This window comes from Ovis aries, chromosome 3, assembly GCF_016772045.2.
Source record: "Ovis aries strain OAR_USU_Benz2616 breed Rambouillet chromosome 3, ARS-UI_Ramb_v3.0, whole genome shotgun sequence".
Taxonomy (NCBI): Eukaryota; Metazoa; Chordata; class Mammalia; order Artiodactyla; family Bovidae; genus Ovis; species Ovis aries.
In genome coordinates, this window is record NC_056056.1 from 59,944,077 (window position 1) to 60,015,323 (window position 71,247).

Here is a 71,247-nt window from a genome sequence, read left to right on the forward strand (position 1 = left end):
GAAGTGACTTAGCATGCCCACAGACACACACAAAGTGAGGATTACTACAGATCCACTTAGATTTTAAGTTTAGAACAAACATCTAAAAAAAACAGCTCTGTGGTATAATTAAAATGATTGTACATGTTTTACCATTGTGTTAAAATATGGCAAAATTTGGTCAAAGGCCACTATTAAAGCAGACACGCAATGATTGCATTTTTCGTATTATATTTACGAAGTGAAGTGAAAGTGTTAGTCACTCAGTTGGGTCTGATTCTTTTCAACCCCATGGACTGTAGCCCACCAGGCTCATCTGTCCACGGGATTTCCTAGGCAAGAATATACTGGAGTTGGTTGCCATTTTCTTCTCCAGGGGATCTTCCTGACCCAAGGATTGAACCCTGGTCTCCTGCATTGCAGGCGGATCCTTTACCATCTGAGCCACCAGAGAAGCCCTATTGTAATTATAACTAGTGTAAAAACAAAAAAGGAACGGATTTTCATTAGTTTGCATCTCTTCATTGTGACAAATTTGGTCATGCAGAAACTTAATGCGTCCTTATTTAAATGAAAACACTATGGATGGATAAGGCCCAATACTCAGGGACTAAAGTACCCACTTCAGAACTCCATCATGCTGGTACCCTGATCTGGGACCTCCACTCTCTATAAATGGGCAGGCTAGCCTGCCAAGCTTCACGAACACTGGCAGAAACACAAGGTTTCTGGGCTAGGGACAAGGATGGTCTTTTCAGCATATGGCGATGATACATACAGTTGGCACCAGAGCAAAAAGGCAGGAACTGAAATCTCTATGGGAACCAGAGCCAGGGTTGGAAAAGCAGAACTGCAATTGACAAATTGCTGGAGGCTCAAAGGGGAAGAGTCTGAGAGTGAAAAACTAGGGAGCGGGGTGCGTGGTGGGGAATCCCCACACGTTGTGAGTTTTACCTCCAAGCTGTGGACCAGGTTCTTACAGTAAACATCAGAGGAAAATCCTTTTGTGCTACCAGCAAAGGAAAAAGAAAGGGAATCATTTTGGGAGGAGTCATATTCTCAGTTCCTCATACGTTGAGTAATTTTGAATTGCCCTCTGGACATTGTAAATGTGTACTACAGAACACGTCTGTTACATTCCTCTGAAGAAGCTTTTATTTCTGTTTTAGGACTCAGTTCACTTAGATGTGAAATGCAAAGTCTGTCTTTCAACAATAACATATATCTCAGATCAGTTCTTTTATCTTTAACCGGGTTTCTATGTATGTTCAAGGATTAGCTAGAAATTTAGGTGGTTTTTACACAGAATTTTGTGACTCTGTCTTACTGCCTCTCTCCTTCTAAAGTTACCATCTCACTTTCCAGTGGCTGTGGTTGTCCCCAAACCTGTCCCCTGGTCTTTCAAAGACTGCAGGATTTTCTATTAGTTCTAGTTGTTTCACATCATGCAGCATTAGTTAGCTTGCAGTCTAAAACTGTAAAAATGAGAAACTGACATTTGTGGATTATTTTTTCTAAGCGGCTACTTCACTCTGGAATCTCTCTGCATGTGTTTTCTTGTGCTCATTTGCCAAGGCACTCAGATCCCCTCCCTACCAGGCCTTATAGTTGTTTTTGTGAAAGTCTTGGTCCAATAGGAGCCTACTCAAGACACCAAAAGAAATTCATATCTTTCTAAGAATAGCTTTCATAATTAGCACATGGTGGCATTTTCTCCCCTGATCTCTTATTTTTATGGTAACTGGAGAATTAAGTTAAATTGACTGATTTCAATTTACTTTCACCATTCTTCCATTTTTTCATTGTTTCCTTTCGGATATCTTTTTGTTTCTTTTGCTCCTTCATTTACTACGTTCAATCAGATGGAGGAAGGTAGTTTTGTTTGTTTTTCCTTTACTCGTTTTCCACTCAAGTTTGGAAGTTACATACTCTCTATTAATTTGACAGTTACTCTAGCCATTTCCTAGACTTAAGTAAATATAAAGTTAGTCGTTATTTTTAGCTGGGGAACTGTGCCATAGTGAGGGTGGCTATGAGGGTAGGATAGTAATTTCTTCCTGGGTTATCTGAATTTTCCCTCCATGAGTGTCCCCTGAGTTTTGTGATGCAGACAGAAGGTGACTCTCTGTCATTTCATTTATAATGGCTTTGTTGAAGGGCCAAGCAAGGGCAGAATTCAAAGTTGATGCCTGCTCCACCCAACAAAGCAAATACTGACTACATCCTTGGACATCCAAGATGAGTGGAGTGAGTCAGGCATCAGGGACCACTTTGGTATCCAACCTAGAGAAAGGAGGCTGTATGCAGAAACCCAAGTCTATCTACCCTTACTCCTGAGCCCTTGAACTTAAAGGACAGGACCTATGATTATCTGCCTTCAGTCTGGTGATAACAGGACTGGGTCACAAAAGGACATGGTTTGTATGGTCTGCAATAGACAGTTTCCTACTGAGCAACACTCATTGCTGAGTTCTTCATCGGAAAAACAAGCAGAGATGGAGATGGAGCAATTGAGAGAATGAGCTCTTTCCACCTGTCCCTGAATCCATACACTCTCTGCATCTCTATCTTTTGTCTTTATCTCTGCCTTTGGTCTCTCACTCCTGCCAACAGTCCTTAAAGTCGTGAAGTGAAGTGAAAGTTGCTCAGTCATGTCCAACTCTTTGCAACCCCATGGACTATACAGTCCATAGGGGGAATACTCCAGTATTCTCCAGGCCAGAATACTGGAGTGGAAAACTGAAGTTCCCTTCTCCATGGGATCTTCTAAACCCAGGGACTGAACCCAGGTCTCCCACATTGCAGTTGATTCTTTACCAGCTGAGCCACCAGGGAAGCCCAATAATACTGGAGTGGGTAGCCTATCCCTTCTCCAGGGGATCTTCCCAACTCAGGAATCGAACCAGGGTCTCCTGCATTGCTGGTGGATTCTTTACCTGCTGAGAAGTCGTGAAGCTTATCTTTTCTCCTGGGATCTCCCTAGATAACCCATCCCAAAGCCTCTCGTCTAAGCCTTAGGCTTGAAATCTCCACTGTTCTACATCTGGCCCCCATATCAACCAACCTCCTTAAAGTGTGACCAAGCTGGACTGGGACTCAAGGATGTCACCCAGTAGCACTCATCTCATTCTATGAACTACAACAGAGGAGCAACTGGAGGTCACAGTTGGATTAGAAATCTTCTACCAGGAATTTGGGCTTCCCTGGTGGCTCAGTGGTAAAGAATATGCTTGCCTATGCAAAAGATGTGGGTTCAATCACTACTGGGTCAGGAAGATCTCCTGGAGAAGGAAATGGCAACCCACTCCAGAATTCTAGCTTGGGAAATCCCAAGGACAGAGGAGCCTGGAGGGCTAGAGTCCTTGCAATCTCAAAAAAGTCAGATATGACTTAGTGACTAAACAGTAACAACCAGGAAATTATCCTTAAAGGAATTGGATCTTCTAAGAAGCACGGAGCAGAGATTTGCTGAGAGTAAACAGGCATGCCCAGACCCTTTCACACTTTCCACTATGAAAGCTCTCTTATCTTCATAGGAAAAGCAACAATACAGGTTATTCTGGTACAGAATGACCATAGTGGACACTGAGTAGATCCCTGAGCCCAGACAGCTTTGAAAAACTCTCAGCTTGGGATTATGATCTGGGTACCCTGTTCTCTGAAGGCCTTCTGTCTATCACCCCGTAGCAAGAAGAAAAGTGTCTTTCCTGTTTGAGAAGTGCAAAGCACAGATCCCCAGCTGTCCCCGGGCCCAAGTTATCAATACAGTCTGCCTCTGGTTATATTTCAAACCCACTTAAGGCTTTGTAGTGGAGGGGAGGGAAGGGTTTCTCAAGTTGTCATTTAACCCAAGGAGAAGCAGTATTACTGGACTTCAAATGTCATCATCGAAGTCTCGTTCAAACTGTGATTCATTCTCTCAAGGAGGAAATTGCCCAGAAAAATTCTCTCATTGCAGATCTACCCTAATTATGATGCATAAATTAAGCTGGACTAAGAAACAGAAAATTGCTCATGCAAATTTTGTAATACCAAATGTCTCCTCCTTTAATTGATCTGATCAAGGGCCAAATCAGCACATAAAGTTTAGTTTATAATTTGATGAGAATTTACCTCTAAAGCATAAAATTGATTAAAACAAATCTCCTAAAGAGTCTTTATATGTATTTCTGCTGCTGCTGCTTAGTCACTTCAGTTGTGTCCAATTCTTTGTGACCCTGCTCCTGGCAGGAGCAGTCTGCCAGGCTCCTCTGTCCATGGGATTCTCTAGGCAAGAATACTGAAGTGGGTTGCCATGCTCTCCTCCAGGGGATCTTCCTGACCCAGGGATCAAACCCAGGTCTCCTGCATTGCAGGCAGATTCTTTACCCTTGAGCCACCAGGGAAGTGCATATGTATTTATAAATAAATAAATATGTATATATATAATATGAAATTTTATATATACTATATATATAGATTATATATACTATATATATGTATAAAATCTCATTATTCATATAGTAATTCAAAGAGTGTACAAAAACTTGAAGTATGGACTCATTGGGTCTTCTACAGGAGTCAGGTCTTCTGAAATAACACAGGTTTGTATTCTCTGGTCTGTTGAGAGAATCCACATGTAAGTCTCAAGAGAACTCCAAGAAAGAGCAAAGGGTCTTGATGCTAGAACATTCATGGAGGCAGAAAAGGATCTGGTTATGGTTTTGTCAGAGAGGATGAAAATTTTCTCTACCTTTCTTTGTTCTTCTCCCTGGTATAAAAATTAAACTGACATGAGACAGATTAACAGGAGCTAATCAAATAAAAGTTAAAATAACATGTTCATATGGGAGAGACCCAGGAAAACTGAGACAAAAATGACCAAAATCCTCCCCTTAAATGACATCTTCAGCTAAAGACAAAAGAGGGTGTTGGGTGTAGTGGTTTAGGACCTCACAGGAGAAGAAAGCAATTCATGTGAAGATGGAAAAGCAAACGTGTTATAACCAAACGTTTGCTGGGCCAGGCACAGATAATGGGACAGAGAGAAATTTTAACAAATAGACTTTGCTCAGTTCCTGCATGTTCACTCTGCCTACTTTATACAAATAGTTGTGGTTTAGTCGGTAAGTCATGTCTGATTCTTTCGGGACCCCATGGACAGTAGCCCTTCAGGCTCCTCTGTCCACAGTATTCTCCAGGCAAGAACACTGGAGTGGGTTGCCACTTCCTTCTGCAGGGGATCTTCCCAACCCAGGGATTGAACTCAGGTCTCCTACATTGGGAGGCAGATTCTTTATCACTGAGGCACCAGGGAAGCCATACTAATAGTTATCTATGGTCAAAGCTCTATTCCTCAAACAAGCTCTCTATCTACATTCTTTGGGCAGCAAGAGAACGTTTAAAAAAAAAAAAGAAACAGAAAACCTCCTAGGTCTTCTGTTTCTTAAACATAATCAGCCTAAATGAATCCTCATGCTAGGAAGATACATTTTGGGGTGTTGTTTCCAGCACGAACTCTTAGAGGATTTATTATTATTATTTTCAATCCAACTGGAGATGCTTTTATTTTTCCTGAAGATTGTTTATTGTCTTAGTGAAAGTGAAAGTGGCTCAGTCACGTCTGACTCTGCAAACCCATGGACTATACAGTCCATGCAATTCTCCACCAGAACACTGGAATGGGTAGCTTTTCCCTTCTTCAGGGGATCTTCCCAACCCAGGGATCAAATCCAGGTCTCCTGCATTGCAGTCAGATTCTTTACCAGCTGAGCCACAAGGGAAGCCCTTTATTATCTTATCCTCATCATTATTCAAATAGTGAGAAAAACATTAAGCACATAGACAGTGTTCTAGGCATAGGCAATATCAGTTCAGTTCAGTTCAGTCTCTTAGTTGTGTCTGACTCTTTGTGATGCAATGGTCTGCAGCACGCCAGGCTTCCCTGTCCATCACCAACTCCCAGAGCTTCCTCAAACTCAAGTCCGTCGAGTCTGTGATGCCATCCAACCATCTCATCCTTTGTTGTCCCCTTCTCCTCCTGCCTTCAATCTTGCCCAGCATCAGGGTCTTTTCCAGTGAGTCAGTTCTTCACATCAGGTGGCCAAAGTATTGGAACTTCAGCTTCAGCATCAGTCCGTCTAATGAATATTCAGGACTAATTTCCTTTAGGATAGACTAGTTTTATCTCCTTGCAGTCCCAGGGATTCTCAAGAGTCTTCTCCAACACCACAGTCCAAAAATATCAATTTTTCAGCCATCAACTTTCTTGATGGTCCAGCTGCCACATCCATATAATCATAAGCAAAAGGACTTATGCTAAGTCCGCATCCTGCCTGAGCAGATAGGTTTTTTTTTTAATTTCTATTGGACTATAGTTTTTTTTTTTTTATGACGTTATATTAGTTTCTACTGTACAGCAAAATGAACCAGCTATATGCTTACATATATCTGGGGCTTCCCTGATAGCTCAGCTGGTAAAGAATCTGCCTGCAATGCAGGAGACTTGGATTCAATCCCTGGGTTGGGAAGATCCCCTGGAGGAGAGCATGGCAACCCACTCCAGTATTCTTGCCTAGAGAATCCCATGAATAGAGGAACCTGGAGGGCTACAGTCCATGGGGTTACAAAGAGTCAAACATGACTGAGCAACTAAGCACATCACAGCATGTACACATATCCACTCTTTTTTTAACTTCCTTCCCACTTAGATCACCACAGAGCATTGAGTAGCATTCCCTGTGCTATACATTGGGCTCTCATTAATGATATATTTTATACATAGTATCAATAGTGTATACATATATATATATATATATATATATATATATTTGTCTTTTATATTTTGTCTTACATTCTTTCAAAGAGAATGGGCTGCCTTTCTGGGTGCCAGATGTCCTCTGCCAGTGTTCAGAAGTTGTTTTGTGAAAGTTGCTCAGCATTCAAATGATCTTTTGATGAATTTATGGCAGGAGAAAGTGATCTCCTGTCCTATTCCTCCACCATCAAACAAAAAGGTAAAATGGTTGCCTGACGAGGCCTTACAAATAGCTGAGAAAAGGAGAGAAACTAAAGGCAAAGAAGAAAGGGAAAGATATACCCATTGAATGCAGCATTCCAAAGAATAGCAAGGAGAGATAAGAAAGCCTTCCTCAGTGATCAATGTAAAGAAACAGAGGAAAACAATAGAATGGGAAAGACTAGAGATCTCTTCAAGAAAATTAGAAGAGATTCCAAGGGAACATTTCATGCAAAGATGAGCACAATAAAGGACAGAAATGGTATGAACTTAACAGAAGCAGAAAATATTAAGAAGAGGTGGCAAGAATAAACAGAAGAACTAGACAAACCAGATAACCACAATGGGGTGATCACTCACCTAGAGCCAGACATCCTGGAATGCAAAGTCAAGTGGGCCTTGGAAAGCATCACTAAGAACAAAGCTAGTGGAGGTGATGGAATTCCAGTTGAGCTATTTCAAATCCTAAAAGATGATGCTGTGAACATGCTGCACTCAATATGCCAGCAAATTTGGAAAACTCAGCAGTGGCCACAGGACTGGAAAAGGTCAGTTTTCATTTCAATCTCAAAGAAAGGCAATGGCAAAGAATGTTCAAACTACTGCACAATTGCACACATCTCACATGCTAGTAAAGTAATGCTCAAAATTCTCCAAGCCAGGCTTCAACAGTACGTGAACTGTAAACTTTCAAATGTTCAAGCTGGATTTAGAAAAGGCAGAGGAACCAGAGATCAAATTGCCAACATCTGCTGGATCATCAAAAAAGCAAGAGAGTTCCAGAAAAATATCTGCTTTATTGACTACACCAAAGCCTTTGACTGTGTGAATCACAACAAACTGTGGAAAATTCTTCAGGAGATGGGAATACCAGACCACCTGACCTGCCTCCTGAGAAATCTGTATGCAGGTCAAGAAGCAACAGTTAGAACTGGACATGGAACAACAGACTGGTTAGAAATCAGGAAACGAGTACGTCAAGGCTATATATTGTCACCCTGCTTATGTACATCATGCAAAATGCTGGACTGGATGAAGCACAAGCTGGAATCAAGATTGCCAGGAGAAATATCAATAACTTCAGATAGGCAGATACCACCTTTATGGCAGAAAGTGAAGAAGAACTACAGAGCCTCTTGATGAAAGTGAAAGAGGAGAGTGAAAAAGTTGGCTTAAAGCTCAACATTCAGAAAACTAAGGTAAATCTGGTCCCATCACTTCATGGCAAATAGATGGGGAAACAATGGAAATAGTGACAGAATTTATTTGTGGGGGCTCCAAAATCACTGCAGATGGTGACTGCAGCCATTAAATTAAAAGACACTTGCTCCTTGGAAGAAAAGCTATGACCAACCTAGACAGCATATTAAAAAGCAGAGACATTACTTTGCCAACAAAGGTCCATCTATCTAGTCAGAGACATGGTTTTTCCAGTAGTTATGTAAGGATGTGAGAGTTGGACTATAAAGAAAGCTGAGCATTGAAGAATTGATGCTTTTGAACTGTGGTATTGGCGAAGACTCTTGAGCGTCCCTTGGACTGCAAGGAGATCCAACCAGTTCATCCTAAAGGAAATCAGTCCTGAATATTCATTGGAAGGAATTTTTTTTTAATTTTTATTTTTACTTTATTTTACTTTACAATACTGTATTAGTTTTGCCATACATTGACATGAATCCATCACGGGTGTACATGCGTTCCCAAACATGAACCCCCCTCCCACCTCCCTCCTCATAACATCTCTCTGGGTCATCCCCGTGCACCAGCCTCAAGCTGCTGTATCCTGCATCAGACATAGACTGGCGATTCATTTCTTACATGATAGTATACATGTTTCAATGCCATTCTCCCAAATCATCCCACCCTCTCCCTCTCCCTCTGAGTCCAAAAGTCTGCTCTAATATCTGTGTCTCTTTTGCTGTCTCACATACAGGGTCATCATTACCATCTTTCTAAATTCCATATATATGTGTCAGTATACTGTATTGGTGTTTTTCTTTCTGGCTTACTTCACTCTGTATGATTGGCTCCAGTTTCATCCATCTCATTAGAACTGATTCAAATGAATTCTTTTTAATGGCTGAGTAATACTCCATTGTGTATATGTACCACAGCTTTCTTATCCATTCATCTGCTGATGGACATCTAGGTTGCTTCCATGTCCTGGCTATTATAAACAGTGCGCGATGAACATTGGGGTACATGTGTCTCTTTCAATTCTGATTTCCTCGGTGTGTATGCCCAGCAGTGGGATTGCTGGGTCATAAGGTAGTTCTATTTGCAATTTTTTAAGGAATCTCCACACTGTTCTCCATAGTGGCTGTACTAGTTTGCATTCCCACCAACAGTGTAAGAGGGTTCCCTTTTCTCCACACCCTCTCCAGCATTTATTGCTTGCAGACTTTTGGATCGCAGCCATTCTGACTGGTGTGAAGTGGTACCTCATTGTGGTCTTGATTTGCATTTCTCTGATAATGAGTGATGTTGAGCATCTTTTCATGTGTTTGTTAGCCATCTGTATGTCTTCTTTGGAGAAATGTCTATTAAGTTCTTTGGCCCATTTTTCGATTGGGTCATTTTTTTTTTTCTGGAATTGAGCTGCATAAGTTGCTTGTATATTTTTGAGATTAGTTGTTTGTCAGTTGCTTCATTTGCTATTATTTTCTCCCATTCTGAAGGCTGTCTTTTCACCTTGCTTATATTTTCCTTTGTTGTGCAGAAGCTTTGTTGAAGCTGAAACTCCAATACTTTGGCTACCTGATGCGAAGAAGTGACTCATTAGAAAAGACCCTGATGCTGAGAAAGTTTAAAGGCGGGAGGAGAAGGGGACAAAAGAGGATGAGATGGTTAGATGGCATCACAGATGCAATGGACGAGTTTGAGTAGGCTCTAGGCGTTGGTGATGGGTAGGGAAGCCTGGCGTGCTGCAGTCCATGGGGCGCAGAGTTGGACACGACTGAGAGACTGAACTAAACTGAACTGCTAGTGATTCTGCTACATTCACCAGGCTGGAGAAACTTAGGGAAGGAAAATTTCCTACAAGTGGAATGCAGGCAGGGCGGGTAGTCTATGGGATAGTGCAGCCCTAGATTTTTGTCTGGCTCAGATGTGGCCTTCTCTGATTGTGTGAATCACCAAGGCTGGGCCTCCAACATCATCCATCTCACTCTGAACCAGGAAAAGGACATTTGGGTTTTCAGCTTTGAGAAATCAGGATGAGGCACTCCATGAAGAATTAAGGACTTAGTCATTCTTTTGACTCAAGGGCCTCTGAAAGAACTGAGCTACTTGGACATCAAAGAAATGTATTCTTCTGGAAGCAGGAAATGGAAGTTCCAGTTTGTCATCAACTTTGTCAGCAGGAAGGACAAGAACTGAGGCAGAAATTCCAACATGAGCATGAAAAATGAGCTTGATGCCTTCAAGTGCATTCTTCAGATGTTTGGTTTTTCTCTCAAAGAGAAAAGAGGACTGATGTCATGGTTTGTGATTCAGATAAATCCTCCTGGATTTCTTATATTGATCTCCTTAAAGGGGACTCAGCCCCCACCCTAGTGAAAAAGAGAAAGACATTTTCAGATGAGTAAAACAAGGACACAGAATCATACGATTTCAGTTAATTTTAATTTTTACCATAGTGATACATACACATTGCTTTTGAGATTCAGAAAAGATGTTTGGGTAGTGCTTTGGGACTTCAAAGAGGAGAAAGGAGATTAACGAGGAGATGGAAAAGCAAATAATTTTCTGGGCCCTGCAGAGACAATGGGACGTGCCACGTTTTCCCCACCACACCCTGCCCATATTCTTGCAAATATCTCTGGAGGGAGCTTTATTCCCAGAACAGGCCCTTTATCCAGTCTTTGGGCAGCTATGTTTGTGCATGCATGTCCAACTCTTTGTGACCCCATGGACTGTAGCCCACCAGGCTTCTCTGTCCATGGGATTTCCCAGGCAAGAATACCAGATTGAGCTGCCATTTCCTCTTCCAGGGGATCTTTCTAACTTAGGGATAAAACCTGTGTTTCCTGCATTGGCAGATGGATTCTTTACCACTGAGCCACCTCGGAAGCCCTAAGGCAGCTAAAGAGGAGGTAAAAAGAAAGACTTTCTGAGTCTTCTGTTGCTAAAAAATAATCAGCCTAAAATAATTCACATGCAAAAGAGACATATTTGGGAGTGGCAAATTTTGCTTCTCTATAGCAATATGTGTGTAGTTGTCAGCGAGAGTAGGACCATCAGCATCACCCTGCCTCTCCCCACCATTTAGCATCCTCGGAGAGACCTGCATAGGTCCCAGACCAAACTGTCTTCAAGGGTGGACATGTCATCGCTCAACCCATTGATCTCTTGGGGGAAAACCCCATGGTTCCAATCCTTCGCCAATCTCGGTTTCTTCACATGGAGTCAAGAGGGCCTCTGGGATTATCTTATCCCCACCCACCCACCACCCACCCTAAGGAGCATCTCACATTTCTGAGTTGTTATGGGAGTTTGTACCAACTATTTCCTAATGATGGGGGGAGAAAACCTATTTTAAGGGAAGACAAGAAAAATGTAGACATAAAAACTTTCTGTCCTTTGACCTCCGCTTCCCCTCTAGTGCGCACGGTGCGTCTTTATTATGCATTAACCAGACCTCCCCAATGGCAGAAAAACCTGTTCAGTTGTAGAAATCTAGTTTCCTTCTTCTGGCACCAGCCATGTAACTCCTTAAAGGATAACATTCCTTTCTCAGTCTTGTAAGGGGATCACACTGACCCACCACTCGCCTTGTACATGCAGACATCTTTGATGAACTTTATGTGCGATGCCAATACAGCCTTTCCCTTAAAGAGAGAAACTGATGCAGCACAGACTGGTCAGATGACTTAAGGAAAGCCACACCTAATGGAAGTTCTCAGTTCAAATACTTAGTCCTGACCTTATTAATTTTACTAGCTCTATTTCTTGTATCTTGCCTTTTACAAGATTATTGTTTCTTACATTACCAAATGCATGCTTGAGCCTTAGATAAAATGAATAATAGATGACTTGAAATGATTGATCAACTATATAGTTCTGTAAGATCAATGATCTTAATAGTGTAACTCTAGATATGGGAAGAAGCAACAAGAGGGGACCATTTTCCGGATCATAACAGTCCAGAAAGACAGGTAGTACAGAGCCTTTTGGCTATCATTAACATATCCAGTAAAAGCACATTGAGTTGGCATGACATAGCACATGTTTACTGTAGGATTATTTACAACAGCCAGGATGTATAAACAACCTAGGCATCCAGGTTAGATGAATAGATTAAAAAAAGAAGAGGTATGTGATAATGTGAATACTATTCAGCCATAAAAAACGATAAAATCTTGACATTTGTGACAACACTGATATACTCTGAGTGTATTATGCTAAGTAAAGTTAGAGAAAGACAATTTTCATATGGTTTCACCTATATATGGAATCTGAAAAACAAAGCAAATAAAACAAAATCCAGACTCACAGACAGAAAGAACAGTTTGGTGTTTGACAAAAGAGAGGGAGTTGGGGACTCAAAATGGGTAAAGGAGCCAAGAAGTACAGACTTGCAGTGAAAAATTGAGTCATGGGGATGTAAAGTTCATCATATGGAATATAATCCATAATAATGAATTAACTTTGTGTGGTAGCATGTGATAGCTAGACTTGTGATAATCACTTCACATTGTATACAAATGTTGTATACCTGAAAATAAGATAATGCTATATGTCGATTATACCTCAAAAATACTGAAAAAAATGTAATGGAAAAGATAAAAAAAAGCATACTGAGTGACCTTCAATGAAATCCTCGTCTGACATGGGCATTCCTAGGGCTCCATGAGACAAACTAGTCACAAAATGCTTCCCCATCCCTGATCAAAATTAAGACCAAAAGGGAAGGCATTGTAAAACAAAGAATGGTGCCCACCATCCAGTTTGATAAGAATGAAGCCATTAGCTACTGCAGTCACTAACCTAAAGTACACCCTGAAATAGATTCAAGGGGAAGATCAGATTGAGACACTAAGTACACTGGAAAAACTGACAGACTGGCCCTGAGACAGATATATTCAGGAGAAAATTTTATAAACCCAGTTTCCTGCATCTACCCATACTGAGAAAAGCATTAAAAACACCAAGATCCCTGTTCTTTGAAAAATAACAGTAACCCTCAACCAAGATGATTCCTTGGTTGCATGTACCCCTTTGCCAAAATCACGTATATAGTGGGCTCTCCCTTCACCGCTATAGAAAAGTCCTCAAGAATTCTATGAGAGACTGTCTCCTTGGTTACAATCCCCAGATTGGTGCAAATACAATTTTCCATTTCTTACTTTAAAAAAAGTAGAAAGAATTGTTTACTTTTTATTTGGAGGGTTGCTGGGTCTTTATTGCTGTGTGCAGGCTTTCTCCAGTTGCAGTGAGCAGGGGATGGTCTTTGTTGTGGTGTCCCGGCTTCTCATTGCAGTGTCTTCTCTTGCCGTGGAGGATGGGCTTCAGTACTTGAAGCACGTGGGCTCAGTAGTTGTAGTACATCGGGTTAGTTGCCCTTCGGCATATGGGATCCTCCTGCAGTAGGGACTGAGCTCTTGTCCCCTGCACTGGCAGGTGGATTCTTTACCACTGGACCACCAGGGAAGCCCTCATTTCTTTCTTAGATTGACTACTGATTAGTTTTTCATCAACACCAATGTGTTTCCCCAGAGTCTCTTCAAGTTCTGCTGGCACAGAAAATGCTAGAGTCTTACTGTTATATTTAAAATGAATAACCAACAAGGACTTATTGTATAGCATAAGAACTCTGCTCAATGTTATGTGGCAGCCTGGATGGGAGAGGAGTTTGGGGGAGAATGGATACAAGTAAGTGTATGGCAGAGTGCCTCTGCTGTCCACCTGAAACTATCACAGCATTGTTAATTGGCTATGCTCCAATATAAAGTAAAAATTAAAAAAAATAATTAAAAGGAAAGAAAAAGAAAATGCTGGCATCTTCTACCTTCATTAATCTCTAGAAAAGCCTTACAATTTGCAGGCCTTGGGAACCGGGAAACGGGCTTTGGAAAAAGACATGAGCCAGAACTTCAGTCTTGGAGGACATGTATCTCTCTTCTGCATCTTGATGGAGGGATGTTGAGTCCATTCTCATGGACCAGGATGCCCACAGGTGGCCTGCCCTGGGCTCTGAGGAGCTGGGGACTTGTCAGGTTGGGGATGCTTTTCCCCTGAACCCCTTCATTCTCCTTGCAGGGAGCTCCCAATTTCAAATGGGACAAGATCTGGGCCCCTGACTCAGAGCAGTCCCACAAGATATTTCTGCCATTTAATGTCTTTATTTTCACCATTCAGGGGATTTCTCCTGCTTTTTTTTCCCCTGAGCAGCTCTGAGCAGTCTGAGCTATGCAGTGGCTGTCATCTTGCCTCACCAGCAAGCAGCTTTCTAAGGAGAGAAGCCTCCACATGTTTCTCTAGCTAAAAGCCCAGAAGCCAGTCCTGATTTGCTCAGAGAACAGAATCCGTAAGACAGACTGCCATGCCCATGAGACCACAGACACCCTGATTCACCCTGGTGTCTGGGCCCCTGAGCCCAGTTGTGCTGTGAAGCTGTTGCCACGAGATCCCTTGATCACTCTTGTGTTTTTGGTATGTGGTGGGTGCTGATGACGGACCTCGCCTGTGCAGGAATCAAAGGGACAGCTGCTTCTCGGGAAGTCTTATTGTTGAGCAGTATTCCATTATATATCTACACACACACACACACACACACACACACTCACACACACACCACATATATATATATATATATATATATATATATATATATATATATATATTCCACAACTTCTTTATCCATTCATTTTTTCTCAGACACTTATGTTGTTTCCATGTTTTGGCTACTGTGAATAATGATGCTATGAATATCAGGATGCATATACCTTTTCCAATTAGCTGTTCAAGGAAAAAAAGCAGGAGAAATCCCCTGAATGGTGAAAATAAAGACTTTAAATGACATAAATATTTTGTGGGATTGCCCTGAGTCAGGGGCCCGGACCTTGAACCATTTGAGATTGGGAGCTCTCTGCAAGGAGAATGAAGGGGTTCGGGGAAAAGCATCCCCAACCTGACAGGTCCCCAGCTCCTCAGAGCCCAGGGCAGGCCACCTGTGGGCATCCTGGTCCATGAGAATGGACTCAACATCCCTCCATCAAGATGCAGAAGAGAGATACATGTCCTCTAAGACTGAAGTTCTGGCTCATGTCTTTTTCCAAAGCCCCTTTCCCAGTTCCCAAGGCCTGCAAATTGTAAGGTTTTCCAGAGATTAATGAAGGTAGAAGATGCCAGCATTTTCTTTTTCTTTCCTTTTAATTATTTTTTTTAATTTTTACTTTATATTGGAGCATAGCCAATTAACAATGTGGTGATAGTTTCAGGTGGACAGCAGAGGGACTCGGCCATACACGTCTTGGTGGGACCATGCTCCCCACGGCAAGGCTGGGAAGAGGCAGGACTGGAGACAGACAAACAGAACATTGAAGGACTTTGACCCTGAACTTGCCTTGGACCCTCAGGGAGCAGACAGGTTTGGAGACACTGATCTCTAAGAGAGGACTAGACAATTCCCCCGACTTGTTCCCTGCTGTCCCAGTGTGGGACAGGGAGAGAATGCTGACCCAGAGCCAGAAACTAGGAAATTCTAAGCAGGTGGACTTGCTCACCTTCTGTGATGCTCACCTCCTGGCCCACCTCAGAACAGTCTCTCCAGCCCTTGCAGCCAAGATTCAGAGCAGAAGGTGGATTGGGAAGGGCTCAGGGTCCTTCCCTGGCCTCACAGGCTCTGAGACCCCAACCCCCACACACTGCTGACGAGTCGACTTTCCATGAGTCAATGCTCTCCTAGGCCTCATAGATTGTCCTACATTCCATCCTTCCATTCAGGAATAAAAAGAGGACCTCCAGCAAGAAGACACAGAGAGACTTATTGTTCAGTTGCTTCAGGCGTGTCTGACTCTTTGCGACCCCATGGACTGGAGCCCACCAGGCTCCTCTGTCCTTGGGATTTCCCAGGCAAGAATATTGGAGTGGGTTGCCATTTCCTTCTCCAGGGGGTCTTCCAGACCCAGGGATCGAACCCACATCTCCTGCATTGCAGGCAGGTTCTTTACCACTGATCCATTTAAGAGAATTAAACAGCCCAATCACTCATGGGGCTGGGATAACAGGACATGGACAAAGCCAGCTGGGCATTGACACAAAATACACAGCAACGGAAACATGCACGACATCCCCCTTCTGGAGCGACTCCCACTTTTTCCCTCTTTAAACCGTAAACTATCAGAAATGTGACTTCTTGAGCCACTGTGGAAAACAGTATGGAAGTTCCTCAGAAAACTAAAAATAGGACTGCCAGTTGCAGCAATTCTGCTCCTGAATACATAGCCATTAAAAAGACAAAAACACTCATTGGAAAGGGTATGTGCATCCCATTATTCATAGCATCGTTATTTACAGTAGCCAAAACATGGAAACACCATAAGTGTCTGTCAAAAGATGAATGGGTAAAGAAGTTGTGGAATATATATGTGTGGCTGTGTGTGTGTGTATGTATGTATATATATATATATATATATAATGAAATACTATAATAACAATAAAAAATGAAATTTTGCCATTTGTAGCAACATCAGTGAACTTGGAGTGTATCAGGCTAAGTGAAATAAGTCAGACAGAAACAAATACTGTATATCACTTAAATGCAGTTGATTTCCACTTGAGGGAGAGGCAGAGATATGACTCTGGGGCAACAGCCTTGTTAACAAACGGAGATCACAGAGGGCCATGGGAGCCACCTTCACAAAGTGGAAGCACTCGTGTAGACATGAGACCTCTCTTCTCTGTGACATTAAGGATTAAGGACAGGAAGGCGGGTTTTATTCCAAATAAGACTGGTTTTTCTGGAGAGGGTGGACTGCCTGGGGAAGGTGAACCACCTGGGGAGAAAGTCGGCTCACCATTTATTCATTCATTTAGCAATTAATTAATAATTAATTTGTTCAACATATATTTATTTGACACAGACATGATGCTCGGAGCTGGGGGTGTAATGGTGAACTAGGCAAACACTACTTCCCACCAATCAAGGATTTTATACTGCAAAGAGGGAAGGAAAGAAAGACAAAAGCAAATAAAATCATTATGAATTATGTGAAGAATAAAAAACAGGAAAAAGGAAATTTCAGGAGGTAGAAGAAGCAATTTTCTTCAGACATGGTGGTTAGGGAAGGCCTCTTGAGGAGGTGACGTATAAGGAGATAACTTGAAGGAGCCAGAAAGGCAGAGAGAGAGAATAAGCTAATACAGGTAACAGGGATGTACATGAGCATAGCATATGCAAAGGTCCAGGGGCTATAAAGGACTCAGCATATTCAAAGAACTGAAAGATTAACATGACTGAAGATGGCAATGAAGAGATTGATCTGAAAGTAGTGTTGGGCCATCAGGGGCCAGACCATCCAGTCAAACCTGTAAACTATGGTAAAGAATTTGCATTTCATGAAAATTCAAACTACAGTGAGGTATTACCTCACACCAATCAGAATGGCCAACATCAAAAAAATCTGCAAACGATAACTACTGGAGAGAATGTGGAGAAAAGGGAACTGATACAGCCACTATGGAGAACTGTATGGAGACGCCTCAAAATGCTATAAATCTATCATATGACCAGCAAGGGCTTCCCAGCTTGGGGTAGTGGGAAAGAACCTGGCTACCAATGCATAGACATAAGAGACAGGGGTTCGATCCCTGGGTCAGAAATGTCCCTGGAAGAGAGCACGGTAAACCACTCCAGTATTCTTCCCTGGGAAATCCCATGGACAGAGGAGCCTGATGGGCTGCAGCGCATAGGGTCTCAAAGAGTCAGACATGACTGAATTGACATAGCACTCACACACACATGACTCAGCAATCCCACTACAGGGCATATGCCCTGAGAAAACCACAATTCTACAGGACGCTTGTACATCAATGTTCATTGCAGCAATATTTACAATAGCCAGGACATGGAAGCAGCCTAGCTGTCCATCAACAGATTAATGGATAAATATATAAATGGAATATTATTCAGTCATACAAAGGAACAAATTCGAGTCAGTTGTAGTGAGGTAGATGAACCTAGAGCCTCTTACACAGAGGGAAGTAAGTCAGAAAGAGAAAAACAAGCATTGCGTATTAACACATATATATGGAATCCAGAAAAATGATACTGATGAACCTAGCAGAGAATGGACTTGTGGATACAGTGGGGGAAGATGAGGGTGGGGCGAACTGAGAAAGTAACATTGACATATACGTATGATAAAGAGTGTATATGAGTTGGATGTAGGTCACGTGTAAAATAGATAGTCAAAAGTCTCTGTATAACTCAGGGAGCCCAGCCTGGTGCTCTGAAATGACCTAGAGGAGTGGGATGGAGGGCAGGGAGGGAGGCTCAAAGTGGAGAGAGAGAGAGAGAGAGAGAGAGAGAGAGAGAGAGAGAGAGAGAGTGTACATATATATATGCTGCTTAGTTGCTTCAGTCATGTCTGATTCTGTGTGACGCTATGGACTTCAGCCTGCCAGGCTCCTCTGTCCATGGGATGCTCTAGGCAAGAGTACTAGAGTGGGTTGCCATGCCCTCCTCCAGAGGATATTCCCAGTCCAGGGATGGAACCGGGGTCTCCTGCATTGCAGACAGACTCTTTACCACTGAGCCATCAGGGAAGCCTATGTATCTATCTATCAGTCTAAATGTGACTGATTTGAGTTGTTCCATGGCAGAAACCAACACAACATTGTAAAGCAATTTTCCACCAATTAAAAAACTTAGCAATAAGCAAATTTTTATAAACGAAATTGCATTTCATTCTAACTGCAAGTGGAAACATCAAAGAAGTCTAAACATTGGAATGACATAGTTGAATTTCTATTTATGGAGATAATCCTTGCTGGCTCACAGAGAACTGATTTAACAGATAGATGGAGTGGTAGATGGAGGTCACCAGTCAGGAGGCAGATGTACAGGACTGGTGAGTTATGGTTTCCAGATATCCAGTGGTGGATGGCAGAGAAGTTGGAGAGGGATGGGTGGATCTGAGATGTATTTTGAAGGTAGGCTTCTTGGTGAATAGACTTGATGGGTTGGACGCAGGTCTTTAGGGAGAGGCAAATCAAGGATGACTCCAGGTTTCTATCTTGAGTAACTGAGATGGAAAAGACTGGCTGAGGCAATAGGCGTATTGGGCAAGGATCAAGAGTGCTCCTTAGGACATGCTCAATTTGCAGGTTCGGAGTATATCCAAGCTGGTAGTTGTAAGTGCAAATCTGGAGTTCCAACAAGAGCTCTGGGCCAGATTAAATCACTGTTATCCATTTGGAACTTAAATTCATAACAAGTAAGATCATCTAGTCATGGCCTTCCCTGGTGGCTCAGTGGATACGAATCTGCCTGTCAATGCAGGAGACACAGTTTCGATCCCTGGTCGGGGAAGATCCCACGGGCTGCAGAGCAACTAAGCCAGTGCACCACAATTATTGAGCCTGTGCTCTAGAGCCGGAGAGCTGCAAATACTGAAGCCCAAGTGCCCTAGAGCCTGTGCTCCACACCAAGAGGAGCCGCTGCAATGAGAAACCCCCACACAGCAGCAAAGAGTTGAACCCTCTCCCCACTACTAGAGAAAAAGCCGTTGCACAGTGAAGACCCATTGCAAACAAAAATGAATAAAATTATTTTTAATGCCTATGTTCAAGTAAATAGAAGACAAAAGTACAACAATAGCATCAACATTTCGAATATTAGAGTATCTCAAAGGCTGGAGGAAAAAATCGTAGAAACCAGTGTTTCAGAGACTGAAACAAGGGAAATAAAACTGATAGAGCTCTCTCCGTCTGTCATGATAGGATGTGAGCTCAAGGTCCTTCTACTCTGCCATCTTGTCCCTCCTCTCTTTCTCCATCTGTCTATCTTGGAATGATGAGAAATGATCTGAAGGAATAAGAATGGGAGCTAGAGAAACTGAAGCAGGGAAATGAAGGAAACCAATGCAAGGAGGTGTTCCTGAGCTCAACACTCCCATGGGTGACTGTGACTCAATCCTGCTTGGACCCTCTGAGGAATCATGTGGACTACAGGGCTGGAATTTCCCTACCCACTCTCCCCCATTGGTGAAGGGTTCCCAGTCATTGAAAAGCCCAATATGCCTGTTCATCATATACCAAGAAGGGCAAGGTTTCCTGAAGGAAGAAAACCTGATATGCTCACATTCATATTCAGGGCATTATATAACCTGCAATTTGCCTGTCTCTGGTTGAGTGAATTCACAAATTTTACTACAAGCTTTAACTAAAGTAATCCTCGGAGGAATCAACTTGCCTGACTTCAGGCTCTACTACAAAGCCACAGTCATCAAGACAGTATGGTACTGGCACAAAGACAGACACATAGATCAATGGAACAAAATAGAAAGCCCAGAGATAAATCCACACACATATGGACACCTTATCTTTGACAAAGGAGGCAAGAATATACAATGGAGTAAAGACAATCTCTTTAACAAGTGGTGCTGGGAAAACTGGTCAACCACTTGTAAAAAGAATGAAACTAGATCACTTTCTAACACCGTACACAAAAATAAACTCAAAATGGATTAAAGATCTAAATGTAAGATCAGAAACTATAAAACTCCTAGAGGAGAACATAGGCAAAACACTCTCAGACATCAATCACAGCAGGATCCTCTATGATCCACCTCCCAGAATTCTGGAAATAAAAGCAAAAATAAACAAATGGGATCTAATTAAAATTAAAAGCTTCTGCACAACAAAGGAAAATATAAGCAAGGTGAAAAGACAGCCTTCAGAATGGGAGAAAATAATAGCAAATGAAGCAACTGACGAACAACTAATCTCAAAAATATACAAGCAACTTATGCAGCTCAATTCCAGAAAAATAAATGACCCAATCAAAAAATGGGCCAAAGAACTAAATAGACATTTCTCCAAAGAAGACATACGGATGGCTAACAAACACATGAAAAGATGCTCAACATCACTCATTATTAGAGAAATGCAAATCAAAACCACAATGAGGTACCACTTCACACCAGTCAGAATGGCTGCGATCCAAAAGTCTGCAAGCAATAAATGCTGGAGGGGGTGTGGAGAAAAGGGAACCCTCCTACACTGTTGGTGGGAATGCAAACTAGTACAGCCACTATGGAGAACAGTGTGGAGATTCCTTAAAAAATTGCAACTAGAACTACCTTATGACCCAGAAATCCCACTTCTGGGCATACACACCGAGGAAACCAGAATTGAAAGAGACACATGTACCCCAATGTTCATTGCAGCACTGTTTATAATAGCCAGGACATGGAAACAAACTAGATGTCCATCAGCAGATGAATGGATAAGCAAGCTGTGGTACATATACACAATGGAGTATTACTCAGCCGTTAAAAAGAATTCATTTGATTCAGTTCTGATGAGATGGATGAAACTGGAGCCAATTATACAGAGTGAAGTAAGCCAGAAAGAAAAACACCAATACAGTATACTAACACATATATATGGAATTTAGGAAGATGGCAATGACGACCCTGAATGCAAGACAGGAAAAAAGACACAGATGTGTATAATGGACTTGTGGACTCAGAGGGAGAGGGAGAGGGTGGGATGATTTGGGAGAATGGGAATTCTAACATGTAGACTATCATGTAAGAATTGAATCGCCAGTCTATGTCTGACGTAGGGGGCAGCATGCTTGGGGCTGGTGCATGGGGATGACCCAGAGAGATGTTGTGGGGAGGGAGGTGGGAGGGGGGGTCATGTTTGGGAACGCATGTAAGAATTAAAGATTTTTTTAAATTTAAAAAAAAATAAATTAAAAAAAAAATAAAGTAATCCTCACAAAATGGACAACTGATTTAAAAGCATCAGAATAAAGAAACTGGTGGTTGAATGTCCCCCTAAAAGTCTAGGAAACAGGAATAATAACAAGAATATGTCATAGTCGATGCTTGAAAAAAGTATAAACTGCTATTAGTGAATCTTTGAAATACAGATTGATTTACATCCACTATGGTTAGCAATTAATCTTAACTGAATTGTATACTGTGAGTCAAATTATTAACTAATGATACTATGAGTTCATCATGACTCTCAAGACTTGTGATATTTTTATTTTACATTCACCTTACCCTTTAGATTCATCTTTTGGAGTGCATGTTACAATATTTATAATAAGCATGCATAGAATTATTATTATCTTGTATTAATAGGATTATATGTTTGGAAGTCACATTTCCAGGCTATGAGTTGGCAGAAGGGATAGCAAGAGAGGTTGCAAGAAGGATTTGGGAGTGGACTTAACTGGACTTGGCAACTAGGATGATGGGAAAAGATCAAGAAAGAATAAAAAGTGACTCTTAGGCTTCACACTGGAATGACGTGCAAGTAGGGGACACAGTGTATCTAGAAATTATCTAGAGATTATCTAGAGGGTGGGCTTCCCTGGTGGTTCAGCGAATCTGCTGGCCCATGCGGGATATGTGGGTTCGATCACTGGCTCAGAAAGATCCCCTAGAGAAGGAAATGGCAACCCACTCCAACATTTTGCCTGGGAAATTCCATGGACAGAGGAGCCTGGCAGGCTATAGTCCATGGGGTCACAAAAGAGTCAGACACAACTTAGTGACTAAACAACAGCAACAGATCTAGAGGGTATCTAGAAGAGGAGGTGGTTTTGTGGTGATGAGAATGAGGTAGGCTGTGGATGGGCATCCATGTACGGTGGTCTCTTAAGACGACCTGTTGTGTTTTCAAACAGAAGAACCTCTGACTGCTTGATCCTCTGAACTGGATTCAGCCACCCAGAGCCCAGACTGGATTTAGAGTCCACCCTCTAAGTAGTAATTCGTGCTTTTGGCTGTGCCCCTCTCCTTGGTGAGGGTAACAGGCTGCCCTGCTTCAGAGGAGGTCGCAATAAACCAGCCAGGGTAGGAGACGGACTGAAAGACAACGGTGGAGCCTTCATCACTGCGGTGAAAGAGGAAGTGCTTCTCTCCTCTGGGCTTACTGTAGAGATTCATGATATCCTCTTCCTGAAGGTAAGAAAAAGGCTGGTTAGAGAGGATTTTGGGGAGGAGGGAGATAAACTAACTCAGCCCTGGTGCTGTCCCCTTTCTGCAAAGAGAGGGACAGTGGTAAGGGACACAGGCAGATGAGAGGGGGATGCCAGCTCTCAAAACAGGCAATCCACTGGTTCCCAGTACTTGGCCCCACCCCAGAATCCCATCACAAGAAGTGCTTCTGATTCCTTGAACCAGAACTGCCTTTCTGAAAACAGAGGGAGTTGTAAACTCTTTCATGGATGCACTCATTGGATGGTTCAGGGCAGTCTCATGAGATTCCCCACCTCCAAGTGGGTTTATACATTACAGCTTCCATCAGAAGCAGAGGATTGGCTTCATAACTACATATCTGACTTTCAGAGTGGGGACCATAAGCATGTCATCCACCAAATCCAATTAACAATCTCCCCTCTGGTCTCCAGTGCCATTCACTAGCTTTACTTAAGAGGAAGCATCCCAGAGCCTTGGAGGATCTCTGGGGGATGGTTAAAGAGGACTGAGAATGGCCATTCTGAAACATTTTCATGGATGTATTCTCTGGCTTGCAGAGTAAGCTCTTTCAGTAAAATGAGTCTTACACCTTCCAAAGGTCCCTTGTGTTGACTTGGGAATCAAGTCAGCTTTCCTTCTTTATGGTGAATATCCAGGATTGCAAACCTGTTTCTTTTTGGTTTGTTTGTTTTCTTCTTTCTTTTTTATTTTCTAAATTATGAAAGGATGTGGAGAAGGCAATGGCACCCCACTCCAGTACTCTTGCCTGGAAAATCCCATGGAGAGAGGAGCCTGGTGGGCTGCAGTCCATGGGGTCGTTAAGAGTCAGACACTGAACGACTGAATGACTTCACTTTCATTTTTCAGTTTCACACATTGGAGAAGGAAATGGCAATCCACTCCAGTGTTCTTGCCTGGAGAATCCCAGGGACAGGGGAGGCTGGTGGGCTGCCATCTATGGGGCCTCACAGAGTCGGACACGACTGAAGCGACTTAGCAGCAGCAGCAGCAGCATGAAAGGATGATAACATATTTACAGGAGACTTAGAAAATACAGAACAAAGTTACATATTATTCCACTATATGTTACAATTATTTTTCAGTTCAGTTCAGTTCAGTTCAGTCGCTCAGTCGTGTCCAACTCTTGGCGACCCCATGAACCACAACATGCCAGGCCTCCCTGTCCATCACCAACTCCCGGAGTTTACCCAAACTCATGTCCATTGAGTCGGTGATGCCATCCAACCATCTCATTCTCTCTTGTCCCCTTCTCTTCCTGCCCTCAATCTTTCCCAGCATCAGGGTCTTTTCAAATGAGTCAGCTTTTTGCATCAGGTGGCCAAAGTATTGGAGTTTCAGCTTCAACATCAGTCCTTTCAATGAACACCCAGGACTGATTACCTTTAGGATGGACTGGTTGGATCTCCTTGCAGTCCAAGGGACTCTCAAGAGTCTTCTCCATCACTACAGTTCAAAAGCATCAGTTCTTGAGTGCTCAGCTTTCTTTATAGTTCAACTCTCACATCCATACATGACTACTGGAAAAACTATAGCCTTGACTAGATGGACCTTTGCTGACAAAGTAATGTCTCACCTTTTAATATTAAATTATGATTTTTAGTTGGAATTTCAATATCAAACTCTCAAAAGTTACTAGAATGAATAGACAGAAAAATAGAAGCATATAGTATACCTGAAAAGTACTATGGACCAATTCAACATAATTAAGATTGTACAATTTTCACACAGTGGCAGTGTACAAATTCTATTCAAGTTCCCATAGACTATAAACCAGGAGACCCTGGACCATCCAGGGACATAAAACAAGGTGCAAAAATTTCATGGTCTAAAGATATTGAAATCATACAGAGTCTGTTCTTCTATTACTATAGAACTATACAAACCTATTGCTTATATTCAGTAATAGATTAAATGAAATTGAAAGTTCCTCTCATTAATGTACTTCTCTAATTAGCTGCACAACCACTCACCTTAAGCTGCAAAGTGGGATAGCCCTGGATTTCTGTGCAGTAGAGACAGAGATTTTTGTCCTTGATTCCCATGTAATGTGGAGTACCTTTTCCTTCCTCATGGAACTCCATGTCTCTACATGCTATCAAAGAAAGAATGACTGGAAACACAGGGAAAATGGAAACAGGTGTCAGGCTCCAAGCAGTGAAAAGGCCATTCCTTCTGGTCTGATACTCACATCTGAGGGATACTTACTGAGCAGCCAGGACATGCCCCTCTCCTGAAGTCTTCTCCCACTAGCCATATGTCAGAGACCCTTCATCAGTTGGCTGAAATCCATTTCCTACTTCTTCCTTAATATCAGAGCCCCAGCTTCACCAGGATATATTACTTCCCCCAAATAAAAATAAATTTCCCATCACACTTACAGCTAACTTTGACTATATGCTTAAGTTTTAGCCCATGAGATAGGAGTGGAATGTTGTGTAGGATTTCTAAGAAAGTTCTTCTTTAAAAGGAGTTCACTCAGTTGGGAGGAGCTTTCTTCTTATTCCCTGTCTATACCTAGATGGTGGTGAAGGTGATCTTGAAGATGGTAAAGCAGAACCCTAGAATCCTTGGAATCTGGTGGCATTACAGAAGCACCTATGGGCCTTAGTCTGCCTTCTCAGGCTTCTTTTCTGTGAGAAAGAAAGGAATTTCTATCTTATTCAATTCCTGCTGGATGGTTTAGTCACCAAGTTATGTCTGACTCTTTTGCAATCTTATGGACTGCAGCCTGCCAGGCTCCTCTGCAAGAATACTGGAGTGGGTTGCCATGCCCGCCTCCAGGGGTTCTTCCTGACCCTGGGATCAAACCCACATCTCCTGCATTGGAAAGCAGATTCCTTACTGCTGAGCCACCGGGGAAGCCCCTAGTTAATTCCTAGTGAAGTAGTGAAGTTGCTCAGTCGTGTCCAACTCTTTGTTACCCCGTGGACTGAAGCCTACCGGGCTCCTCCTTTCATGGGATTTTCCAGGCAAGAGTACTGGAGTGGGTTGCCATTTCCTTCTCCAGAGGATCTTCCCGACCCAGGCCTCGAACCCAGGTCTCCCACATTGCAGGCAGACGCTTTAACCTCTGCACCACCTGGGAAGCCACAAGGGAAGCCCTAATTCCTAGTTGAGTGGATTTTCTGTCGCTATCAGTATAATTTAATTCTCAACTAATTTAGCAGGCAATTCCCAGGAGCCTGCATGTTCTGCATCCACCTGCCTTCTGGGTATGGAGAAGGGAATTTATCCATTCAACATTCTTTGTTGAGTGCTCACTCAAGGCTCTGGAGATTTAGCTGAGAACAAGAGACATTGTTATTGCCACCATGGAAAATGGAACTAAACCATGGAAACAGAGAAATGACCAGATCCACAAGTGGCAACACCTGTTTTGGGGAAACTGACAAAGGCCTGAGACAGTAGGAGAGAGACCAAGAAAGAGGAAGCGAAAAAGCAGAGTAAGGTTCAAGCCAAGAACCTAACGCTAAGAGGAAGCCAGTAAATGAAGAAATGGGAATGTGGTGGTGCAGGGGTTTGGATGAAGAGTGTTGACAGGGAAAGGAAATGTCAAGACCCTTACATGGAAAGAAGCTCGGTAAGTTCCAGGCTCCAAAAATAAGATTGGTGTGCCTCAGATCTCCTCACTGCTCACTTTCCCCGAACTTCCATCCCCAAAGCACAAATACTTGGAAACAATATTCTTCAATTAATGTGGTAAGAAGGTCACTGTTGATGGTTTGTGAAGATAGGATGTGAAGCTACACAAGTGAAGTGGGAGAGAGGGCAGTGAGGAAGTAATACAGTGCTCCAAGTGAAAGACGATATTAACTTAGAAATAAGGCTTATTTTGCACATAGACTCATCAGTCTCTGCTGGTGGATTAAATGGAGATCAAAGAAAAGAAGAAATAAGGATGCCTCCTGTAATGCTGGCTCCAGTGAACAGGGTGACGGTAGAGCCACTAAAGAAGATGGGGAAGACTGGGTCCGTAAACCGTTTTGAGAAGTCAGATCCACAGTTCCACTTTTGGAATAGATGTTGTTAGAGATGTCTGCATGCTAAGTCACTTCAGTCATGTCCGACTCTCTGTGGCCCCATGCACTGTAGCCCACCAGGGTCCTCTGTCCCTGGGATTCTCCAGACAAGAATACTGGAGTGGGTTGCCATGCCCTCCTCCAGGGGATCTTCCCAACCTAGGGATCGAACCTTCATCTCCTACATCTCCTTCAATGACAGGCGGGTTCTTTACCACTAGCGCCACTGAGATGTCTGAGAGGACACCAAAAGGAAATGGTTTACAGAGACCTGTACATCAGCTCAGCAAACAGTTCAGGAAACATTCACTGAACATCCACCCTATGATAGTTGGAATTTAAAGGCCACTAGCTACTAGCCAAAATCTGTTTTTGTTTTGTCTCTGGACACAGAGTTAGACTACATTTCCCAGCATCCCTTGCAGTTAGCTACAAGTCATGTGACTCCATTTTAGCCAATGGTTATGAATGGGAATGTTCCAGGCCATTTTCACGCTTGGTCACAAAGCCCTTCTATACACTCTCTTCTGCTCTCTATCATCTTCTGTCAGATGGAAGCGAAAAAGGACATAGGTAAAATTTTCAGGGGAGACAGCAGGGTTGGAAGCATAAATGCCAGAAAGAAGAGGCAACACGTCAATCCAAGAAACCAGCTCTGAGTCCCTTCAGAGTGGTGGTGTGATAGTTACAGATTGAGCTCTGAAAATTGCCAGCATTTGGATATTTTACAGAGAAAGTGGAGTCATAAGGGAGAGTGCAAAAGAAGAGCCAGTGAACCACATAGAATATTCTTACCAAAGGAGGGAACAGAGAGTGTTCAAGAAAGAGTAATCAGTTATGCTGACTGCCACTGAGGAACAGAAAGTGAGGACAGAGAAATGGGTCTGGTAACTGGAAAGAGAAGCTAGAGATGAGTGGGCAAAGAAGAACAATTCAGAAGCCTTATTGTTTGATGTAAGCACGGACAGGTGGGGAAATGGAGACAAGCTGTGTACTCTTCCATGACTATGACTGTACACAGAACAGTATATAGATTACCACATAGGAAAATAGAACACGTGTAGAAATAAAATGTGCAAATCCAGAGGAGGTTTTTAGTATTAAGCCTGGAAATGTTCCATTAGCACATGTCTAAGCAGTTAGAAAGAAGACAAAGACAGAATAAGCAGGGGAAAGGGGAATGAAATCAAACATCAAAGGAAAAAAACAAGAAAAGAAAAGAAGCTGACTTGGATTGAATTTTTTTTAGCTTTATTGAGGTATAATAGGCATGCGATGGATTGATGGGAGGAAGGAATATTCCCCTATTATTAGAAGAGAGGACTCCAGATTAGAAAAATATAGGTATGGTAATGGAAAGCTGAAGCAGTTTAAATTTAAGGACAGAGGTACAATGGTTGAAATTTAGAAGAGAGAAATTCCAAGGAGAAGGTCAGCTGTTAATTGAATGAATAATCTCTTCTTAATTAAGGACATTTTCTTTTGGTGAGGAGAGTTCCAGATCCATCACACCCTCATTTCTGAGTACAGGTCTCCTTTCCTCATACCCTTCCCAGACAGTGTGAGGGAACCATCTTTCCCTTTCCTGCCTTTCTTGAGGACACTGAAGCTGTCCCCAAGAATATGCTTCCCAAGCTCACACAAGCTCAGCCCTATTCCCAGTGAAGCTGATGTCCCTTTAAGGGCAACACAGTGGCTTTGATTGTCACTCACCAGGTTTAACGTTGTTGCTGGAAGGAACTGCTATTAACGAATTTCCTTTTACGACCCACACCATCTGCCGAGAATCACGAATGTGGCGGTAACTGGGATATTTTTGCACTGCCAGAAGACAGAAAATCACAAAATATACATGACGTTATTGTAAACTTGAGGACTCCAATTGTAACTGGTAATAAAGGCCTTTGATTCCTAAGATTCCTAGGAGTAGATTTACTGCTCTGACAAAGAATGGCTATTGGAAAAAGGAAAGGGAAATAGGACAGGGGCTGTTTGTGAACCAATGCATCTGAAAGAAGCTACATGCACTCATAGTCTCAAGAGTCTTTCAAGGTTCACCCTTTTTTCTAGGATTATCATTGACTTGTCTTTTTGCTGATTGATAGTCTCTGGGTAGTAACAAAACAAAGTATATATTAATCATTCATCAATACATTGTTTCTTATTTACTCTCTTTATCAAAATAAATAAGTAGTTCTAGAATTACTTATTTATTTTGAATGAATAATCTGGACTACAAGGATTTCTTGTACAAAACAGAAACCCCTGTACTCCATTTCTTTGGGGAGACCAGATGGAAGTATTTCCAAGCTGGTTTGTGATTCACCACTTACGCATAGGGCATGCCATGTTGGCTTCAGGGCTTTCTGTGAAGAGGACGAGGTAGACCAGATGGTGAAGAGGCTGTGGTCAGCAATTAGCCTTGTAGGGAAAGAGGGAAGAAAAACATGTTATCCATTTGTCTCCCTTTCCCTGGAATTCTGTATAAAAAAACTGTCCTGAGACTCTGTCTTGGATGTACATTTGAGAGTAAGGATGGGAAAAGCATGTTCTAGGGCTGTAAAACCCAAGATGGAGGCTCCCATCACTGTCAGGGCTGAGTGGTCCTGGCTCTCCAGGCTTCAGTGACCCTGGCATGCCCTCCATCCATCACAGCTAGGATTGTTAGGAGATTTCAGTGTGTCAGCTCAGGTACCTTCTGGTGCAGCAAGTCTCTGGATTTAGAGGAAGAAAGAGTGCATGCCTGTCTCCATTTAGCACAGCTGATAAGCCACCAATTATCCTGACTTGAAGCTTGAGCATCCTAAATAACCAGTGGCTACCCTGTTTTTCTAACTCACATCTTCCCCAACCCTTCATCCAAAGAGGCATCTCTGCACAAGGATGTCCATGGACCACATTAGGTATTTTAACTGTTCAGTTCAGTTCAGTCACTCAGTCGTGTCCGACTCTTTGCAACCCCATGAATTGCAGCACGCCAGGCTTCCCTGTCCATCACCAACTCCCAGAGTTCACTCAGACTCATGTCCATCGAGTCAGTGATGCCATCCAACCATCTCATCCTCTGTCATCCCCTTTTCCTCCTGCCCCCAATCCCTCCCAGCATCAGAGGCTTTTCCAATGAGTCAACTCTTCGCATGAGGTGGCCAAAGTACTGGAGTTTCAGCTTTAGCATCATTCCTTCCAAAGAAATCCCAGGGCTGATCTCCTTTAGAATGGACTGGTTGGATCTCCTTGCAGTCCAAGGGACTCTCAAGAGTCTTCTCCAACACCACAGTTCAAAAGCATCAGTTCTTCGGTGCTCAGCCTTCTTCACAGTCCAACTCTCACATCCATACAGGACCACAGGAAAAACCATAACCTTGACTTAGACGGACCTTAGTTGGCAAAGTAATGTCTCTGCTTTTGAATATGCTACCTAGGTTGGTCATAACTTTTCTGTTAGGGGACATCTATCTCTGAGCTTCTGGTTAGGGAACCATGACAATTCCTTAAGAAGACCACAAACTCCCCACAATGAGAACCAATTGTTCCCATCCCCCTCTGCCTCAGGATATGCAGTGCCTGAATCTGTAGTCATCCCTAGAGAAAGAGTAAACCCACTACCAGCAGCACTCTGGAAGCAGTCTCAGTTCCTCTGACACTGCGGGTCTTGGACCAAGGCTCCCAGAGGTTCCTCAAAGCTGGACACAGAGCAGTGAAAAAAAGTTTCCCATACACAGTTTCTGAGGAGCAGCAGTTACCTTTGTCCAAAGAGATGCTCTTGTCCTAGAGCCCAATCTTATGGTTCCACCTGCACCCAAGTGCCCTGTAGAACTGTCCAGGACTTCTGGGGCTTTAAATGAGTGAGGAAGGAGGGTTATTTCCTGGCTCTGGGTGTGCCCACTTTGGCAAGAAAACTGGTCCAAGACAGAGGTCTCATGAGGATTCAGCGAGTGACTGAGAGGCAACACAGGTGTGGCCAGGCTGGGGTCCTAGAGAAACCAGAGGAGAGTAAATGTCAGGAAACACCAATGAGGAAATACAGAAAAGGCCAGATGCTGAGTTAAGAAGGAAAACTTCCTTCTGGACTGCTTTGGAGGCAGAGGTGTGGCTCACTTGATTCACTGACGATGTGAGCCATGGACTCATTCATATCTTATTTGGGGCAATCCATAGTCCTCCTTTCAGAGTTTTGCATAACCAACATTGAGAGCTCATTCTGTATCTGATAGAGATGTACCTGATGAATCTTTCATCCTTTGGGAGCCATTAATCTTTATTTCTTACGGAAGAAAACAGTCCCTGAGAGATGGCAAAACTTACCCAAAGTCATATAGCCACTAAGAAATGTAGCTAAGTTAAAAATCAAGTCTTTCTGGGCTTCCCTAGTATCTCAGTGGTGAAAATTTCACCTGCCAATGCAGGAAACACAGGTTTGATCCCTGATCCAGTAAGATTCCATACGCCGTGGGGCAACCAAACCCATGAGCCACAACTATTGAGCTTGTGCTCTAGAGTCCAGGAATCACAACTACTGAGCCCACATGTCACAACTAGTGAAGTCCATGTACCCTAGAGCCTGTGCTCCACAATAAAAGAAACCACTGAAACAAGAAGCCTTTGTACTGCAATGAAGAGTAGCCCCCACTCACCGCAACTAGAGAAAAGCCTGCACAACAACAAAGACCCAGCACAGCCAAAAAATAAATAAACAACAAAAAATATTTTTTAAAAGTCACACCTTTCTGTTCTTAACCACTATGTAGTGTGTTGCCTTTGGGTCATGATTTCCTGCACCCTGTGTTAACTGAGATACATAGGAAGCCTTGTGCTTGGTGGTGGATATTAAAAACTGCCCTGTGTCTAAGGAGACTCACTTAATAGGATGAAATTTGGAGGTCTCCTGGCTTCTTGTCTCTGCTTCAGGAATCAGACAGCCTCAACATTGGTGGTGAAAGGGAAGCATTACCCTTGAAACCCATACTGTTGGTCAGTCCTAGGTGGCACTAGTGGTAAAGAACATGTGTGCCATTCAGGAGATGCTGGAGACCCTGGTTCAATCCCTCCATCTGGGAGATTCCCTGGAGGAGGGCATGGCAACCCACTCCAGTATTCTTGCCTGGAGAATCCCAGGGACAGAGGAGCCTGGTGGGCTACAGTCCACGGGGTCACAAAGAGTTGACACAACTTAGCATGCAAACTGGAGAAGGCAATGGCACCCCACTCTAGTACTCTTGCCTGGAAATCCCATGGATGGAGGAGCCTGGAAAGCTGAGGTCCATGGGGTCTCTGAGGGTCGGACATGACTGAGCAACTTCACTTTCACTTTTCATTTTCATGCATTGGAGAAGGAAATGGCAACCCACTCCAGTGTTCTTACCTGGAGAATCCCAGGCACGGGGGAGCCTGGTGAGCTGTCGTCTGTGGGGTCGCACAGAGTCGGACACGACTGAAGTGACTCAGCAGCAGCAGCAGCATGTAAACACGCATGCCTAAAAGTAAAGAGGTATTCATTCCATGCCAAGATTTACTTCCACATTACTCACAAACACTGATCAGGGCTGTGTTCTCTGAAACCCACCACTGACTCTCTCCCACTGAGTACTGCAATAGTCCCTAACTGGCTTCCCTGCTTCTGTTCTTACCTCCCTCAAGTTGAACTCCCACCCAACAGCAGTGAGCAGGATCAAAGATGTCAATGTGATCCTATCACTGCCCTGCTCAGGACTCTCCCATGGCTTCACAACACACCCCAAAGGTGCTCAACACAGCTCACGCAAGCACACGAAAACTTGCCCTATAAACTTGCCCTTGCTTGTCTCTCTGCACGTCTTCTATCCCTGCCCTTCCTACCCTCCCTGCTCTGGTGTCTTGCTGATTCTACCCCCCACCCCCAACAAAGAGCTCATCTTCTCAGGGAGCCTCTCCTGTTTCTCTGCAGGAATTGGGCTTTCCCAGACCTTATGGGGTCCACCCCCTTACTTCCATGCATTTGCAAAAAAAAAAAAAAAAAAAGCCTTTAAATGATGTCTTCCCTGACTGCCCTATCTCCAAGAGCCTGCTCACTCATGCTCTGATTTCTAATTCTTCTCTATTATTTTCTTTATAATATGTATGTTGCCATCACCATGGATATTTATCTGTGTATGTACATATGTATATATGTATGTGCATAGACACGTATGTATGTGTGTATTGTCCTCAGCATCAAAATGCCAGCTTCGCGGGGTCAAGGAACTTGTCTGTCTTGTTAACTAGATCCTTAATGTCTGAAATAGTGTCTCACCCATTCTGCTGCTGCTGCTGCTGAGTCGCTTCAGTCATGTCCGACGCTGTGCGACCCCATAGATGGCAGCCCACCAGGCTCCCCTGTCCCTGGGATTCTCCAGGTAAGAACACTGGAGTGGGTTGCCATTTCCTTCTCCAATGCATGAAAGTGAAAAGTCAAAGTGAAGTTGCTCAGTCGTGTCCGACTCCTAGCAACCCCACAGACTGCAGCCTACCAGGCTCCTCTGTCCATGGGATTTGCCAGGCAAGAGTACTGGAGTGGGTTGCCATTAGTTTCTTACCCTTTTGGGGAATAGTAAAAATGTATTAAATAAACAAAGGAATGAATGGAATATTCTATGAATAAGAGGAAGACTGGGAAGAGAGAAAGGGAGAGAGCTGCCTTGTAGGGGCATCTGTTGAGATGAGAGGCAAGTTCCTGCCCCTCTCATGGAGAAGGGTCAGGAGTTGCTCTCCTATCCCATAGCAGAAATAGACTACCCCAAGAGGATCTCTCAAACAGGTAGAGGAGACTAGGAGCTTCACCTTCAGCTGGATGACTGATATACCTAGAGATCCTCAGGCTCACCCTGGCTCCTCAGCCAGGACAAGGTGTAGGGAGGGAGTTCTTGGGAAGCCTGATATGGGTTCCAGCCTTGAACCGAAGAGACTGTACACCCCAGTTGGTCCAAGAGCATCAGTTTATGCCCATTGTCCCAGGGTGATACTCGTTTGGGTTTTTATTATTTGGGGTTTTGGGGTGTTTGGGGGGCATTTTTGTTTTGTTCTGGGGAGGTTGTTTTTGTTTTGTTTGTTGTTTGTTTTGTTTTGACTCTGCTGCATGGCTTGCGGGATCTTAGTTCCCCTAGAGTGAGTGAGGGAAGTGGCTCAGTCTTGTCTGACTCTTTGCAACCCCATGCACTGTAGCCTACCAGGCTCTGAGGAGCCTCTCAGTCCATGGAATTTTCCAGGCAAGAGTACTGGAGTGAGTTGCCATTTCCTTCTCCATTAGGACATAAGTCTGGCATATTTTGCATAGAGAAAAAGGGCAACACGTGAGCTACTTCTACCCATTTCCCTTGTTTTCTACAGAACCAGCCTAATTGTAAAACAGTATTATACTTAAGAGACCCTCCAACCGGCCACCATTCACCATCCTCCAATGGATACCGTGGCCATGCAGTATCACATATGAAGACCAGGTGTGTCTTCTTTAAGCCCTGGAGACCAAATCTATCCCAGTTTTTCAGGATACAGTTCAAAAGAGTGAGGCTGGAATTGTTAGCTCCCATCTTGTTCTGAAGAATCCCGGATGAGTCCCCAAGATGAAAGGTTGTTGCTGAATCACACAAAGGTGCTGGGATTCTTGGCCTCCAGAGGAGAAGAATTCAATCTGGGGCCAGATACAAGGCTTGATCGCTCAGAGCTTTTGTGTAATAAAGTTTTACTAAAGTATAAAGGAGATAGAGAAAGCTTCTGACATAGACATCAGAAGGGGGTAGAAAGAGTGCCCTAGTTACCCTAGACCAGGAGTCAAACCCAGGCTCTAGTAGTGAAAGCGCTAATCATTGGACAACCAAGGAATTCCCCCTGTGTAATTCTTAATAGAGCTCCTTTCACTCTCTTAAGAGTTCTGGCCACCTCACAGCTCTAGGGAAATTACCCACATAGAGAAAGGCAGAGGAGAAACAGGTCTACCTTTCTGTAGAAACCATGAGAAATGAAAAGCTCAGGGATTTTTGTACTATTACCGGGAAGAAATCGAATCTCTGACATCAACATGGCCACTCAAATGCTGAAAGGCAGAAGATATTAGGATGAGGTGAGGAGGTCAAGGCAATGCTTGCAGGGCCCAGAAATTCATCAATGTGCTTGGAAAAATATTATCTCCGTAATCTTTCTCCAAATCTTAGGACAAGTAAAATCATAACAGAAACTTTAAAAAAAAAATCACAAGATGATGTAGGTTAGAAATCACCATATTGGGCTTCCCTGGTGGCTCAGTGGATAAGAATCCACCTGCCAGTGCGGGGACATGGGTTCAGTCCCTGGTCTGGGAAGATCCCACAAGCCATGGAGCAACTAAACCCACGCACCACAACTATTGAGCTTGTGCTTTAGAGCTTGGAAGCTGGCACTACTGAAGCTTGTGTGCCCTAGAGCCTGTGCTCTGCAACAAGAGAAGCCACTGCAATGAGAAATCCATGCACTGCAACTAGAGAAAAGCCCACACAGCAACGAAGACCCAGAGCAGCCAAGATTAAATAAACAAATATTTTTAAAAAGAAATCCCCGTATTTACAGAGAATGCTGTTTACTGACATGGTGTGGGAAGAAATGTTATTTCATAAAAGGTAGAAGAAAAGATGTCTTTGTTGTCACTATGCTCTAGATGAGTGGATGCCATGTCAGATCATGGCCTGTGAGTTGATGGAAAAAACCCACGGGAGACTCTCAGAAGCTCTTTCTGGGATAGGATAGGGGAGCGTTTTGTTAGGTGTGCGATAGCATTGTGCATAAAATATGGAGTATGATATCCACTAATGATGCTTTATTTGTACCACCACCCCAGTAGTGAAGCCAGGGGAAACCTACGTTTCGGAAGATACCGCTTTCTACAACTATCCTACTGGGTTCTTCTTAGAAATGGGAGATTTCATGGGAACCTGCTTTTATCATTTCATGGGAACAGATGATAAAACTCCTTATGAATGCAAGGAGTCAGTATTATGATCATGATATCCCATTAAAGTCATTAAATTCATAACAGCAACTGAGAGGAGCAAATTTTTTATTTCATAGATTTAACTTTCCATGAGATCCAGTGATAAACTTTAGGTGAAAGCTTCATAAATAACACTAGTTCTTCATTCAAACCAGCAGAGCACATAACTTCACTGAGACACAAGCCACTCCCACATGGGGTTCCAGCTTTCTTCTTAGTCTTTTCTTTTATGGAACTTGTCTGTCTGCTTTTTCCCACCAGGATCCAAAAGATCTTGATACATTGCCACAGAGCAACATATCTGAAAATCCAGAGATCTGGACTCCAAATGAAAGAATCATCACCTTCATTTATTATTTGAAGCATCATTAGCAGGTATGTTAAGTAGAGTTTTCTTTAGCATTTTTTTCAAGGTGTCATAATTTAGCTACATGGCCATAGCAAAGACCCTCAATTTCCCTGCACTGTTGTCCACATGGTTCCTGGCGGAGGGCACACAACTTGGCCCAGTGTTGTGCGTGTGTTGTCACTGCATGGATGTGTTGAGGTCAGTAAGATACTCTTGGGTGAAAAGCTTAACCAAGATTCTTCCTTCCTTTAAGACTAAGATGGTTTATTTCACAGTTGGGGAATCTGCAAGCCACCCCCCAAAATGAAATGGACATAATTCTGGCAATTCTGCCTTTCCTTGTTGAATGACTGGTATGACAGTGTTCATCTCCAAAGCACTTTTCTCTCTTTTTTCTTAATTAATTAAAGTATTGCTGATTTGCAGTGTTGTGATTCAGAAGCACTGCAGGAGCTTGAATGGAGGAAACCAAAGACAAGATTCTCTGTGCAGAGAACAACCCTCATCCCTAGTCCAGCCTTAAGCCTGGAGCACTGTGAACCCAAAGTCAGTAGTGTAGATTTTCCCCAATTCCTGGGTGATAATCACAGGACAGCCTCCATTGGAGCAGGAGCCGATGAACCAGCCAGGGAAGGCCACAGACTCAAAGCTGGAGGCCCTGCCATTTTGGTCATGGTAGAAGAGAAAAGGCTTCACAGGCTCAGTTTGGTGGTACAGATCCATTATATTCCGTTCCTAAAGGGCGAGAAGGAGGTCCCAGGGAGAAAGAGCACTGTTTGAGTTTTCCACACTCTGCACACTAACAGTTCCTATTCAAGATTGTTTTTGCTGTTGAAACAGGCCTGGGCACCTCTATTTCATATTAAACCATTAAAAATTATTAGCCCCAAATGCTTTAGAGATGTTAAGTTTAGGAGTGAAAGCTTAGACCACTAATTTCAATGGTTCTTAATGTGAGCCTTTGAAGAAGAACAGTGTTGACATCAATGTTTTTGAGAGTACAAAGCATAGATTTACCTGTTTCTTATAAACCCAAGGAATAGTTACATAACAGTTATCATGAATCTAAATAGAGTTGTTTCATATCAAGTGTCTCTAACCTCAGAACTATGGATGTTTGGGGCAAAATAATCTTTTGTTGTCGGGGTCTGTCTTGTGTACGCTGGGAGGTTTAATAGCACCCCTGGCTTCTACCCACTAGAGATTAGCAGAATCCCCATGTCCCTAGGTGTGGCAACTAAAAATATCACCAGACATTGAAAAATTTGTCAGGGGCAAAATTGCCCATCATTAAACCACTATTTTCTCTCTTGTCATCAAATTGAGTGCCTGTATGCGTGTTTGCTGAAGGCTTTTAGATTTATTCCTGACTCCAGTAGATGATCTTCCCTGGTGGCTCAGCTGGTAAAGAATCTGCCCTCAATGGGGAAGACCTGGGTTCGGCCCCTGGGTTGGGAAGATCCCCTGGAGAAGGGAATAGCAGAATACTGACTCCAGTATTCTGGCCTGGAGAATTGCATGGACGTTTAGTCCATGGGGTTCTAAAGAGTCAGACATGACTGAGTGACTTCACTTTCACTCTTCTTTCCAGTAGAATAAATATAGATGTAGAGCATACACGCACGCAAGCTAAGTCGCTTCAGTCGTGTCCGACTCTTTGCGACACTATGGACTGTAGCCTGCCAGGCTCCTCTGTCCATGGGATTCTCCAGGCAAGAATATTGGAGTGGGTTGCCATGCCTGCCTTCAGGGCATCTTCCCAACCCAGGGATCAAACCCATGTCTCTTATGTCTCCTGCGTTAGCAGGCAGGTTCTTTACTACTAGGGCCACCTGGGAAACCTATAGCATATATAGATCAAGGGATCAAGAGATTTCCTAAAGTACACAGAAGCCTGGTTTGTGATCCTCCTATAACTTAAAATATTTTTAAATAATGGAGAATAGCATTATTAAAATGTTTGTTACAGAGAATTGCTTGTTCACTTAAAGTTGAAAACTATCGCCTGTCAAAAACAGGTTTTAATTTGCTCATCCACCTAGTGATAATCAACTGCTGAAATTGTCATAGCTGATTCCACTCACACATGTGCAGTTGACCCTTTCTATCAGCAGATTCTGCATACTTGGAGTAAACCAACTGAGGACCAAAAATATTTGGGAAAAAAAAACAAAAACAAAAAATCCAGAAAGTTCCAAAAAAGCAAAACTTGAATTTTCTGTATGCTGGCAACTATTTATATAGTGTTCTCACTGTATTAGGTATTATTAAGTAATCTAGAGATGATTTAAAGGATAGGTTACATAATTATATAGGTTATTTAGGAACTTGAGCATCCACTTTGGTATCCATGAAGGATAGAAGAGTCCTGCACCAAGTCCCCCAAAGGTGCCAAGGGATGACTCTGTGTGTGTGTGTGTGAGAGAGAGAGAGAGAGAGAGAGAGAGAGAGAGACAGAGAGCAGAGAGAGAGATTCATATATATAGTCAAGAATAAATTTAAAATCCTTCCTCTTTGCTGAATTACTTTGAAAGCAAAACAAATTATTTTAGCAGATTACTTTTAAAATACCCCTGCAATTTTTTCTTATTTCGTAATATGTGCAGCCTAAAAAGAACCAAAAATAAATATGCATAAGGATAATAAATAGTTTGTCCTTTAAAAGATTCTAGAGTGCTTCTCTGGCGGTCCAGTGGTTAAAACGGGCCTGTCAATGCAGGGAACACAGGTTCGATCCCTGGTCTGGGAAGATCCCACATGCTGCAGGGAAACTAACCCTGTGTGCCACAACTGTTGAAGCTCTCATGCTCTAGAGCCCATGTTTTGCAACAAGAGAAGCCACCACCTCTCAGTGCACAATGAGAAGCCTGTGCACCTCAATTACAGAATAGCCCCTGTTCTCAGCAACTAGAGAATGCCCATGCATAGCAATGAAGAGCCGGCACAGCTAGAAATAAATTAAAAAATAAAAATTTAACAAAGATTCTAAAAAGCTAAATTTTCCATCAAATGAGCACTTAGTGAAATTAATGTGCATCTTCCTCCTAGTTGGGGGTAAATACTATGGCTCAGATGGTCAAAAATCTGCCCACAATGCTGGCGACTTGGGTTCGATCCCTGGGTGGGGAAGATCCCCTGGAGTAGGAAATGGCAACCCACACCAGTACTCTTGCCTGGAGAACCCCATGGACAGAGGAACCTGGCAGGGCTACAGTCCGTGTGGTGGCAATGTCTGACACAACTGAGCAACCAGCACTTTCACTTTCACTCCCAGTCGGGCATAGACAAGACCCTTATTTTCCATACTCACCTGAAGCTGCAGAGTGGGCTGCCCCTCGACCTTTGTGCAGAATAGGCAAAGCTCCGGCTCCTTCAGTCCCAAGTAGACAGGATTCCCCCTGCCCTTCTCAAGAGTCTCTGTGTACTTGCATGAGATTAAGGTAACAGTGACTGGAAACACAACATAAGCACAGATCACTGTCTCATTCATCACAACCTGCGAGATAAGCCCAGTTAATGAGTCTATTCACAGTGAAATGAAAAAACTGAGCACACAACACTCAGCAGTACTGGCCAAAGGGAGTGCCGTGGACAGGCCTTGCCACTCACCTGGATCCATTTGGTCCTTCCTCGGGACAGCTGTGAGGGTCTGGCCTTGAAGGACCCATACCAGATGGTTGATATCCTGAATATCCACCAGAATCGGGTGTACCCTGGATAATACTGTAGAGAAAATCAAAAGGCAAATGTGAGCAGGAGGGTACTGACTATCCCCCCTTTCCATTTTTTTTGCCCTTCCATGTACATCTTAACCTGGACCTTTTATTCTTCCATCCCCTTTGGATGATGGTGTTTTAGAACTGCCAAGGTGTGAAGACATTTATGTGCAGATGGATCCCACAGGAAGATCTGAGTCAGTCCCAAGCCACGATTTGACCTTGAGTCAGAAGAAGAGCTAATGAGCCAACAGCAACCTCAGGGAGAACCTATGGTCCCAGAATTCACCTCGCTCCCTCTCCTGTTCACCTTCTTGGATGTAGCCTAAAATTCAGGCCTAAACCCAGAGCCTTAAGATGACAGGAGGGCCAAGGCCAGAGGTCTGGAAGCAGAAAAGATCAAAGGTCAGCAGGCTTTGCAGCTATGGAGGATGCCGTGTCCCTATGGCTTCTTCTGTGCTCAGGTGCTCTGATGGAGTCCAGTAGGGCCCGAGCCTTTGATCCACATCAAGAAAGGAGGAAGTTCTGCCTCACTGGGGCTAGGACTTCCCAGCACCCTGAGTATTTGTTAGCTTCTGATACCAGGGAGATTTAGTGAGGCTTTATATAAAGAAATATCAACTGGGCAGGGTTGCAACCTGTTCACGCACCATGAAAAAGGAGGCATGCCAAGTCTTTAAGAGCAGTCACCAGGAAACATCATCATCAACACTGAGTTTGAGGAAAGAGTGTTATGGGACTGTCCCACGGCCGATGACTAAGCAATGATGCTGCAAAATGTTACACGAATCTTATTCTAAAGAGTGGAAACCCATAGTGGGTTCAAGGTAGACTTAGAAAGGGAGGGTTCCCCTAAGGCCTGTGTAGTTTCCAACCACTCCTGGTCCAGTCATCTTATCCCCTGCCAATCTCGGATGAAAAAATACAAACACTCCAGTGTATGCTCCTCCAGCTTTTCAGAGCGAGTGTGAATGCTGCTTCTCCACTCAAGGAAAGCCTTGCCTGGACAAGGTCAGCTCCTGCATACCCTACTCCTCATGGACTCTAGAGTAGTGGCTCCTAGATGCTCTGTTCCCTGAGCTAGAAGACATGCATTAGCTCTTCCACAAAGGGAAACAGGCAGTGCTGGTGAGGCTCTGTCCCGACTTTTCAGCCCATCTGAGTTCGCTATCTGCAGTGGTTCCCAGCTCCTGTCTGCTTCACATCAAGGGCTTGCATCTCAGGGGCAACCTTAACCAACTGGGGAGGGGATTGGTGAATAAATGTCTCCGGTTCTTCAGCCTCTGATGGGATTGTGCTCACATTTCTCATAGGGTTCCTAACTACCTCACCAGCCTACCTCACCTCATAAAGACACTCTCATGTTCACACCTTTACCCTCCCCAAAGATTCTTGCTTCTTGATCTTGTCCTGGGTAGCCCACGATAAGCTGGTGAGCTGTCCTCTTAGGAGTGTGGAGTCATGAAGCAGTGACATTTAAATGTACAGCAAGTTTGTTTGAGTCGAAACTGGGATTCAGAATCAAGTTGAGTCTATAAAAAGGGCCTGCCTAGAGCATCCCGGTAGCACGAGTTGATTCCCATTATCTAAGAAGAAGGGGCTTCCCAGGTGGCTCAGTGTTAAAAAGAATCCACCTGCCAAGGCAGGAGTTGTAGGAGACACTAGTTGGATCCCTGGGTGGGGAAGGTCCCCTTGAGAAGGAAATGGCAGAAGAAAGTCCAGAGCTTGTGACATCACCCCCATGCTCCTTACACAGGACTGAATGCCTCTGGGTATCTTTAGAAGAGGGGCTCAGTATCCTGCCATCAGGTACAAAGAAGCAAACATCCAGGACACACAAGTATAGCCGCAGCATGCTGCTGCTGCTGCTAAGTTGCTTCAATCATTTCTGACTCTGTGAGACCTCCATAGACGGCAGCCCACCAGGCTCCCCCGTCCCTGGGATTCTCCAGGCAAGAATACTGGAGTGGGTTGCCATTTCCTTCTCCAATGCATAAAAGTGAAAAGTGAAAATGAAGTTGCTCAGTCACGTTCAACTCGCAGCAACACCATGAACTGCAGCCTACCAGGTTCCTCCATCCATGGGATTTTCCAGGCAAGAGTATTGGAGTGAGGTGCCATTGCCTTCTCCAAGATGCAGTATATACTAATGCAAACTCGTTCATGACCACAGTCAATAGGATATGTGGCCCTTCCAGATTCTTTATTGCATCCTATAAAACATGGAGCTCTATATGACCTGGGAACTTAGCCCATAGTACCATTATCAGAGGTGACGGGGGCTTAGGTGATACCAGATAACCCAAGACCTCTCTGTATCTCTCCTTAATATGGAAGTGACACCCTTGATAGCTCAGGGAGTAGAAAGGAAGGAAAATTGAATCAAATATGATGAAGGAAATTTCTCTCTCTGCAAAAAAATTACTCCATAGGGGTACAGTTTAGAGATACAGCTTCCCTACTCTCTTAGCTAGCCAGAACTGAATTTGCCTTGAAATTTAATTCCTTTGCCCATCCATATCTATCCTTCATTATTCAGTTTAAGGTCTAATACAGTCATCTCAGCCCCACAAATCCATTTCAGTTCTGATAGTATAATCCCCACAACTCAATTTTTCTATGGTTCACCTGTTGGAAAATCACATGGAACTGTCCTTGTTCTGCACATTCTTGATGTTCAAAGTGTGGTCCATGGAGCAGCGGCACTGGTAACAACCAGCAGTTTACCAGAAAGGCAGAATCTCAGGTTCTACCCCAGACTTAGAGAATCAGGACCGGAAATGTTTTTAAACAGCATTAAAACTACAATATGTTCTATGCTGATATAGAACACACCACTGTCAATACTCTAGTCACATAAGCATAGAAAGAAAGAATTTGGGATTCAGGGTAGGCCTGGGCCTGGGGGAGGAACAAGCAAACCAGCCCTAGACCCACCCTTAACTTTCCTTAGCCTTTGGAACCCATGAGATAGGCTGTCTTGGTGCTGGAAAGAAAAAAAAAAGGAGAGATGGCAGTAATAAGGAAAAGAAGTAATTCCTGGAAGTCTGTGATGATGGACAGACCCTCACAAGGATTTTCACTTGGAGTACTTACAGTTTGATTGAACCAGGTACTCTCAAACTATACTTGGTTTCATTTAGGCCAAATACTTTCTACCAGAAAGAAAGAGAAAGTCTCTGTAGAGGTGAGCAAACTCATTCCAAAGACAAAAAGCCATAAGTAGTTGAAGATTACCAGACATACACACAAACAACAATAAGAGCAAAAAGAAAGAAAGGAAAGAGAAAAGAAGGGAGGGAGGGAGAGAAGGAGTGAGGGAGAAAATAAAAGAAAGAAAGAAAGGGAAAATAAAAACATATCCACACAGAGATCGCATTTTGTAACTATTATATATAGTTAAATATAGGACAGCTTAAAACAACTGTCCTAACCATGTTTAAGAAACAAATGATGAATAAGAATATCTTTCTAGAACAGCAAACTATGAAAAGTGACAAATTTGGAAGAAGCAAACAGCATCTCTTGCACTGTAAAATACGTCAAACAAAATAAGCCAATATTTGTATTTGGCAATTGACAGCACACAGCAGAAGAATTAGAGAATGACATCAACAAGGTGGTGGTTTAGGAATTTCTAGGGCTTGTCCCCTCCCAGAAACATCCATTTGAACAACTCTCCATGCTCTGAAATACCTTCACAAGAGCTTCACAGGTGAGGGATTACAGCACTTGGGTGGAACATGGAAGTAGGAAAAGATGCATTGAAAAACATAGGAAGGACAGTTTCACCTTACTCCCATCACCCCTCCCCTGTGGAAAGAGACATCTATGGCAAAAGAAAGTGAAGTAAGGACTTGACTTCACAGTGGACTCTACCATCAGCCCACCACAACATCAGGCCAGTTCCCATGACCCCAGGCTCCTGGTGGGCTTTCACAAAACCAGGTCACCAGTCTACCCAGCACCAGGCAGGTTCCTATGAACCCAGGCTTCTGGTGGGCTCCTGACCTGCCTTAGCACCAGGGCAGGTTCCCAACTGCCCCAGCACCAAGATGGCTTCTACAGACCTATACTCCAGATGAGCTTTCATGGAACTAGGCTTTTGGCCTGCCCCAGTGCAAGGCTGGTACCATTGGCCCCAGGCTCCAGGCAGGCTCCTCTGGAGCCAGGCTCCTGACTCATGGCAGCACCAGGCAGCCCCATGGCCTCAGACTTTAGGCTGGCTTCCCTGGCCTGGACTCTTGGCAAGCTTCTGTGGATACAGACTCCCACCCTAGTCCAGCCCAGCCCAGCATTTGGCTGCTTCCATGGCCCCAGCTTCAGATTGAATCCCGTAGTCCCAACCTCCAGACTTGTCCCTTGGATTCAACGTACAGGTTGGCCCCATGAGCCTTGGAACTATAGGCTATAGGCTGACTCCTACGGCCCCAGTTGTCAGGTTCACCCAAATGCTAGGTAACCCCAGCTTCAAGTCTCCTGTGAACCCAGACTCCAGGCCTGCCCCACTACCAGTTCAGCTCCTGTGGACCCAGATGCCAGACCCATCCCAGTGGTCCCCAGGACCTGACTGGCTGGCACAGACCCAGGATCCATGCCCACCCACACAGACTCAGGTCCCAGGCGTACCATCACAGACTCAGGCACCTGGTCAACCCCAGTGAACTCAGACGCAAGGGTAGTTTGTCACAAGGATCAACCCTGTGGATCCAATCCCTGTGGTCACCTTGTGACCCAGGCACCACCTGCCTGTCCAAGAACTCCAGCAGCAAACACCCATGGACACCACCAGATGCCTTACTCAGAATCTCTGGACAGGCTGACTGGTGAAGGGCTTTCCCTTCTGAAGCCAGACTGTAAAGACTGGAAGAGGCAACTACTTTCTTAAATGCACAGACAACGAAGGCCACAAAGACCACAAGAGTCAAGGAAACATGACACCACCAAAGGAAACTAATAAAGCTCCAACAGTAGTTGTAGTAGTAGTTGCTCAGTTATGTCCAACTCTGCAACCCCATGGACTGTAGCCTACCAAGTTAACTGCCCATGGGATTCTCCAGGCAAGAACAATGAAGTGGGTTGCCATTCCCTTCTCCAGGATATCTTCCTGACCCAGGGACTGAACCCAGATCTCCTGTACTGCAGACAGATTCTTTATCCTCTGAGCTACCAGAGAAGCTTCAATAATTGACCCTAAAGAAAAGGAGATAAATGGACTGACAAATAATTCTGAATAATCCTCTTAAGAAATTCAGTGAACTACAGAACACAGAGAAGAACAAAAGAACACAGAAGAACACACACACACACACACAAAACAAAATAAAATTAGAAGCATAATGCATAAAAAAAATTAGTTTAGGGCATTCCTTAGCAGTCCAGTGGTTAGGACTCCCTGCTTTCACTGCCAAGAGCCTGTGTTTGATCCCTGATCAGGGAACTAATATCCCACTAGTCATGTTGGATATTAAATCAAATTAAAAATTGAGAACTTAAAAAAATGAGACCAAAAAAGAAACAGAAATCATTAAATAAAAAGAAACAGAAATCCTGGAGTTGAAGGACTCTTCAACTCTACAATGACCAAACTGATGAATTCCACAGGCAGCTTCAACAACAGACTGGATTTAACGCAAAAAGAATTAGAGCAACAGAAGACAGGTCATTTGAAATTATTCAGTTAGAGGAGAAAAACAGAAAAAAAATAATTAAAAATAGAAAAGAGGGGGCTTCCCTGGTGGCTTAGTGGTAAAAAAATCTCCCTGCCAAGGCAGGAGACATGGACAGATTTGATCCCTGATCCAGAAGCATCCCATATGTCATGGAGTAACTAAGCCTGGGCACCACAATTATTGGGTTCATGCTCCACAAGGGAAGCCACCACCATGAGAAGCCTGCACACTGCAACTAGAGAGCAGCTCCCACTATCCACAACTAGAGGAAAACCCATGCAGCAACAAGGACGCAACGCAGCCAAAAATAAAATAAATAAAACTTTTTAAAAATAGAAAAGAAAGCTTCCACTTTAAAATGGTGATGTACAAAGATCCTGAACTCACATCACAAGGACACACTAAATCTACAAAGCTAGCTGAACTTGCATCTACAACAAAGATTTAAAAGGCCACATTGAGATGGGTAGAGAAAGCAGAGACTTGGTCTCACCAAATACCATATCTGAGACATGGCAACCCATAAGTGAGGAAGACATCTGAAAAGAATACGGAACTTTGCCCTGAATAGCAAGGTGTTTATGCTCCACATAAAGTATTCAAAACCCTGGGGACCTATGCCAAAGAGACAAGCCCACAAATTCTCTGTCTATGAAAACAAACGTGGTTTATGTCCATACAGCTGTAGAGAATGGAGAAACTGCTCTTAAAGGGCTCATGCACTGACTCACCTGCCCTGGGACCTCACACAGGAGTGGCAATTTGAAGGGCCTGGACCATGTGTGGAGGAGATTGACTTGGGGGTACTTCTGGAGATGCAGAAACTTGCTAAGACTCTCTGGGGATGGAAACACTGACAGGTATCATCTTTGAGTTCTCTTTTGGCCTTGCTAGTGTTAGCACTGGTGGGCACCATTTTGGCACTCCCTCTTTCCCTGTTAAAGCCAGTAGGCACACCTGATCCCACCATGCCACCACTGTGGCCCTACTAATGCTAGAAATTACACTCAGCCCACATAGAGATGTCCCTTGACTGCCTAGCTCTGGTGGCCAGGGAAATAGTGCAACTGGGCCCCATGAGTTATTTTTGCACAAGGCCACACCTTTAAGACTTGGAGAGATCGCTGTTATACCTAAGACATAGAAACAAACACAGAGCATCAAGCAGAATGGGGAGACAGAGGAATATATTCCAAATGGAAAAAAAAAAACACAACAAGATAAAACCTCAGAGAAAGACCCTAGTGAAATAGAGATAAGTAATCTACCTGATAAAGAGTTCAAAGTAATGGTCATAAAGATGCTTACAAAAACAAGAGAAGAATGGATGAACACCAATGAGAACTGTAAGACAGAGACAAAAAATATAAGAAAGTATGAAATAGAAGTCACAGACTTGAAGAATGTAATAGCTGAACTGAAAAAAAAAAAAAAAAACACTAGCAAGGTTGAATAGCAAACTATATGAAGTAGATAAAGGAATCAGTGACCTCAAAGAGAGGTAGTGGAAATCACCCAAACAGAGCAGCAAAAAGAATTTTTAAAAGTAAATATAGCTTAAGGGACCTATTGAACAACAACAAACAGAATAGCATCCATATTGTAGTGGTACCAGAAGAAGAAAGGGCTTTCCAGGGGGCTCAGCTGGTAAAGAACCCGCCTGCCAATGCAGAAGACACAAGAGACTCAGGTTCGATCCCTGGGTCGGGAAGATCCCTTGGAGTAGAAAATGGCAATCCATTCCAGTATTCTTGCCTGGAACGTCCCATGCACAGAGGAACCTGGTGGGCTACAGTCCATGGGGTCGCAAAGAGTTGGACACGACTAAGCACACACATAAGAAAAAAGAGTAAAGGGGGCAGAAAACCTATTTGAAGAAATAACGTCTGAAACCCTCTAACCTGGGGAAGGAAACAGCCATCCACGATGAGGTAGCGCAGAGAATTCTAAACAAGATTAACCCAGGGAGACCCACACCAAGACATGTAATAATTAAAATGTCAAAAGTTAAAGAGATCATCTTAAAAACAGAAAAACAACTTGTTACATACAAGGGAACTCTCATCAAACTATCAGCTGACTTCTCAGCAGAAACTTGCAGGACAGAAGGGAATGGTGTGATATATTCAACATACTGAAAGGAATAAAACTTCCAACCAAGAGTACTCTACCTAGTAAAGTTATCATTCAGAATTGAAGATAAAGAGATTCATCTTCTTCAGATTAAAAGATTAAGAGACTGCCAGAAAAGCAAAAGGTAAAAGAGTTAATCACCACTAATGGCTTAGTTGTAAAGAATCTGCCTGCCAATGCAGGAGACGTGGGTTTGATCCCTAGGTTAGGAAAATCCCCTGGAGAAGGAAATGGCTATTCACGCCAGTATTCTTGCCTGGAAAATCCATGGACAGAGGAACCTGGTGGGCTACAGTCCATGGGGTCACAAAAGAGTCTAAAGAAATGTTAAGAAACTTCTTTAAGAAAAGAAAAAGCAGTAACTAGCAACAAGAAATTATATGAAGAGGGACTTCCCTGGTGGTCCAATGGTTAAGACTCCAAGCTTCCACTGCAGGGATTGTGGGTTTGATCCCTGGTTAGGGAAATAAGACCCCATGGACAAATGGTGCAGCCAAGAAATAAATAAAAATAAAGAAACTAGAAATCAATAACAGGAAGAAAAGTGAAAAATAAACAAATATGTGAAAATTAAACAACATGTACTTGAATAACTAATACATCAAAGAAAAAAAGCCAAAGGGGAAATTTTAAAATAGCTTGAACCAAACAAAAATGAAAATGCAGTAAAACAAAACTTATGGGATGCAATAAGAGCAGTGCTAAGGGGAAAGTTTATAATAATAAACACATTAAGGAAAGAGAAAGGTTTTAAATAAACAGCCTAACTTTATATTTCAAGAACAGAAAAGAAGAGTAAACTAAGCTCACAGAAACTAATGTTCACAGAAGAAAGGAAATTACAAAGATCAGAGCAAAAGTAAAAGGAATAGAAATCAAACACACGAAGAAAAGATCAATGAAACTAAGACTTTGTTTTTTGAAAAGATAAGCATAATAGGCGAATCTTCAGCTAGACTAGTTAAGAAAAAAAGAGAGAGGACTCAAATCAAGTCAGATATGAAAGAAAAGACCTTACAACTTACATTAAGTACAAAAAAGACCACTATAAACAATTATATACCAACAAATATAACAACCTAGAAGAAATACCTAGAAATATGCAACTTACCAAGACAGTATCATGAAGAAAGAAAATCTGGGCAGACCAAAAATGAGTAAGGAGAATCAGTAATCAAAAACTTTCCAAAAGAGAAAAGCCCAGGATGAGATGGTTCAGTTCAGTTCAGTTCAGTTCAGTTCAGTCGTTCAGTTGTGTCTGACTCTTTGCGACCCCATGAATTGCAGCATGCCAGGCCTCCCTGTCTATCACCAACTCCCAGAGTGCACTCAAACTCATGGCCATCGAGTCAGTGATGCCATTCAGCCATCTCATCCTCTGTCGTCCCCTTCTCCTCCTGCCCCCAATCCCTCCCAGCATCAGAGTCTTTTCCAATGAGTCAGCTCTTTGCATGAGCTGGCCAAAGTATTGCAGTTTCAGCTTTAGCATCATTCCTTCCAAAGAACACCCAGGACTGATCTCCTTCAGAATGGACTGGTTGGATCTCCTTGCAGTCCATGGAACTCTCAAGAGTCTTCTCCAACACCACAGTTCAAAAGCATCAATTCTTCGGTGCTCAGCTTTCTTCACAGTTCAACTCTCACATCCATACATGACTACTGGAAAAACCATAGCTTTGACTAAACGGATGTTTGTTGGCAAAGTAATGTCTCTGCTTTTGCGTATGGTATCTAGGTTGGTCATAACTTTCCTTCCAAAGAGTAAGCTTCTTTTAATTTCATGGCTGCAATCACCATCTGCAGAGACTTTGGAGCCCCAAAAATAAAGTCTGACACTGTTTCCACTGTTTCCCCATTTACTTCCCATGAAGTGATAGGACCAGATGCCATGATCTTTGTTTTCTGAATGTTGAGCTTTAAGCCAAGTTTTTCACTCTCCTCTTTCACTTTCATCAGGAGCTTGTTAGATCCTCTTCACTTTCTGCCATAAGAGTGTGAATTCTACTAAACATTTAAATGATTAGCTTCTCATGCTCTTCCAAAAAATTGAAGATGGCCTAAACTCACTTTATGAGACTAGCATCATAGTGACACCAAAACCAAAGGACAACAGAAGGAAAGAAAACTCTAGGGCCCAATAGAAGGCATTTCCACTTACCAAGGATGACTGTGCAACTTATTAGCAACAGAGACTAATACTGAGCCCCTGATGTGGCAGTGTTCTTCAAGAAGTCTGACTAATCTTATGGTGGCAAGTTACTGACGTGTCAGAGCCTTTCCCTCTTGGAAGGGCAATAGTGTGCTCTCAGAGGGATTGATGTATATACCATTTCTGCCTTCAGAGCCTCAATCACCACTACTGTGTGATGACTGATCTACAGGCATGGAATCCCACACAAGATAGCATCCAAGCATAGAATTCATTTTATATTGAAGGAGGGGCGAAAAGAGGCCCATGACCATTGAATCCAGGTGATTGTCGGTATCTATGATGTGGATATTCGCAACTTGGGCAATTTCAAGTTACCAACTGGCTTTCAAAATCTGAAGATGTAACATTTGGCCTTTTGTAACCAGTATGAGCCAACTCTGCTACTTCCCTGGATCCACTGGTCCATCCAGAAGTAGTCTACTTAACGGAGCTTTGGGTGGTGTATTGGAGGTACAACTGAAGTACCTCTCAGTGGCAGTACTCTTGGAGGATGGAAGTCATCCTTCAGGATGCAGCCTATGAAGGAGGAGGCAGACTTTCCTTTACACATAAACGCAGGGAGAAATACACTATAATATTTCTCGTGTAATATACAAGGAGGGCTTCCCTGGGGGCTCAGTGGTAAAGAATCTTCCTGCAATGCAAGAGATGCAGGTTTGAATCCTGGATTGGGAAGATCCCCTGGAGAATACTGGAAATGGAAACCCATTCCAGTACTCTTGCCTGGAAAATTGTTTGGACAGAGGAGCCTGGTGGGCTATAGTCCATGGGGTCACAAGAGTTGGACATGACTTAGTAACTAAACTACCACAATACCCAAGGAACTCAGATGATCTGCTTGGGTACCACTTGGTATCCCTTTGCCTAACTGTAACTGTGAATAAGTACATGTAAGAACACCTAAGTTGGACCATAAAGAAGGCTGTGCCCAAGAACTAATGCTTTTGAACTGTGGTGCTGGAGAAGACTCTTGAGAGTCCCTTGGACAGCAGGGAGATAAAATCAGTTAATCCTAAAGGATATCAACCCTGAATATTCATTGGAAGGGCTGATGCTGAAGCTGAATCTCCAATAATTTGGCCAACTGAGGTGAAGATCTGACTCATTGGAAAAGACCCTGATGCTGGGAAAGATTGAGGGCAGGAGGAGAAGGGGGCAACAGAGGATGAGATGGTTGGATGACATCACCAACTCAATGGACAAGAGTTTGAGCAAATTCTGGGAGATAGTGAAGGACATGGAAGCAGGGCAGTCCATGCAGTCAAAAAGAGTCAGGCAGACTTTGACTAAACAATCACAAGAACATGACGACTAAGTGGTCAGACTTCTCACTGATGAGATCTTTGGTTAGATCACCAGGAAAGCCACTAAGACCTGCCAAGGTGATCACTGAGGATAAGGGGAATCCAGAATAGATAGCGGAGAAGGGAGACAGTAGAAACCAGTCACTGGGATCAATTGCAGAAACAGATACAGTAGTCCGTCTATTTACATGCTGCTTCCAAGTTCCCCCTTAGGAAAAAGGGAATCGGAGTGGATCTGCTCCCAAACACGTGGAGAGGAGGAGATTCTCTCATGTGCATTTCTCCCAATAAATTTATTGACATCTTATTTCACCTCAGGGTCTTCACTTCAGGGCCCCCAAACTAACGTGGCAGAGCCACACATGCATCTCAGGAACATGAGGCCAGCTGTTAAAAGGGTGTAAGCAACACGATTTCACTTATGGGACGTCTAGAAGCATGCAGAACTAAAGAACATCCGTTTTTGTTGCCGTTTAGTTGCTAAGTCGTGTCTGACTCTTTGTGACCTCATGGACTGTAGCCCACCAGGCTCCTCTGTCCATGGGATTTTCCAGGCAAGAACACTGGAGTGGGTTGCCGTTTCCTTCTCCAAGGGATCTTCCCAAACCAGGGATTGAACTCGTGTCTCCTACATTGGCAGGCGGGTTCTTTACCACTGAGCCACCAGGGAAACCCAACATCTGTTTAGAGCATATACATATGTGGTAAATCTATAACAAAATGCAAGTGAATAATAGCCATCATATTCAGGATAACAGTTACATCCAATGGAAGGATGGGAAGGCAATGGGACGCTGAATGAACGCATGGGTATTCTTAATGTCTTCTGTCTCTTCAGCTGAAGGCTGAGTTCACGTTGGTCCCTTTTATTTATACCTTGAATATATTTGTTGTAAATATTCCCTCAGTATACCTCAATATTTATGTTAAAATAGAAAGATTTCCTGAATTTTCTGGAAATAAGAATACAATGATAGTTATCATTTATTGTTAACCATAATTTCACTCCTTCATTAAACTCTCATAACAATTTCTTAACAGCTATATGTAGCATTTTTAAAGTCATATGTGAAACAAAAGAAAAAAGCTAAAATATTATTTAAAAGGTAGAAATGAATCAGATATCAGTAAAAAAAAAAAGATTAAAAATAAATTCAGTCATATAGGAAAGCCAATAATGTTTTCATCAAACTTTTACAAAAAGAGAAAAAATAAAATCATTTATGAAAATTTTAAGTACAGATATTCAGATATTACAATCCCAAAATATGAATCAGTGACGAATGATAGCATTTAGTCCCTCTCTATAGACTTGAGTGTTAATCTAGATAACCTCAAGGTGAGGGCCTACAGGCAGACCAATGGTACATCCCCCCAGTGGAGAACAAGGGCCACCTCCCTATCCTATGGCCTCCAGCCCACTGGCAAAATGAACAATCATGATTTGCTTGAAACAGAAAGAGCACCAATGACAAATGGAAATTATTTTAAATTCAAATGTTAAGAGTTAGACAACCGATGATATACTTGAAACATTTTTTAAAAATTTATTTATGGACATATAGTTGATTGACAATGATGCATTCATTTCTGCTGTACAGCAAAGGTTTCAGAGAGAGAGAGAGAGATCTACATATATACATGTACACTCATGGGGCTTCCCTGATGGCTCAGCAGTAAAGAATCTGCCTGCTAATGCAGGAACCACGAGTTCAATCCCTGGCTGGGAAGATCCCTTGGAGAAGGAAATGGCAGCCATGGCAACCCGCTCCAGTATTCTTGACTGGAAAATGGACAGAGGAGCCTGGTGGGCTATAGTCCATGGGGTCGCAAAATAGTTGGACACAACTTAGCGACTAAACAACAACCAATACACACAAACACAGTAAGTCCCCTACATATGACCCTTCAAGTTGCAAACTTTCAGAGATGCAATTGTGCTACTACCCAGATATCACTGGATCACTTTCTCAAGAGTGTGGATAGAACTGCATCCGGCGAGGAACCAAAACCTGTGCGATCAACATCAGGCATGAGTGAAACTGCACCTTGCCCTCCACCTCTCCTTGCTGACTGTCCTTCAGCTCCACCAGCTTCCTCCTCCAGTCAGTAACACTCCTTGCCTGTTCGCTGGATGCCAGCCCCTGTGTGACAGCTGCTGTACTGTACTACTGTACTCTTCAAGGTACCATACTATAGAATTAAGTGTTTTCATAATTTTTTGTGTTTGTTTTTTATGTATTATTTGTGTGAAGAGTATTGTAAACGTATTACAGTATTACGGTATTTAACTCTTTGTATTAGTTGGGTACTTGGGGCAACTTTGTTGGACTTACAAACAAACTGGACTTAGGAGCACACTCTGGGAATGGAATGCATTTGTACGCAGGGAACTCTGTGTGCATGTGTGTATTTTTTTTTATATTCCTTTTCATTATGATTTATCACAGAATACTGAATATAGTTCTCTGTGCTATACAATAGGACCTTGCTGTTTACCCATCCTATATATAATAGCTTGCATCTGCTAATCCCAAACTCCTCCATCCTTCCCCCATTCCTCCCTTGAGATGTCTACTCTCTATGTTGTGATTCTATTTTGGGAAACATCTTTTTTTTTTTTTTTGGCAAGATGTAATATTTTATTTGTTAAATGCAAAGTTTTAGTTCAGTAGTGAAATGTTTTATTAAATTTGAATAATATCTTTTAAAATTAAAATACAATTTTTTAAAATGATGACTCTTTTTCATTATTAAATTATGTTGTTGGAAAACATTGTTTTTAAAAGACCATGAAAAAAAAAAAAAGACCATGAGCACAGCCTGAGTTTTCACATAAAAAAAAAATAAAATTTGTCACTAATCTTCTTAGCTCTGATCTTTCTAATTACCAAAACAAAATTTTCTCCTCGTGTGCCCAGGGTTTTTCCAGGCCCCACCAGCTCCTAGGAAGTGGTCACACCAATAGTGATGACCAGCTCATGAGCTGGCTTACACGAGGTATCGGGAGGGAGTGGTTCACCACTGCAATGCTGAGAGCTGGCTTTTCTGTCCTCCCCACTCCACTCCCACTCCACTCCCAACCCCTGCAGATGGCATGTACCTCTTCCCTGTATGCTGGGAATGAGATTTTGTTACCAACCCTTATGACTGAGGGAGGTTTCTAAGTGATAAGGGAAAAGCCTATAGATGGAAACTTGCCTCTAATCTAATGCACTCAGCTAAACATTATTTTTCATCTTCAAGACACAGATCAGCCAATATGGGACATTTGTTGTGATCTGAGTTAAGAAATACGTGTTCAGACTTCTCTGGGTGTCCAGTGGTTAAGAATGGGCCCGTTGATTCAGGGGACGCGAGTTCAATCCCTAGTCTGGGAAGACTGAACATGCCTCAGGCAACTTGGCCTGCGAGTCACAACTACTGAGCCCGTGTGCTGCAGCTACTGAAGCCCACGGTCCTAGAGCCTGTGCTCTGCAACAGGATAAGCCTTCACGATGAGAAACTGGAGAGCCACAACTAGAGAATAGCCCTGGCTCACCGCAGCTAAAGAAGGTCCAAGCGCAGCAACGAAGACCCAGCACAGCCAAAGTAAACCCATGTTTAAAAAAGAAATACATGTTTAATTTCTGTCCCCATTTCTGGCACAGAGCTCCTAAAACCCTCGAAATGTCCTAGGTGTTGAGAGCAATAAAGTTGTCTTTTGTTATGTTATGAGGTGACTTTTGCAGGTTGCTGGGAAACCAACCATTGGATTAGAGGGTTGGAACTTTCATCGCCACTAGCTTCTGACCTCCAGGGACAGGGGAGGGGCTGGAGGTTGAAACAATTGCTAACGGCCAATGATTCAATCAAACATGTCTATGTAGTGAAGCCTGCATAAAAACCCAAAAAGATGGGGTTTGGAGAACTTCTAGACTGGTGAACATATCAAAGATCTGGAGTTAGTGGCATCCTCAGAGAACCTGGAAGCTCCATGCTCTATCTCCATACCTTGCCACATACATCTCTCTCATCTAAGGCCCTGCTCTAAGCCTGGACAGTTAGAATTTTGAGAGGAGTGGGTTTAACTTTGTCATTCTTGTTTAGTTGCTAAGTCATGTCTGACTCTTTTGTGACTGTATGGACCCTAGCCCACCAGGCTCCTCTGTCCATGGGATTTTCCAGGCTGGAGTAGGTTGCCATTTCCTTCTCCAAGCGATCTTCCTGACCCAGGAATGGAATCCGAGTCTCCTGCATTGCACACAAATTCATTATTGCTGAGCCACCAAGAAAGCCCGGGTTTGACTTACTAGGTCTACATTTTGCCCAAACACTCGAGCTTTTAATTTCACCCCAGGTGATTCTGATGTTGCTTACAACTGAGTGAGATAGTCAGTGAGATACAAGTGAGATACAACTGCACAATATAGGTCAGTACTTAAGTCATTTCATAATGAGGCCTAGGTGCCAGGAGTGCTCCGCCTGGGGTGGGTCATGCACTGACGCCATGCCAGACGAGAACAGCCCAATGATGGAAGTGAGGAGGCTCACAAGGTGCTGTCTTGTTCTGGATAATTGTTGCTGATTTCTCACACCATGATTCATAATATCCCAACTCCAAGAAACAGAAACTGAAAGACCCCAAATCCAGGCTATCATGACTTCCAGTTCAAATAATCAATGTCAATGCCACCTCAGTAAGTCACCACCACACTGCGCGCCTCCCTTTCCTCACCCATAGAATGAAAAGGCTAGATGAGGTCATTAAGAAAAGCTATACAGTTCCTGGGGAGGGGGAGCAAAAAACTATTGCTATTCCTATTATTTTTAATTGAAGTAGAGTTGATTTACAATGTTTCAGGTATATAGGAAAGTGATTCACATACATACATATATATATTGTTTTTCAGAATTTTTTCCATTAAAATTATTGCAAAATATTGAATATAGTTTCCTGTGTATACAGTAGGTTCTTATTGATTATCTATTTTATATATAGGAGGGTGTATCTATTAACTCAAATTTCCAATTTACCGTTCTCTTTTTCCCTGTGGTAACCATAAGCTTGTTTTCTCTATGAGTCTTTTTCTGTTTTGTAAATAAGTTAATTTGTATCATTTTTTTAGATTTGACACGTAAGTGATATCACATCATCAGTTCAGCTCAGTTCAGTCACTCAGTCATGTCTGACTCTGCAACTCCATGGACTGCAGCATGCCAGGCTTCCCTGTCCATCACCAACTCCAGAAGCTTGCTCAAACTCCCATCCATCAAACTGGTGACGCCGTCCAACCATCTCCTCAAGTGTGAGAAATGCAAATTGATGATTCATTGACATGAAGCATTATTCATTACAACCCTTGGTCTCAGAGTCTTGGGGAGGCATCTTTAGTCCTCATGGCCAATTGTTAATGCTGGGGACAGTGTCTTGAAACCATTTTTGCCCTTCAGCAAAGATGGGGCCAGATGATGTAAGCCCCAAAGCAGCTTGACAGGAAAATATCCCACTCAAGTGTTTTCTCTGGACTTGTGATTTTGGTGGCAAAGTTCTTAATCCCCTCCCCCCACTGGAAGCCAGAAACCCCTCTTCCAGGGCATCAAGGTTTTCTGTAGTATCTAGTTGCTAAAGATCCAAAGGAAGCAAATGCTTCAATGAATGTTGGCCTGGAGCACGTGGTACTCAAGTGCAAGAGCCCTAGACACAGCAAGCACGTGAAAGTCAGATGTGCACCAGGAAATGAGCTGAAAATGAGAGTGCTGCTGCTCACAAGAACCTTCCCTGATTTCTTCCACTTGCCAGATTTCTTGCCAGATCGTGTGTGGTATTTCTCAAATGTGATGGGTAAGCCGGGGGTCCACGGAAGGCTGTTCTCTGGGTTCCACAAGATGAGAATACTGTGTTTTTCATTTTTGTTTGTTTTTTTTTTTGGTTTTGTTTTTTGTTTTTGGCCATGCTACTTGGCTTGTGGGACCTTAGTTCTCTGTCCAGGAACTGAACATGAGCCCAAGGCAATGAAAGCACCAAGTCTTAACCACTGGAGCTTAGAGAAATTCCCTATGTTTGCATTTTGAGAGTGAAAGTGTTAGTTGCTCAGTTGTGTCTGACTCTGCAACCCCATGGACTGTTTAGTCCACCAGGCTCCTCTGTCCATGGGATTTCCCAAGTAAGAATCCTGGAGTGGGTAGCCATTCCCTTCTCCAGGGGATCTTCTGGACCCAGGGATCGAACCCATGTCTCCTGCATTGCAGGCAGATTCTTTACCATTTGAGCCACTAGAGAAGCCCCATTTTTCATTCTGAGTATGTTCTAAATATGTTGTCAGAATCTCTTATGGGTGACCAGAATGACCACTTTACCCCTGAGCCCAGCCACAAGGCATCACCTTATTAGAGTTTTAAGCTCTTATACATGCCAGTTGACAAAGGTATCATAGTGCCCACATGAACAGAGATTCCACAGTACAGAAAGGAGATGAGGAAACTGCATCACCACACAGCCCCTGGTGGGACTGGCTATGCCATGGCACTCAGAATCATAATCATGTCACAAGGGAATGTGTCATCAGACCCCAACCGTCACATGTAACAATTGACAATGTAATGATGCAAATCAGCAGATGTAACAACATGTCCATTTATTAGCAGTGAGTGTAGTACTAAATATCCGATGAGTAATTCTTCTATTGATATTGCAGAACTAATTAGCTTTGTGTCCACATTAATGTTGACTTTTATAAAACTGCATGCTGAAAAAGTATTTCATTGAAGAAGAAAACTTTTAAGAATCAAGAGACACTGTGTTAAGTCAGTGCTTATTGACTGCTTACTAGCCTGCCTAGTAGAGTAAGTGGTGTGATTGTCCACTACTTTAATGAAAGTTTCATTTAAAAAAATTCATTACTGGTGTTATTGTGTGGACTGCATTTAAGCAAACATCGTTTTCTGCATTTGTAGTATCAGAGTCAGAATAAGAAATCTATGATATGCAGAACCAGATCTGAGCTACGTCTTTCTACAATTATACCCTAAATCAGTTGTTTCATTTCATCACAATGTAACATCTGAAGCATGGCTGGTGAAGAATTTAGGCTCTCCGTTCCCCCAAAAGACACCTTTTACTGCAGTTTTTAGAGGGAGTTAGTTAGATGGTAAGAGTTCCTAAAAAGAAAAGAAAGCAAGGCATGAGATTCTACAGAAAATAGTAAATAGTAGTGCCTTTTTACATGAAATATCCCCACCACCCAACCCTATCACCATTGATAAGGACCCTGCTTCCTTCAGCTAAGCCCCAGGCTGACCCACTGTGGTGTCCTCATTTAATTCCTCTTGCTAATTTCAGCTTGCTCCTTGTTTCCTATTTCATTTTATATCTGTTTTAGCTTTCTTATTATATAAACAACCTAGAGTTTATATTTGGCTTTCTGGTGAGTGCACGTGTGCTAAGTCACTTCAGTCATGTCTGACTCTTTGCGATACCATGAACTGTAGCCTGCCAGGTTCCTCTGTTCATGGGATTATCCAAGCAAGAATACTAGAGTGGGTTGCTATGCCTTCCTCCAGGGGATCTTCCCAACCCAGGGATCAAACCCATGTCTCCTGAGGCTCCTGCACTGCCGGTGGACTCTTTACCTCTGAGCCACAAGGGAAGCCCTGGCTTTATGGTAACACATTAGAATTAGACAAAAATAATTCAATTTCATTAAGAATTATTTTCTTTTACAAGACTCTAACCCTTAAAATGATGTATTAACCCTTGCAAAGTACTGGAAACATATAGAGATTATGGGAAATGTAATACCATCAGGAAACAAAGCATAATAGAAAGATCAGCTCCAAGCTAGTCCCAATATCTTGGGTAAGACTCATGAGCTCTGAGGCTTCTTCATAACCATACCCAGGAGAGAGTCCTACTGTTTTAGGGTCCTGATACGTTTGTACAGATGGCTTGAGGGATGGACCGTTGCAGCTGATAAGGAGAGCCACACACCACCCACCTCCTTTGCTTCTGAGCCCACATTCTATTTCTTGGTTTCCATAGAGTCATTGCTTCTTCTCCTTTTATAAAATAAGATGAGAATGGGGTCAAGCCCACCTCTAAGCATGGATAAAAATGACACAGAGATAATACAGACAAAGACATTGAGTGCTAGAAATGATAAGACCAAGTTGCCACCTCTAGGCTGAGTTCAAACCTTGAAATCTAATTGGAAGGCAGTATTGTACACGTTCCCCAGCTCAGAAGTGAGAAATATGGGCTGGTTTGTCTCGGAAGAGGCAATGAACCATCCAGGAAAGGCCACAGACTCAAATGTGGAGGTCCTGCCTGTCGTTTCATGGTAGAAAAGGAATGGCTTCACAGGCTCGGCGTGGTTGTACAGATCCAATATTTTCTGGTTCTGAAACGGGACAGAAAATGCCAGAAGGAGAAACAGAGGCTGTTTGAGTAGTTCAAGGTTGTTGTTGTTTAGTTGCTAAGTCATATCTGACTCTTTCGAGAACCCACAGACTGTAGACTGTCAGGCTCCTCTGTCCATGGGATTCTCCGGGCAAGAATACTTTCCTTCTCCAGGGAATCTTCCCAACCTAGGGCTTCAACCCTCATCTCTTGTATTGAGAGGCAGATTCTTTACCACTGAGCCACCTTGGAAGCCCTGCAGTTCAAGGTTCCTTGCACACAACCTATAAATGTTCCAACGTTTGAGCAACCCTATCCATCCATTAGAGCAAGCCTAGGAAAATACATTTCAAAGGAACAACGAAGTGGGCACACACAAAATCTCACCTTCCCAGCCTTCACGCTCAAATCCAGAGGTGGCATGGAAGTGACACAAGGCACAGGTTCACGAATAAGTGGCCACACTTGAATTACAAATTGGAACTTTCCTCACATTAGAGGAGAAGAAGACCCCCTCTCCCCCAAGGAAAAGGAAGGAGATGCAAATTTGCAGCAGGAAGCCAAGGTCCTCTCTCACCCAAGCTGCATCCATGAGAGACCCCCTCCTGTAAGAACCACTGCTCTGGCAAAGGACTAGCAGGGTGGGGTGTATAGTTTTCTAATTAGTTGTCAAACATATGAGAAAGGTCAAAGCCGTGAGAAAGGCACAAGAGGGTCTAAAATCTCAAAGGACTTGCACTCAAAGGAACAAAGGAATATAGAATAATCAGAAAAAAATCTTCCATATTGTATACAGAAAGATATTTGTAGGTGTATATATTTATATATTTACATATTGTTATTTTAGGTAAGATAAGTATTTCTAAGTAAATTACATTATATCCAAGATCTCCAAAGAGATAATAGAATGGCCCATAATTCAGCCACATCCTACCCTGAATAAGGGGACGATTTCTTTATTCAGTTAATAACTTCCATTTAATCTGTCCCACTCTGTGGACAGCCAAAACCCAAGAAGCCAACCTTGATACTGCTTTCTTTGACCTGTTAGCATTTAACTTAGTAGCAAGACCTGTAAACCCTAGTTCCAAAATCTTTGCTGAATTGAGCCGCTTCTCACACCCTCTCCCACACCTGTTCCATCCCCACCACCCATTCTCCCCAAAGCAGTTGAATGAACTGTAAACTGAAATAACTGAATAAATATGATCATGTTACCATCCAGCTTAAATGTCTTGAATGATGTTCTCATAATTAGCATATAATTTAAGGCCTTTAACAAAACCTGCAGGGTCTAAACCATCTAGCGCTTGCCTACAGAACAGAGCGTACTGTTCCGTCCTCATCTACTTCATCACACACCATAGTCACTCTGTCAGCAAATTCTATGGCCTCAATTTAAAGTATTTCAAGACCCTGACCATCATCCCTCTTCCTCCAGCAGACTCTCAGATTACACCTGGGTCACCCTGAAGCCTCCAAGGGGCATTTTGTCCTTGTCCTTCACACCCTGCTCTCGAGTAGCAGCCAAAATAATCCTTTCATGAAACTCTTCTATTCAAAACATTCTAATAATTTGGATTGAGTTAATTTTTAATTTTTTGTATATATTTTTAATTGAGTATAGTTGCTTTACAGTGTTGTGTTAGTCTCTGCTGCATAACAAAGTGAATCAGCCCTATGTGTACATATATCCCCTTCCTCTTGGACCTCTCTCCCAGCCCCACCCCCAACTGCACCCCTCTAGGTCATCATGGAGCACCCAACTGAGCTCCCTGTGCTGCACCAGCTGTCTATCCTACACATGCTGCCACTGCTAAGTCACTTCAGTCATGTCCAACTCTGTGCAACCCCATAGCCGGCAGCCCACCAGGCTCCCCCGTCCCTGGGATTCTCCAGGCGAGAACACTGGAGTGGGTTGCCATTTCCTTCTCCAATGCATGAAAGTGAAAAGTGAAAGGGAAGCCGCTCAGTCGTGTCCAACTCTCAGCGACCCCATGGACTGCAGCCCACCAGGCTCCTCTGTCCATGGGATTTTCCAGGCAAGAGTGCTGGAGTGGGATGCCATTGCCTTCTCCAATCTTACACATAGTAGTAGATAAATACAATGGAATATTACACAGCCATAAAAGGGAATGAAATTGGGTCTTTGTAGTGATGTGGATGAACCTAGAGTCTAGCATGTATGTTGAATGAATTAATTGATTGACAGGTTACAAAAGTGGGAAAGCTCTTTTACTATCTGCCTTTCTCTGAACTCTGCCTCCTCCCCAGCTCACTCCCGGTCCTTGAACTTGCCCTCACTGGACACTCTGTTGGCTCACACTTTTGCTTCCTTTCCTGTCCAATAAAATCTCACCTTTGCAATAACACCTGTTGTACTATTTACCATGAAGCCAGGCTCTAGCTCTTTCTGGCACCACCAGTCTCTTTACCAGTTCTATATCATTCTTTCCCAGACAACATGACCCCCTTTAACATGTCACAGGCTTACCCATGATTATGCTTCTTGTGGACCATTTCTTGTCTTCCACTAGAATGTAAACCCTAGGAAGGCAAGGCTCTTTGCCATTCTTTGCACTGATGATGTTCAAATGCCTACAACAGTGCTGGAGGCCAGTTAGAATGCACACATTTGCTGACTTGGATTGGATGGTGTTGAATTAAATTGAATGGCTGTAAACTGAAGTTTCAGAAACAAGTTGTTTTATAACAGGCAGTTAAAAATAAGGAAAACGTGGACTTCCCTGGTGGCTTATGGTAAAGAATCCTCCTGCCAAGGCAGGAGACAGAGTCTCAATCCCTAGTTCTGGGAAGATCCCACATGCCGAGGAACAGCTAAGCCATGCCACAACTACCAAGCTTGTGCCCTGGAGCCCAGAAGCCACAACTAATGAGCCCACGCACCATAGCTACTGAAGCCCACGTGCCTAGAGAGCCCGTGCTCTGCAACAAGAGAAGCCACCACAATGAGAAGCCCATCCGTCACAACTAGAAAAGAGCCTCCACTCACTGCAACTAGAGAAACCCCACACAGCAAAAAAAAAAAAAAAAAAAACCCAGCACAGCCAAAACTAAACAAATAAAAATTTGTTTGTTTAAAAAAAAAAAAAGCTTATTGCATGCACATGACTCTAAGTATTTCTTTTTTAATTATAAAATTAGATTTCCTGACAAATCAACTTCTGAGAAAAGAAGTTGGGTTTTTTCTAACATTATTTTTCTTTGTCACTTACCTTCAACTGCAATGTGGGCTTTCCACCAATGTCCTCACAATATAGACACATTTCTGGTTGCTTTATTCCCAAATAAATAGGAACCCCTTTGCCTTTCTCAAGAGACTCCGGATACTTGCACGGCATAATGGTGACAGTGACTGTCAGATAAGAGGGGTTATGGTGTCAGTGACCTTTTGCAATTACAATAGACCAAGATCTTACAGGCAAGGCTGGAAGAGACCTTAAGAGTATAATCCCTCTACCCTAGACCCACAGAGTGCTCAGCCTCATATTCATTCGTTCATCCATTCACCCAGTCACACCAAGCACCAGTCACTGCTCCAGGAAATGGGGCACAGGCAGAGGAGGCAGACCCCACCCTCGGGATTTTCACAACCTCTGCTCGAACACATGGAGGCGAGGAGCCCCAACCCCAAGCAACCCCTCTGATCCTTGGAAGGTTCTGTTCATTAGCGAGTTTTGCCTAACTGATGTTGAAATCGGCCTTCTGTGCAATCCACCCAATTAGTCCTCTTAGGACATAGGAAGGTGGGCAAACCAGCCACTCTTTTTCCTTAGGACAGGCCTTCAGATCACTGAAAGCAGCTCTCCTGCTCCCCCAAAAGCTACTCCACTCCCTCTGCTCTCTTTGCCATGGTCCAAGACACCTCTTCCTGGGCAGATGTGAAATTCTTTCCCCTCCAGGGGTTGTTGTTCAGTTGCTAGACTGTGTCTGACTCTTCGCAATCCCATGGACTGCAGCACACCAGGCTCCTCTGTCTTCCACTCTCTCCCAGAGTTTGCTCAATATCATATCCATCGAATTGGTGAAGCCATCCAACCATCTCATTCTCTGCTTCCCTCTTCTCCTTTTGCCTTAGTCCTTTCCAACAACAAGGTCTTTTCCAGTGACTTGGCTCTTCGCATCAGGTGGCCAAAGTATTGGACTTTCAGCTGCAACAACAGTCCTTTGATGAATACTCAGTGTTGATTTCCTTTATGGTTGACTGGTTTGATTTTGTTGTAGTTCAAGGGACTCTCAAGAGTCTTCTCCAGCACTACAGTTGAAAAGTATCATTTCTTCGGCACTCAGTCTTCTTTCTGGTCCAACTCTCATATCCATGTATGACTACTGGAAAAACCATAGCTTTGACTATACGGACCTTTGTCAGCCAAATGATGTCTCTGCTATAAAGCCACACTTTAATAAAAGGATGGTGCAAACATCCCAGCTGCACTGATGTGAGGCTGCTCCAAGGAGCAGCTACACAATGACCTGTCACTTACCTGGCCCCACATTGTTGCTCCGAGGAACTACCACGAGGGTCTGTCCCTGAAGGAGCCACACCTGCTGACTCAAGTCGGAGACTTCTACAGGTCTGGGACGATCCATTGCTGTGTAAATGGAAAAGAATAACTTTTAAAAAGCCCCAACATGATGAAGGCTGCTTTACCAGATGTTAGAAGAAAGATCATCTAATCCAAGTCTTTCAGGAAGGAAGGCTCAGTTGGTAAAGAATGTGCCTGATCATTAAAAAAAAAAAAAAAAAAAAAAAGAATCTGCCTGAAACCCAGGAAACCACCTGCAATGTAGGAGACCTGGGGAAGATCACCTGGAGAAGGAAATGGCAACCCCCTCCAGTATTCTTGCCTGGAGAATCCCACGGACAGAGGAACCTGGTGGGATACAGTCCCTGGGATTGCAAAGAATCAGAGATGACTTAGCGACTAAACCACCACCAGGAGAATGATCTAATCCAGGTCTTTCAGGAAGGATGGTTCAGGGTTTGCACATTAAAACTGGCAGCTCTCACATGACCCGTGAACCCAGCATTTCTTTCCACTGAAACTGTGGGCTCTGTTGAGGAAGAGAAAGGCCATAACTGGTCTAAGAAGGTAAACTCTCATCCCCATAAATACACATGTGTCAAGGCCCAGCTGCTTTCTTTGATGCTTTGGGTTTGGCCCAAGCCTGGGTCTGGACCCAGAGCAGTGAATAAGAAATGGTCCTCACCCTCACGTTCCAATGGGAGATGGATAGCCTTGGGTGGTAAGGACTGTACACAGGAAGGGGCAGAGGAGCCTGGGGTGTTCAGAAAAGACAGGCATGAATGTTCCTGGCCTCCAGACCCCATGCCAACATCACCTGATGTATAGACTTCTCCATCGTCTCCCAGAAAACATGCCATAGTGGGGAAGTCTCAGTGCCTGTGGGGGACAGTGATAGGAGATCTGAGCATTAGAAGACATTTCAAGAGCCTCCCAGGAAACTAGTTCCTAATGTCCTGATTCTGGGCAAGGAGCCAGGAAGCCTGGACTGATACCAAGATCTGAGGCACCTTCTGGGACAAAACCTCAAGGCAACCTTAAGGAGAGCATGTAAAGCAGAATTTTCCTCCTCCCAGGGATCCAGCTTGGGACCATATTCCCCCTAGAGGTTCCAAGATCAGGCATGACTTATGACCTCAAATAGCCCACAGCTCCCTGAAGTCTGGGTCACCTCCTCCCAGCAGCCCTCCCCAATCCCACTGGCAAATGCATCTGCCTAGGAACAGGGGAGGGACCCGAGTCAAGTAGATCTGCCAGGGTCCTAGCAGCCCCCCATTAAGAAGCACCTAGCCCAGCACAGCTCCACCCCTCCACTGAATCCTCAAACACCGAAAAGAGAGAAGGCTCTAGAGTCAAGGAACCTTCCAGCTCTCAGTTGGAAAGCACCTATACAGAAAGCACAGGGGACTGTATAGTAGCTCCAGCAGCTCCCGAGAGCAATGACGGGCTATGACAAAGCAGGAGACATTTATCTGGCATGTTAGGGAGTGCCAGCTACCTCAATGGGGCGTGACAATCTTCTGACATGAATGAAAGCAGGATCCTCCTTTCAGAAGATCCTGTGAGGCTCGGATGAAGAAATTACAGCATCAGCATGATATAACCTGTCTGTCTGGGCTCCCTGAGAAGAAAATACCAAGCCAAGCTCCTCCAGCAGGGTTAATGACAGACCCTGGGTGTCTCAGGAAGGGGAGATTGAGGGACTTCCCCAGAACACAATTCTCCTGCTGCTGTCACTCTGGACTGGACTTGCTGGCTCCAAGTGAAGGGAATCCATCACCTGGGGCCAGGAAGCTTGCCCTCTGCTGTCCTACTAAGGGAGCCCTATGACAGCATAATTAGCTGTGGGCCCACGAGGCACTAGTGGTAATGATCCTGCCTGCCAAAGCAGGAGACCATAAGAGACATGGGTTCGATCCCTGGGTAGGGAAGATCCCTGGAGGAGGGCATGGCAACCCACTCCAGTATTCTCGCATGGAGAACCCCATGGACAGAGGAGCCTGGTGGGCTACAATCCATAAGGTCAGGTACAACTGAAGCAACTTAGCACACACAGGCAGAGACAGGAGGTATATGGCATTTCTGGTCACTGAATTATTCCAACTTGAGCTACCCATACATGGAGGGTTAAGCTAAAAGCACCTCCTTCTGCTCCTTTAGTCCCTTGGAGATGCACCTCCATCCTCTTGGGAGCCACAGGCAGTGAGCAGCACACCCTTAACTGTGGTAAACCTGGGCACTTCCCTGGTGGTTCAGGGGTTAAGTCTCTGTCCTTCCAATCAGGGGACGCAGGTTTATCCCTGGTTGGGGAACTAAGATCCCACATGCCATTTGGTATAGCCAAAAAAAGAAGAAGAAGAAGAAGTCCTAGTTTCTGGTGCCCCTAAATGTAGTGGACTCTAGACCTGCCTAAGGACTAACGAGGTATGTAGTGACTTTTTGAAAAGCTGAACCCCTTCCACGCTGCTCTAGTAATGTAGGATATTTGTAGGTGTCAACAAATGGTAAGTTATTGTTCTATACATTTGTTATATTCACACACCATCTGCTGAGGTCACGCACAAAACATTTCTGAGACACAAGTTAATTTGACTGAAGTGAATTTCAGAAGGCAGACTTAGAAGCATCTATAGCTTCGTATTCACCTGGGGGAAAAAGAGCAAAGAATAAGATAGAACCTTCTAGGTTAGCACCTCCATGAACCCCTCTTCCCAGCCCTGAGAAGAGTCTCCTTACTTAACCTCTCATACATTTCACCCCCATATCCTTTCTTTCTTTCTTACTCTCTTTTTTTGAAATTTCTCACCAGGCCACACCACCCAGTATGTGGAATCTTAGTTCCCCAACCAGGGATCAAACTCCTGCTTCCTACAGTGGAAGCAGATTCTTAACCACTGGTGAAGTCCCACCCATCTCCTTTCTGGCCTTAGAGGAACATGATCCTTCCTTGGTGAGGCCTCAGTCCCATCACTTCTGGTTTGCAGTTTATCTGTTTCCCTTGGAGAGAAAGTGTGGTTATGAGTTTAGATACACCTCTGTGCAAATCCAGGCTCGGCCAGTGTCACCGCTTGAGTCCTCTCTGCCCAGCTGAAGGATCCCTCCATCATGCTTCAGTCAGCATACCCCCTTTCTTGGGATGCTTGCCCCAAAATGACATCAAAAAGGCCCCACCATCTGGCCCCCAAATCCATGGGTCCCTGTTTCAGTCAGGATCTAGGCTAGAAAGCAGAACCCACACAAGGAACTGCAAACAGAGGGAGCTGAACACCAGGAACTGGTCACACATATGGTAGAAGGCTGAAGAGTAAAAAGGAGTTGCCAGAGTTACCTCAGTTCAGCTCAGTTCAGTCGCTCAGTCGTGTCCAACTGTTTGTGAGCCATGGACTGCAGTAAGCCAGGCTTCCCTGTCCATCACCAACTCCCAGAGCTTGCTATCTCAGACAGTATCCAACCACAGGAAGGAATCAGGAGAAAACAAAAGAATCCAGCAGTCAAAGGAGGAAGCTTGGAGGACTGATGCTTAGACCTCAGGAGGGATTTCTCTGTCAAACTGGTGCTCGGACCTCTGAAAAGAGAGTGTGGTCTCTGGGGTGCATGAAACACAAAGACGGAGATGAAGGGTCAGCCCTGGAGATGCTCGGAGGGCCCAAAGGACACAACATAGAGAGCCGTATTTCCATTGATTGAAAGCCTTTGGGAGGACGTCCCTGGTGGTCCAGTGGTTAAGAATCCTTCTGCCAATGCAGACACAGGTCTGATCCCTGGTCCTGGACGATCTCATATCTTCTGGATAATTAAGCCCAAGTGCCACAACTACCGAGCCCACATGCCCTACAGCCCACAGTCCTCAACAAGAGAAGCAACCGCACTGAGAAGCCAGTGCACTGTAACAACCAAAGCAACAACAGTAAACATATTTCTATTTTTTAAGTCTTTGGGAGCAGGTTGGTGCTATCACATGCAAGAGACCTCATCACACTGTGTGAACTTAAGAGACACAGTGTTTTCTGCTTACTTCTTTGACTGGTTTTATTTGTCTGATAAATTTAAATTTGTCTGTCTGATCAATTTAAATCAAATAAAAAGACAAACTTTATTTGTCTGTCTGATCATCCCAGCCTGATAAATGGCAGGACTGATATTTTTCTCTCAGTTTTGACTCTCAGATTTTGGCCATTTTCACAGGGCATGGGCCTGAGGGGGGAAAAAAGTTGACACTAAGATCAACTATTTAGAGTTTTGCTGCTTTTCACCTGAGTTGCTAATTATTTAATGAGACAGTACATGCAAAACTGGCGCATTCTGAATAAGGCTTTTATTTCAGCTCATAGAACTATATCAACGTCATTCCGGGGTTTTGACAATATATTGTCAGTGTGTAAAATAAAATAATACAACCTATATTTTTAAAAAACTTTTGGAAAAAGAGGCAGAGGTGGAATCTCCTGGTGGTCCAGTGGTTAAGACGCCATGCTTTCACTGCCGAGAGCATGGGTTCAACCCCTGGACTGAGAATTAAGACCCCACAAGCCATGCAGCCATAAATGAATAAATTGATTAATTTTTTAAAAGCTTGGGTTTTTCATGCCCAGATAAAGACTGCAAAGACTATATATGATGATGCCATGTCTTCTTTAGCCTCAACCTTTTATTCCACTTGATCATGACCTTTTCCTGGCTTCCCAACATTCAGAGAGGCCAGCATTCCCAGAACTATCACCATCAGCATCCATTCTGAGGTCCCCAGCTTAAACTCGGGTGTGAATGACTATCAGAGAAATGAGAAGAATAGGAGTGATGATGATCAGAAGGAAGAACTGAGCCACTGGGGTGGATAATTGAAGAGCAGAGAGCCCAGCTGCTGAAGAAATGGACCAGAAATTTTGTCTTAGAGCAAAATGGATTGTTCCATGATCCCTTAGCTATATTCGAGAAGGCCATCAATTCTAGTGCTGCTTATAGAAAGTAAAGATTGCGGTTCTGTTATATGAACAAAACCCAGTATGCCAGATTCTTTCTATTACTCTTTTATTGTCACTGAGAACAATGAAAATTTTGCACACTGTTAAGTATGGCTTGCACTGAACTCAGGTAAGCATCCATAAAGCCAATGATTCGAGACATGCAAATAATTTGAAGAGATCACTGAGTCTAGGTTCTAATTTCCATGCTTTAAGATATTATTACCCACACTTGTTTGACAACAAGTCCTGCCAGTCTGCTCATTTAATTAAGTGTCCATGATCTTAAGAAGTTGAGGGAACATCAGTGTAAACCAGCTAGAGTAAGAAAGTTTGACCGTTCACCACTAGAATCTCTAGGTCTGTTCACAGATGCACAGTCCCCACGATGACTTATTCATGTAACCAAGTCGACAGCCACAATGAATAACGCAGAAGGGATCATGAAGCAGTAAAGGTTATCTGGTATCCACAGCTGACAAATTGTTGTTATTCAGTCGCTCAGTCCTGTCCGACTCTTCATGATCCCATGGACTGCAGCTCACCAGGGTTCCCTGTCCTTCTCTATCTCCTGGAGTTTGCTCAGACTCATGTCCATCGAGTCGGTGATGCCATCCAACCATCTCATCCTGTCGTCCCCTTCTCCTCCTGTCTGCAGTTTTTCCCAGCATCAGTGTCTTTCCTAGTGAGTCAGTTCTTCGCATCAGATGACCAAAGTATAGGAGCTTCAGCTTCAGCATCAGTCTTTCCAATGAATATTCAGGGTTGATTTCCTGGAAATCAACATACACAGAATCCAATTAATAATAGAACTAGGCTTAATCTGGGCTTGCTGGGTGGTTCAGTGGTAAAGAGTCTGCCTGCAGTGCAGAAGACCTGGGTTTGATCCCTGGGTTGGGAAGATCCCCTGGAGAAGGAAATGGCAACCCACTCCAGTATTCTTGCCTGGGAAATCCCACAGACAAACGACCTGGAGGACAGGCTCAAGCATGACTTAATGACTAAGCAACAACAACAAAAGGTTTAATCCAGGGCTCTCAGCTATAGTGCTCACCAGTGACCTTGGGGCTCCTAAGAAGACCAAACCTACTATAGCTTAGGTGCTATTGCTATCACAGGCTACCTTCAAGCAGGGCTGACAGTCTGGATTGTGTATTGCTACTGGAAAAAAAAACTAGCTTTCACCTAAGTTCACTTAATGAGACAACATGATGTGTAACATGAACCACAAAAAGAATAGCATGGAGCCATTGGTACTCTAGTCAGTTTGGGAAAATGCCAAGGAAATTGCCAGGACAGCCTCTGCAGTATATGCTTTCTCAACATGGGTGGGATGATGTAGTTGAACTCTTCCAAGGGCTTCCCAGATGGCACAGTGATAAAGAATCCTCCTGCCAATGCAAGAGATACAGGAGACTCGGGTTCAATTCCTGGAGGAGAAAATGGCAACTCATTGCAGTATTCTTGCCTGGGAATCCTATGGACAGAGAAACCTAGTGGGCTACAGTCCATGGGGTCACAAAGAGTCAGACACAACTGAGCCACTGAGCAGTGAGCACTGCTTCTCCAAGTAGCCCAAGCCCGTTGTCTAAGACTTGCATCCTTGTGGCCTCACCCATCACATTTCCCCAAAGCTAGTTTCTCCATGAAACCCCAGGCTTTAGGAGTTGGGACAAGATGCTACTTAACAGCTTCTTTTCTCTCTTGTGAAAATAAAGGACAAATAAAAATAACCTCCAAACTACTCACAAAAATGGCAGAAATAAACAGAACCATTAAAAGCATTAAGACAAAAGAGACAACTATACAAGGCCAGCATA

At 43.4% G+C, this 71,247-nt stretch overlaps 3 protein-coding genes across 9 annotated transcripts; all 3 read right to left on the bottom strand.

The window, feature by feature from the left end:
- Positions 1–19,738: 19,738 nt before the first annotated feature.
- On the bottom strand, positions 19,739–39,953 carry IL36B (interleukin 36 beta). Of its 2 annotated transcripts, XM_060413870.1 has the most exons (7): positions 32,810–32,938; positions 32,545–32,656; positions 30,926–31,156; positions 29,516–29,603; positions 28,896–29,003; positions 25,134–25,273; positions 19,739–23,121 (listed from the first exon to the last, which is right to left on the bottom strand). In XM_060413870.1, the coding sequence occupies exons 4-7, from the start codon at positions 29,529–29,531 to the stop codon at positions 22,909–22,911; spliced, it is 477 nt and encodes a 158-aa protein (XP_060269853.1). In that variant the 5' UTR covers positions 29,532–29,603; positions 30,926–31,156; positions 32,545–32,656; positions 32,810–32,938; the 3' UTR covers positions 19,739–22,908. The 2 variants fall into 2 exon arrangements, with proteins under 2 accessions (XP_060269853.1, XP_060269854.1); XM_060413871.1 differs by lacking the exons at positions 30,926–31,156; positions 32,810–32,938 and adding an exon at positions 39,816–39,953.
- IL36A (interleukin 36 alpha) lies at positions 36,206–40,801 on the bottom strand. Its single transcript, XM_012170041.4, has 5 exons — positions 40,532–40,801; positions 40,319–40,442; positions 40,115–40,228; positions 39,816–39,955; positions 36,206–37,240 (listed from the first exon to the last, which is right to left on the bottom strand). The coding sequence occupies exons 2-5, from the start codon at positions 40,383–40,385 to the stop codon at positions 37,025–37,027; spliced, it is 537 nt and encodes a 178-aa protein (XP_012025431.1). The 5' UTR covers positions 40,386–40,442; positions 40,532–40,801; the 3' UTR covers positions 36,206–37,024.
- Positions 40,802–58,142: 17,341 nt separating this feature from the next.
- IL36G (interleukin 36 gamma) lies at positions 58,143–65,910 on the bottom strand. 6 transcript variants are annotated; one of them, XM_042246086.1, is made up of 7 exons: positions 65,753–65,910; positions 65,152–65,345; positions 64,425–64,532; positions 63,156–63,295; positions 59,717–59,920; positions 59,519–59,579; positions 58,143–58,682 (listed from the first exon to the last, which is right to left on the bottom strand). In XM_042246086.1, the coding sequence occupies exons 2-6, from the start codon at positions 65,324–65,326 to the stop codon at positions 59,565–59,567; spliced, it is 642 nt and encodes a 213-aa protein (XP_042102020.1). In that variant the 5' UTR covers positions 65,327–65,345; positions 65,753–65,910; the 3' UTR covers positions 58,143–58,682; positions 59,519–59,564. The 6 variants fall into 6 exon arrangements, with proteins under 6 accessions (XP_042102020.1, XP_012025498.1, XP_042102019.1 ...); XM_012170108.4 differs by lacking the exon at positions 59,519–59,579 and having other exon boundaries at positions 65,284–65,345; positions 65,828–65,910; XM_042246085.1 differs by lacking the exon at positions 59,519–59,579 and having other exon boundaries at positions 65,828–65,910.
- Positions 65,911–71,247: the final 5,337 nt, after the last annotated feature.

Bases quoted from the DNA above. Each gene is read 5' to 3' on its own strand.
- IL36B (XM_060413871.1), bottom strand. The intron at 25,274-28,895 runs GTGAGTGACAAT...CTGTGTTTCCAG, and splicing joins CAGCAACAACGTTAAACCTG to TCATTCTTTCTTTGATAGCA. The intron at 23,122-25,133 runs GTGAGTGGTTGT...TCTTACCTTCAG, and splicing joins ATCCCACTTTGCAGCTTAAG to GAAGAGGATATCATGAATCT.
- IL36G (XM_042246085.1), bottom strand. From the start codon at position 65,326: ATGGCATGTTTTCTGGGAGACGATGGAGAAGTCTATACATCAGGTGAT. The intron at 64,533-65,151 runs GTGAGGACCATT...CCATTTACACAG, and splicing joins TCTCCCATTGGAACGTGAGG to CAATGGATCGTCCCAGACCT. The intron at 63,296-64,424 runs GTAAGTGACAGG...CTTATCTGACAG, and splicing joins GAGCAACAATGTGGGGCCAG to TCACTGTCACCATTATGCCG.
- IL36A (XM_012170041.4), bottom strand. From the start codon at position 40,385: ATGTCTTCACACCTTGGCAGTTCTAAAACACCATCATCCAAAGGGGAT. The intron at 40,229-40,318 runs GTTAAGATGTAC...TTTTCTCTACAG, and splicing joins TGGAAGAATAAAAGGTCCAG to TATTATCCAGGGTACACCCG. The intron at 37,241-39,815 runs GTGAGTATGGAA...CTCGCCCTTTAG, and splicing joins AGCCCACTCTGCAGCTTCAG to GAACGGAATATAATGGATCT.